Raw genomic sequence first — 72,089 nt, 5'->3', positions numbered from 1 at the left:
TAACCTGATCAAACACATGGACATGACAGTTGATATGGAGGTGTTTACGGCCGAACTTCAGAATGTAGTTGCCTACATATCCCAAAAATGGGAATTAGGCCTTACGTAGTTTGGTTTGGGTTCACTCGAGTATTAACTCTCTCCTTTTACGCTCTAACTTTTGCCAAGGCTGCCCTTTAGGGTTTTCAACCTTGTGAGCTCAGTTTTTATTTTTTCTAATTTTTGTGCTATAACTTTTGCCTAGGCCGCCCTTCCGGGTTTTCAGCCTAGCGAGCCTCTCAAGGATAGTATTTCTTCAACTTGTCTATGTTGATCGGTTGGGAAAATTCTAGGCCATCCAGGTCCATGAGAATAACAGCTCTACCAGGCCAAATAGTTTTGATGATGTAAGGACCAGTCCAATTGGGTCTGAACTTGCCCCTAGGGTTATGGATGGGAACTTGGTTGTCTTTCAGCACCAAATCCCCTTCCTTGAGATTCTGAGACTTAACCTTCTTGTTAAAAGCCTTGGCAATCCTGTGTTGATAACCCTAAACATGGTACAGTGCTTTCAGAATTCTCTCATCAAACAACATCAATTCTTCAAACCTGCTCTGCTACCTATCTGCCTCTGCTATCTGACACTCAGCCATAACCTGCAGCGACGAAACTTTTATTTGAATCGGCAAAAGAGCTTCTATCCCATAAACAAGAGAGTAAGAAGTTGCCCCAATAGATGTTCGAATTGAAGTCCTATAACCTCAAAGTGCAAATGGCAATTTGTCTGGCCAGTCTTGTAAGTCTCAACCATTTTTTGCAGGATATGCTTGATGTTCTTGTTAGCGGCTTCAACAGCTCTGTTGGTTTGTGGCCGGTATGTGGATGACTTATGAAAAGCCACGTTGTATTTCTCCAACAAGTCGATCACTTCTCTCTTGAAATAGGAGCCATTATCTGAAATGATCTCATTCGGGACTCTATAATGGCAAATGATGTTGTTTCGGACGAACTTAGCCACATGCGCTGCCTTCAACACTACATAAAACTGAGCTTCCACCCCCTTTGTGAAGTAATCAATTGCCACCATAATATATTCATGCCCATTTGACCCTTTTGGTGCGACTAAGCCGATGACGTCGATTCCCTAGACTGAGAAAGGCCATGGTGAAGTCATGTTGTACAGCTTCGACGGCGGCATGTTCATGCAATTGGAAAGAATTTGGCATTTGTGGCATTGCTGAACAAAACCGATACAATCCTCCTCCATAGTAGACCAATAGTAACCTTGCCTGAGAATCTTCCGGGCTAACATTACTCCGTTTATGTGCGCTCCGCACTCTCCTCCATGGATGACCTTCATTAGGCACTTTGATTCCTCTGCGTCGACACACAACTTGTGCACTCCCAGATGACCCCTCTTGTACAGTTTACCTCCGCAGATGATAAATTGAACGGCCATCCGCCGTATTGCCCTCTTATCTTTGGCGTTTTCCCCAGGTGGATAAACCATTTTCCAATAAATTGAACTCATTTTCCAAGAAGTTTCAGATATCATAGTACCAAGGGTTTTGATCTTGAACTTCATCTATTGCGGCAATAGTCTCGTAAGTCAGTGTATATCTCTGTTCACTAATGATTGGAAGTATCCGGACTGCAAACGGGATGTCTATCATGGAAGATAGAGTTGATAAGGCGTCAGCAAACCTGTTGTTCTCTCTTAGTAAATATGTGAAGGTTAGCATCTTAAACTTAGGAATCAGAACATCCAGGGTCTAGTAATAGATCTTCATCTTTTATTCTTTAACTTTCCAGTCTCCTTTTGCTTGAGACACAACTAGGTTTGAGTCCCCAATAACGTCTAACCTTTTTACCCCTAGTTCTAGGGCGGCTTCCAAACCAGCAATACATGCCTCGTATTCTACTTCGTTATTAGATACCTTGAACCGGAGTTTAAAGGCTAAAGGTATATGAGAATTGTCGGGTGCTATCAGCAATGCCCTTATTCCATAACCATGTTGATGAGATGCTCCGTCAAAGTACATTGTTCAAATCTCTTCCTCGACTTGCAGAATAGCTTCATTTGGAAACAGGTATTCTACCGCTTCATCCCCTTCCACTGGGTGATCTGCCAGGAACTCTACTATCGTTCTCTCCTTGACAGACTTGCGAGTAACATATTTTAGATCAAATTCGGAGAGAAAGAGCAACCAACGAGCTAGCCTACCCGTAAACGCCGATTTCTCAAAGAGATATTTGATGGGGTCTAATCTCAAAACCAGAATTATGGAGTGAGCTAACAGGTAGTGCCTCAATTTCTTGGTAGCCCATACCAAGGCTAGGCAAGCTTTCTCTAGGGAAGTGTAGCGGGTCTCATAATCCAGCATTTTCTTGCATAGGTAATAGATGGCTTTTTCCACCCTATCCTCAGATTCCTAAGCAAGCATGCATCCTATTGTTGTGTCCGTGATTGACAGATACAAAATCAAGGGCTTCCCCGACTTTGGCGGCGACAACACGGGCGGATTCTGAAGGTACTACTTGATCTGCTCGAAAGCAAATTGACATCGATCATCCTATAGGAATTTCTTCTCTTTCTTCAAGAGCCAAATAGTGGGTCACAAGTCATGGTTAATTTTGAAATAAACCGTCTTATGAATTGCACTTTGCCCAGAAAGCCTCGCACCTCCTTTTTAGTCCTTGGTGGTGGCATTTCTAGGATGGCCTTGATTTTGGAAGGATCTACCTCAATGCCCCTCTATGTGATCAAGAAACCCAATATTTTCCCTGTTGTTACATCAAAATTACATTTCTGCAGATTCAACCTCAATCGATATTCTCTGATCCATTGAAAGAATTTCTTCAAGGCGGTGTAGTGGCCTTCTCTTTCCTTAGATTTGAAAATCATGTCATTCACGTATACCTCGACCTCTTTATGGATCATATCATGCAGAATTGTGGTTGCAGCCCGTTGATAGGTAGCCCCAGCATTCTTTAGCCCAAACGGCATCACCCTGTAGCAGTAAGTTCCCCACGACATAATGAAAGCAGTTTTCTCTCTGTCCTCGGGTGCCATCAGAATCTGGTTATACCCGAAAAATCTATCCATGAAGGAGAGCAACGCGTGGCTTGCGGTGAAGTCCACCAATTCATCGATATGCGATAGGAAAAAGTCGTCCTTCGGACTGGCTTTATTCAGATTCCTAAAATCCACACACACCTGAATTCTGCTGTCTTTCTTTGGCACTGGAACAATGTTGGCCAATCAAGTCGGATACTCAGATACTAGCAAGACCCTTGCGTCTATCTGCTTGGTGACCTCCTCCTTAATTTTGAAAGCACAATCCAGGTGTATTCTCCATAGTTTCTGTTTGATGGGCCAGGCCTCAGGGTCAAGAGAGATCCGATGCTGTACAATCTCAGGATTGATTCCAGGCATGTCTTCGTAAGACCACGCAAAAATATCTTTGCAATCTTTTAATAAAACGACTAAGCGCTCGCGTTCCTCAGAAGACAACGTGGATCGGATTTGGACCAGACACGGATCCTTCTCAGTACCCACATTAATTGGAATGATTTCATCAGCAAGGGGTTTTGCAAACCTCTCCTCCTCTCGATTAATCAAAATTTTCAAAACCAGAAGAATTCCTTCATCATCGTTTTCATTAAAATTTTGAAAAGTACTCAGAATCTACAGTGGCATTCTCATTCAAAAAGTCCAGCTCATCCAAATCCTCGGTTACAACCGACTCAAAAGAAAAGAAAAAAGACGACCTAGATAAAACCCCGGCATCCGGATTATCAACCCCAGGAATACCGAACCCAGACTTAGAGGAACCAGAATCTGATTCTGACTCCACAGACTCTGTGGAATCAGATTCTAGTTCACTACCCGACTCGGAACTGCTAGACAGGTAGCCTTCCTCCAGTAGCCAAATGAGGGATGGTGCGTCAGATGCATCCAAGATGCTGCTAGAAGGGTTGGCACCCAGCTGGTCCCCGATCATGGAAACAGTTAAGTCATCCCTCAAGCTCTCTGAGTTGATTGGAGGATCTGAAAGGAGACATGCCAGTGCTGTCCCTATCTCAAACTCGTCGCTGTTGGAATCACTTTATGTGCTCTTTGCAACCTCAGTGGTTAGTTCAGTCTATTCCTCTGCATCACTCTCTTGCAACTGTAAGTCAAAGAAAATCTCAAAATTAGGAATACGCTGCTTCTCAGAATTGAACTAGGGTTCAGGGAAACCACAGAATGGGAAGTCTTCACCCTCCCGAGCAAAATAGCCATTTAGGGTTCCCCGGATAGGTTGGTGCACAAGTTCATAGCGTTTCCCGGCCTGCTTTGCTCTGGCTCTTCCTGTCATCTCTTTCCCTTTTTTCACCCAGTCCTCTTTGGTGGGCATATAGTCGAGACCAAAGGCATGCGGGTTATGTGGCACATGGGCCAACGCAGTAACGCCCTTCCGATCGCTTTTCCCTAATCCCATTCCTGGCATGTGTTGGAGTTTATTCATGAAGTAGATCGATTGAGCACTAACATATAAGCCCTCATCTGATGCCAGGATGGTTTGTACTGCCCGGGCCTAGGCCAAGGTAAATTCAGAGAGGAAAACGTCTTCTTCGCCATGCACAATTTCCAGCACAAGTGTAGTGACCTCTGGCGGAGGATGTATAGATGAATTCCCAAAGACTATGGCCACCCCTTTTCCGTGGGGGTACTTTAGTATTTGGTGAAAGGTGGAAGAGACAGCTTTCACTTGGTGCAGCCAGGGTCGCCCAAGTAATAAGTTAAAAGTGGCTGGAACGCCCAAAACATGGAACTCGATGTCCTACTGAGCTAGGCCGACTTGTACTCTAATCTGCATTGTCCCCATCACATCTCTGCTTGTATTGTCATATGTCCGGATCACCTGGGATATAGGCACAAAATCGATTGGTTTCAGACCAATAACATAAGCCGTACAACAAGGACAGACGTTGATTGCTAACCCGGTGTCGACCAATACCACTGATATCCACTTTTCTCGGCACTCTACGGATATGTATAGAGGCTTGTTGTGTGCAGACCCTTCTGGCAGTAATTCTTTATCTGAAAAGGTCAAAGTTGGCGTAACGCCTCCCGGGAAGACTAATCCCACCAGTTATTTCGGGGTTGCGTCGATGGACAACTTAACTTTATCTATCGCTGTCAGTACAGCTTGTTTGTGCACTCGCGAAGCCATAAACAGACCCCAGATAGATATGTTAGCTTGAATCTTCTTCAACTGTTTCAGAACAGCCTCTTCCTCTAACTTCTTTTCCCTCTGTTTCTCAACTTCTTTATCCTTCTCGGATGCCTCGGGTTGGTTCAAATGTGGTGGTTTGAAATATCAGCCACTTCTTGTCATATGGTCGATTTCTTCCACATACCAAGTGTTGTCAAGAAGGTCTTCGCCCCAATCCTCATTGGTATGGGCCAAGTGTAGGTGGTCGTCATCCCATCAGACCCCTTCAGCAGCTGATAGGCACTTGTCCGGCTCTGTTCGGATCATTCCTTTATCACAAAACATTCTGTGCAGGATGTTGAGCTTTTCCAACTTTCTGATTGTTTTCACTCATTTCTTGTCCAAACCGTTCCAGTGCGGCTTTTTGTTCTGTATGCACAGTACTAATAATGCCCAATTCTTAAGCCGATTGTTCTTCACCGGTGCTTTCCGGTAGTTTACCCTTTCCATCGGCCGTTCCGGCCATTGCAGTTTTCCCCGCTTTCTATTCCTCCAGCTTCAATCCAATTCCCTTATCTATATCAGGCTCATCACTTAGCCACCTAGAATTGTCTGTTGACCCGTTCAGATCAAACCAATCAATATGCACGTCACCTTGATCTTGCTCATCAAAGAACTACAAATTGTTTATGTCCTCCTCCAAGTCAGCTAGATCATCTAATCCCTGAATTAGTCCATCTTCTCGAACTACACTGACCTCCATCCCAGCTGGCAACACCACTTCCGGCTTAGCTTAATTGATTGGCATAATATAGCAGCTTGTGTTGTACATCCCCTCAGACAAGTCCTCAAAACCCTCGGGCAATGGACTGGCATTCTCCACCAAGGCTGACCTTCCTTTATCTTCTACTGTCACCACCACTAGTTCAGGTTGAAGTGAGGACGTGTTCATCATGCACAAGTTTATGCTCTTAGCGATGAACAACGCCGGCTTAGGTAAGTGGGAAGGGGTAATGTATATACTAGGGTCATAAGGGACGGCTAGTGTGTGGATGAGGTTTATTTGCCGTGGTGGAGGGACTTGGTTATGTGGTGGGAGAGGATTTGTAGTGACGTTTGGCTTTTGAGGAAGCGCTATCGCCTTATTGTTGATGAGATCTTGAATCTCATGACACAGTCTGTAGCACTGATCAATATCATGACCATGCTGTTGATGAAAAGCACAGTATTTGGCTGGGTTGTGTTTCGGAAGGAGATGATCGGGTAGTGGGCGTTGTTCTAACGGCTTAAGATGCCCTTTTTGATCAGGACCTTAGGGCTTTGGACAAAGTCATGTAGAGCGGGGTGAAGACCCTTTGGTTTCGAGCTTGATGGCTCGAGGTTTGTGAAGTTGTATTGGATGCATCGACGAATGGGTTGGCAATTTTGGGTGTGGTGGTGACCATGCTCACATCCGAATGTCGTGCGGAAGTGCTACCACTCGTGTTTACATTGGAGTTGCATGTAAAGGGCCTCTTGGGTTATTCCTTCTCATGGTCTATCAGACCCTGCCTCATTGCATCCTTAATTTACACCCTTGTTTCATGGAGCTCAACAAATGTAAACAAAGGCAAGACTATCATCTTCTGTAATAATCTCCCTTGCAAGTTACGGACCACCATTCTAATTTGGTCCTTTTCAGATGGCCAAATAGTCATCATAGAGGCCTTGGCCCTCCACCGAGTCACAAAATCCGAGAAGCCCTCATTCGAGTCTTGACGGGTCACTTCAAGATCACGAGTCGTGACCTTGATCTGGGTATTATACGAGTACTGCGCGATGAAGGCCTCGACCATTTCCTCTCAGTTTCTCTGCACAGAGTCTTCAAGCTTGGCATACCAAATGGCCGCTATACCCGACAGGGTCCGGTCGAAAAGTGACAGCTTCTGAAGTCTAGTGAGACATATTGATCGTAGGATGTCAGAGAATAACCGTAGATGGACCATAGGATCCCCGGAGTCGTCGAACTGGTCTATGTGCAGCATCTTGAATCTGTCCGGCAGAGTCACTGCTGAGTCAGTGTATCCATCCCCAATATCAGGGATTGAATTCATGCCCTACACCTGCTTGAAGAACTTTTTTAGCTTGTTGACCTTCAATGCAGTGGGGTCAACCTCGAATTCAAACGGCGCCTCCATTTGGTAAACTGGTGCTTTGGAGGTCTGATGTGGGATTGGATCTACCGGAATGCCCATATTCTCTTGGACATTGACTGTGACCCCGGGTGCTGGAATTCTCGCTGGGGGTGCATGGGATGCAGAGACTACTGCTGGTTGTGGTTGATGTTGCTAAAGCCTTTCTATCACTTCTGCTTGGCGGGCTACGAGCTCAACTTGGCGGGCTGTGGTCTCAGCTTAGCAGGCAACATCTTGCTGCATAGTCTCAATGGTCTGCTGGAGCTGACGAAGCATATCTTCCATGCTGACTAGAGGATTTTGAGCTACCGGACTGGCGGATGCTCTCTTTCTAGAGTAGAAGTAGAAGACTGGGCCTGACTGGGCGCAGGTGAAGCAAAAGTCGACTGCTGAATTGGTGAATTCTGCCTGATCCTCCTCTGTCTGGTAATCGGTGGGAGTGAAACAAACACTGGTTGTCCCCTAACAAGATCTCCCGATCTACAAATCCTTCTCACTCGGGTCCAGAGTGCTTAGGGGGTAACAAAATCGTCTGAAGCAATGGTGAAAAACTACCTTGCAAAAAGAAATAAAGCAAAAGAAAACAAAAATCAGAAACCGCATAGCCTCTCTACTCAAATTCTAATAAGTACACTGATGTAATCAAAGCCGTAGAATCATGTTCAATACTAAATTCTGCCTCCCAGAAACTGATACCCAGACTTGCAACTGATATATACATTCCTATAGAGTTTCACTCCAAAAGTACACGCCAGTTAAGTGAGATCCAAAACACCCCTATGATGGGGTAGGGTTACCCTGTCCTAGTTTTGTCAGGAGCTAGGGTTCACTATTCAAGCAAAGCATTTGACACAATCCAGAATTCAGGTTAGCATCCTGTCCTAGTTTGGAACAGTTTTTGTGGCTTTCGATATTCAACTAGGTCGATTGGTCAAAAGGGTGCCTTAATAAGACTACCTAATATACCTCTCGCACCTAACACTGAGAAGTGAAGGATGATCAAACGGTACAGCAGTAGTCCAGATCCAAGGGTTGTGTTCCCATCATGGCAGAGCCCGCAATCGGTCAGCCTTTTGACAAGCTTTTCCAAGCAAGCCTTAGGCAAACCGTTCAGGAATAGCAGATGGCAAACACTGTGACTTAAGCGCACCAATGCAAATGCAAATGCAAAGAAACACATAAGTGTAAATAAAATAACATATCATGAGTTCGAGTCAAGTTCTCTAAATTCCCAATAGAGTCGCCAGAAACTGTAGCTCGCCTTTTTCGCGCCCCCTTTCAAAAGGTTTGAAAGAAAGCCCTACAGTTCGGACTCCCGCGATTCTGAATCTAATCTCACAAAGTGCAATGTGAAATTGATAATCACCAAAGAGTCCAAATCCGGCAAATCGTTTTGGAAAATTGATTTTGAATCAAAAAGTACCAAAATTAGACTGCTTTGCCAGATACATAGTTGCCACCTCAATATTTTATTTTGGAGAAATTTAGGAAACCCTGACTCGTGCCGAAGGCCACATGTCCGTCATTACCAAAGTTGCCTTGGCTCGAGAACTTAGGTACGAGAGGGGAAGGTCATGAATTGAGCACCCCCGCTCGCCCGATCTAAGATCGGCCTCTACTAATCATGATATGATTTTTATCAACATTATGTGTTTTTGCTCTGGTTATTAAGTTAGCTTTACTATGTGATGCGCACAAGCAAATATAGACTGGTTTGCAAGACTTGGAACAATTCAACTCATATTTGTTTGCGAAAATGGTTTGAATTTGCCACCTCAAGTGGGCTTAAAGTTTGCGGATTTGCCACCAAACATAGTGGGCTTAAAACATAATTTGCTACTCAACAAAGTGGGCTTAAAACGCGTATTTGTTGAATTGTTCCAATTCAAACAACGAGCCTTCATCCACAGGCATTCATGCGGTTTAGCATTTAAGCATATAGCCTCATGGCATCATTCACACTTATGCAAGTATGCTAAAGCGTAAAAACTCACCGACTACTCTAAGCCAAAACATAAACTAGTTAGAAAGATGCATAATCCTAACTATACAAGATGCCTAATGCAGCACATGCAATATGCAATTAATAGGCTTGGCTACTAATACGACATATGAAGCAATAACATGCGGTTAAATACGTATTCAAAGAATTATTGAAATAACAATGCAGTTTGAATGATGCGCCGAGCCTTGGTGCATGCAATACAAATGAATGGATGCAAGCATGCGATATGCTAAGTTAAAATATGTCCCTAATCTAACCATAAAAGCAATTAAATAAAAGGGAGAAAGACGTGGGGTTGGAAGACATACACATACTCATGCACACTTATTACAACATTACGCCCTTGCGAAAAAAATGGTCCGAATGAATAAAAGCTAACTAGCTAGCCACGCTAATTAAGCTAACTAATTATTACAAAACTCCAATTAATTAACTATTCTAGTTAACCAATTACAAAACGAAATTGAACAACTAGTTAAACTAACTAATTATTTACAACACTTAATTAGTTACAACTAATTAATTGCAACACATATTTGATCTATCGCTAATTAACTAATTAGCTAATCCCAAGAAGCGAAGAAGGCCCATGCATGCTCAGTTTCCATTTGAAAAACCGCTGCCTTGCTGCTAGATGCCTTTGTTTGTGCATTGAACACCAATAACTTTGCCCACTTCCAGAACACCTCTGCTTCACCTTACCAACACACTGTGTAAATTTCACTAATGGCCGACAATGGGTCGATCGGCTACCACTGGTGGCCGGTCGACTACTGGTGGTGGCTGTCAGCCACTGATAGCCTGAACTTCCTTGCTGCATCAGAGAGCAAACAGAGCAAAATAGTGTATTTCTTAAGGGTTGTTTGCACACTTTACCTCTTCGTTTCATGGGGAAATCAAAGAAGGGACAAAACTTAGTTCACAAGCCATTAATCAAGCAAATCATTGCATGATGGCTTGTGAAACCAATTCTGCAAGTTTGATAAATGCAAAAACAAGATTCAAATGACCATCACCCTATCATGCAAGATCAAAGGCAATGGAGACCTAGGAAAACGACACATTTCATTACTTTTGAGTATGAAATGTTTCATTTTTCTTGTGTTCAAATTTACGTCTGATTTGAACACATGCAATGCAACACAAAGAATGCTTATCTTACCTCTTTTACTTGCCAATTTTGTTTATGCATTTTAGTTACCAAACTATTCTTTAATCAATTCTCCATTGGTGAGTGTCTATTCTTTTATCAATTGTCCATTGGTGAGTGTCCTCTAATAGAAAGAGGGCTTAAACCAAAGGTTGTTTTAGGCATGAAAGAGACCTCATGCCGTTGGTAATGAACCCCAAAAGGGATTAAACCATTAAGCACAAACACCTCAATTTCATACTTTAAACAAACAAATAATTTGAACCACTTTCAAAGTAAAAATATAATCAAGAAAGAAAGAAGGTTGCAGAGATGATTAAGTGTTGGAAATGAGTGATAAAAGCACTAAAATATGCAACCAACTCAAACCAATGGTGGTTAAAGCCTTAAAACACCAAGCTAGTGAAAGAACTTATACTACAACTATGCAATACAAGACTCAAAAGGCACCAAACAGCCAAAACAGAGGCAAAATAGCTCAAAACATGCTGGATTTAATCCACAAAAAGCTAAAACATTAAGCTAATACATGGGGCTAACTAAGCACACAAACAAGACACAAGGAGGGGAGGCTAACCCCTCCAATTTTGGACTTCAAAAATGAGTTTTTTGCCACTGAAAAACCTCTAAAATTCACTGGTTAAAAGGCTCAAAAAAGTTGGTTCGAAAGTGATGAATAAAGGGACAAAAGCTTTACAAACAAAGAAACAAGAAGGGTGAACCACCCCTTAACTAAAAAAGGGGCTCAAACCACCACTTTTATGCCACAAAAATAGAACTTTTTACAGTTTAAGACCAGCCCCAAAATAGTAAGAAAAGATGGCAAAACAAGTATATTGAAACAAAGTAAACAAGGCAAGTGTTATACCTTTGAAGCAAAGCTCAAGTTCAGGCACCAAACCAAGCTAAAACCACTTGCTAGAGCTCAAAGAGGGTCTCAAATAACCTCAGCCCAAAGAGAAGCAACTTTGATTAAGGTAGTGTATGTAAAAGTGTAGAAAAAAGAAGCAACTAAGCACAAAATTGCAAGAGAAATCGAGAGAGAGAGAGAGATTTTGGTTCCAAATTTTCTAACCCTCTAAAATAGGGGAGGAACCCCCATATATATAGAAAAATAAACCTTGAGATTAGAAACATCCTACCATACACGTGTAGGCAGATGCAGCTCATTGTGCTAACAGCTGCCACAACTGTCAACAAATATTTGGAAAAAGACACTAGTGGCCGACCGGCCACACCAATGACCGACAACCATGAGCCATGGCCAACAGCCTATGGTGGTGGCCAACAGATCACCAAAAGGTCTAGACACCAAGTTTTGGTCCAAAACAAGACATATAAAAGACAAGGTTTAAAGGCTCAAAGATATAGCGTTCCGCCGAGGACTTCGGGCACTCAAAACGAGCACATGCAATCACAATCATCATATGCACAAGTGATGACGTCCAAGTCTTAAGGACGGCCAAAAATAGGGTGTCTACACCATGCAAAACTTATCCGAAAATCATCATCTTAGCAATATTATTTCTGGTTGTAGGTATCTTATGAGTTAACTGGAAGTAGTGGCTGTTAAGTATATCTACCGATAAGCCTGAAAGCTAAACATTCATATGAGAAGAAACAGAAGAGAGAAAAGAGATTGTATTCAATTGATGTCTTTACAATACAAAGCTATGGGTATATATATAGGACTATGAGGAGTGCTGTACAAGGGAAAGAATAAGAAAAGGAAAGAATAAGGTAGGGAGAGAATAAGGCAAGATTTGAACATGTCTAATAGGGAGGAGCCTATAATCTATATGGAATACAAAGAATAATATATATATATATATCATAATATATATTTATCATATATTAACATCCCCCCTTCAAACTCAAGGTGGCAACGTAGAAATCAACTTGAGTTTGGAAACCAAATCTTGGAAATGTCTAGGTGGAAGTGTCTTAGTGAAGAAGTCAGCAATCTGATCAACAATAGAAATAGAAAAAAGATGAATAGTGCCTTGAGTAACATGTTGGCGAACAAAATGACAATCAATCTCAATGTGTTTGGTTCAATCATGGAAAACATCATTATGTACTGTTTGTACAGCACTACAATTGTCACAGTATAGAGGAGTGGCAATGGAAGAAGTAACACCCATACCTGAAAGTAACCAACGAAGCCAAAGGAGCTCTTGAGCGGTATCAGCAAGAGCACGATATTCGGATTCGGTGTTGGAGCAAGAGACCAAGGTTTGTTTCTTGCTACGCCAACATGTAAGAGAATTACCCAAGAAGAAACAGAATCCTGTGGTAGAGTGACGATCAGTCGGATCACCAACCCAATCAACATCGGAATAGGCACGTAACAAGAGTGCAGAACTAGAGGAGTAGTGAAGACCATGAAATAAAGTGCCTTTAACATAGCGAAGAATGCAAAGCATAGTAGCATAATGTGTAGGTTGACGAGCTGACAAAAATTGGCTAACAAGATGAACAACATGTGCAATGTCAGGTCGAGTAGCAGTGAGATAAATAAGACTGCCTACTAATTATCGATACAAGGTGGCATTGGGAAGAGGTGTGTCGTCCAGGGGTGTTAGGTGTTCATTAGGCTCAAGAGGAGTAGAGACGGTTTTGCTGTCAGTGAGGCCGGCCTTTGCTAGAAGATCAGAAGCATATTTGGCTTGAGAAAGATAATAGCCATCGGAGCTAGAGGAGATCTCAAAGCCCAAGAAATATGTGAGAGTACCCAAATCCTTTATCTCAAAGTGTTCACTAAGAGACTTTTTTAGTGCAGAAATGCTGTGAACATCATCACCAGTAAGAATCATATCGTCCACATAAAGAAGAAGAAGAACAATGCCATATTGAGATTTGCGGATAAAGAGAGCAGAATCATAAGAGCTGGAAGAGAAAGCAAGGGCCTGGATGGTGGAACTAAACTTTGAAAACCATGCGTAAGGAGCTTGTTTGAGTCCATATAGTGCCTTTCGAAGTTTACAGACTTGATTAGATGAGTGAGGATATCCAGAAGGTGCTTGCATATAGACTTCTTCTTGAAGATCACCATTCAAGAATGCATTTTTGACATCCATATGAAATAATGTCCATTTTTGAATGGCAGCAACAACAATTAAACTTTGAACAGAGGTGAGACAAGCCACAGGTGCAAAGGTTTTTTCATAGTCAATTCCATATTCTTGTGTAAAGCCCTTAGCAACCAGACGAGCTTTATAACGTTCAACAGTCCCATCAGAGTGTGTCTTAATCTTGTAGACTCATTTGCAACCAACCAAAGCCTTGTTAGGAGGAAGGTCAACCAACTCCCATGTGCCAATTTGGTCTAAGTCTTGTAACTCTTCTGCCATTACTCGCTGCCAAAGGGGGTTAGTACTAGCCTCACGATAAGAGTGAGGTTCATGTTGAGAGAAAATAGTAGAATAACAATGATAGTCACGAAACAAGATAGAAGGTTCTTTTATCCGGGTAGATTGATGAAGAGATGTATTAGGAAGAACAGAGGATTCAGTGGGAAGCTCCGAAGGATCAGTGGATGCAGGAACTTCAAGAGAAGCGGGAGGACTAAGAATAGGAGATGGATATGTAGGACCGTTAGGAGAGCCAGACTCTGTAGAGGGAAGTGGACCTGTAGTAAGCTTATTAGTAGCATCTGTATCAAACTCATTTTCAGAAAATAGAGGAATGGAGGGATCCATGAAAAAATGTGTAGTGGGAGAATTAGAGTTGTGAAATGGAGACATGGAAGAGAACATTTTATGTTCCCAAAAGACGACATGTCTAGAGACACGAAGGTGTTTAGAGATGGGATCCCAACGGTGATAACCTTTGTGTTCAATGCCATATCCCAAGAAGCAACAAAGACGAGCCCGAGGTTCTAATTTGTTACGTTCATATGGCTGTAATAAGACAAAACATGCACAACCAAAAACACGAAGATGATTATAAGCTTGGAACTTACCATAGAGATGCTCATATGGAGTTTGATTGTTGATGATGAAAGAGGGAACATGATTAATAGTGTAAGCAGCAGTGAGACAGCCTCGTCCCAAAAACGTTCAGGACAAGAGGCACATATTAAAATAGCACGAACAGTGTCAAAAAGGTGACGATGTTTGAGTTCAGCACGACCATTCTGTTGAGATGTGCCAGGACAAGAGGTGTGAGGAAGTGTACCATGGTGACGGAGAAATTTTAAAAAAATTAGTTTATAAATATTCTTTGGCATTGTCGGCACGAAAATTTTTGATGGTGCGAGAAAATTGTGTCTTGACCATATTAGCAAAATCATAATCACCTTCCTTGTTTCCACTTTTCAAAAAACACTTTTCAGAAAATTCTATTTTCTTGTTTTTCGTGTTTTTTTGTTTTTACTGAATTTTTTTAATATTTTAAGTAATTTTTTTACTTTTTAGACACACCTAACATAAATACACCTAAAAAGTAAAAAAATTGTAAAAAAAATCTTTTAAAAATTCACTAAATACCAAAAATACAAAAAAAATACAAGAATTCAATACATTTTTTGTATTTTTATGTATTTATTAATTTTTTAAAATATTTTTTTACAAATTTTTTACTTTTTAGATATATCTAAGTAAGGTGCATCTAAAAAAGTAAAAAAATATTTAAAATTTAAAAAATATTCGCTAAAAACAAAAAAACACGAAAATCAAAAAAGTCAATTTTTAAAAAACTTAATCCAAAAAACTCAAACTAAACACACTGAATAGTATTGTTGTAATTCAGAATGATTTTTCATTAGAAATAACCATGTAAATCGAGTAAAATCTTCCACAAAAATTACAAAATATCGAGATCCCCCCATGGTAGGATATAGTGAAGGCCCCCAAACATCAGAATGTATAAGATCAAAAGGTGCGTGAGACATAGAAACATTTTTATTAAATGCTAAAGATGGTTGTTTGGCAAGTTAACAAGATAAACAATCCACTGAATTATTTGTAACATGACCTAACTGACCATTTGACACTAAACCACGTAAACGACTAAATGACACATGGCCGAGACGGGAATGCCAAAGGTCGAGAGTACAACTAGTGGAGGCAGTGACTGTAGGAGGAGAGAGTTGAGATGGAATGTGAAGATGGATAAGCTCGTATAAACGCCCAATTTTACGATTGATCCCAAGAGTCTGTCCCGTCTGAGGGTCCTGCATAACACAACCAGAGAAAGAGAAAAGAACAGTAAGACCAAGATCACAAAGTTGCCCAATAGAGATTAAATTGAGAGTAAGGTGAGGAATTAAATAAGTGCTAGGAAGAGAAACAGTAGAAGTAGAGACATGGCCTATATGGCTAACATGCATGGGAGAGCCATCAAAGTGTAAATAAAAAGAATATGAGAAGTAGGCATGGTAGAAGAGAAAATAGTAAAATCATATGTCATATGATTGCAACAAACAAAATCAAAGAACCATGAGGAGGTACCTGAGGTGACTGAAAGAGCAGTAGAAGGTGTACCAGAAGTAGAGATGACTTGTTTGACTATGGATTCAATGTCATGAAGTGAGAAGGTTTAGTTAGGCTCAGGAGGAGCAATATCGGAGGAAGATATGGCAGCAGTAGCAGTAGCAGCAGTAAAATGAGAATGAGCAGCTGATCGATAGCAGTAATAGGGTCGAGATTGACCTCCTTTGGAACGATTTTCACGACATTGGCTATTGGGATTTTTGAAATAGTCACTCTGATAATAGCCAGGACCAGTCTTGTTGCACCACCCACCACTTATCTATGTGGGTGTATCATGCTCTATCATTCTATTATTTAGCACTTTCTACACTCCTCGTGTCTCTTACACAATTGGATAATAAAGCTTCAAGCACCTGGCATTAATTTTCTTGGGATGCACATATCCATTCAGATTTCTCAGATGGTATGCTCCTCTAAGCAAGACTCTATGAATTTGATATGGTCCTTTCCAATTAGGTGACCATTTGCCAAACTTATGGCTTTTAATTCCTATTAGAAGTATTTTCTTCCATACCAAATCACCTTCATCAAAGCTAATGTGCCTGACTTTCTTATTATAGTTTTTGGCTGCCTTGTTCATTTAGAAAAGAATACTATTTAATGACAAAATTCTAACTTCATCCACATTTTCTAATTCTAAGAACATGCTTTAATGGTACTGCTCAGAAGTTAACTAGTCCTGGCATTTTACCCTCAAGGATTTAATATTAATTTCCACAGGCAACACTACATCATGTCCATACACTAAGGCATAAGGAGTGATTCCTGTACTTGACCTTGGAGAAGTTCTATAGGCCCACAACACATCTAACAACAAGTTATGCCAATCTCTAGGATTGTCTTCCATAACTCTTTGTATTCTTTTTTTTAAGGATTTATTAGATGATTCAGCCTGACCATTTGCTTGTGCATAATAAGGGGTGGAATTAACAAGGCTAATTCCAAACTCTATTGCGAAATATTTTACCATCTTTCCATTAAATACAGTCCCATTATCTATAGTTATGATATATGGGATGCCAAACCTATGGATCAATTCCTTGATAAATCCAATAACTTCAGTCTCATCCACAGCCTTATAAGGCTTAGCTTCGACCCATTTAGTGAAGTAATCCGTGGCCACTAGAATGAAATAATGTTGCTTCGAAGAAGGTGGATATATTTTCCCTGTCATATCCATTGCCCATCCTCTAAATGGCCATGACTTCATTACTGTATGCAAATCAGCTATCGAAACATGCCTTATCATGCCATGCTTCTGGCATGCCTGACATCCTTTTGCATACTCTATGCAATCCTTTAGGATGGTTGGCCAATAGTATGAATGCTTTTGAAACAACCATCTCATCTTCACACCAGGCTAATGGGCACCACAAATACCTTCATACACCTCAGCCATAGCAGTTAATGCTTCTTGTGGCCCTAAACATTCCAATAATAACCCATCTGCTCCTCTTTTGTAAAGAGCATTGTTATACACTATATATTGCATAGACTGTAGTTTAATTTTCTTGTTAGCCTTCGAAGATAGGCCAGTTAAATATTGAATGATTGGATGTCTCCAATCATGCTCTTCTAAGTTATTCTGGTTAACTTCTACCATAATACCCCTTTTAGCCAAAGGTGGTGTTAACTTCTGATATGTTGCTTGACTTATGTCCACATGGGTATTCCCCTTTCTTCTGAAATTCGAAGCCTTTTGGGTCACATCATTGGCCTTATGGTTCATGAATCTTGGGATATAAGTCACATTGGCTATTTGAAACTGAGAAAGCAAATGCAGTGCAGTAACATAATATGGTAACATGCTTGCACCTTGACACTTGAAGATTCCTTTTACTTGGTTGATTACCAATTGGGAATCCCCAAATATATCAACTGCATGAGCTTATAATCCAATAAGTATCTCAAGTCCCATTATTAAAGCTTCATATTCAGCTTGATTATTGGAACAAGTAATTTTATCCACTCTGAAACCATGTGTGGTTTCTACCCCCTGTAATGATATAATTATAACAACAATTCCAACCAAACCACTGGCTTTTGATCCATCGAACCACATTTGCCATGGCTCAACATTGACCATACCAAGGTCCATTATCTCCTGGCTTTCTGTTTGACATGGATGATCTGCTAAGAAGTTAGCCAAAACTTGTCCTTTTACTGCCTTTTGGGGGACATAGTCTAGATGAAATTCTGATAAAGCTAATATCCATTTACCAATTCTTCCTCTCAACATAGGTCTAGATAACATGTACTTAACCAAGTCTGTGGTTGCAATTACCAAGACAATAGTAGGACAAAGATAATATCTTAATTTCATTGCTGCAAAGTACAATGCAAGGCACAACTTTTCTACAGCTAAGTATTTATATTCACAAGAATTTAAAAACCTACTAAGGTAATAAACTGCTTGCTTCTTACCTTCTTCATTGTCCTGGACTAGGAAAACTCTCAATGAATCTTCTGCTGCAACAATGTATAACTTCAAGGGCTTGTTGCTCCTTGGCGGCATCAATACTGGAGGCTTGGTCAAATAGGTTTTAATTCCTTTGAAAGCATCTTGATGCTCTGCTGTCTACACAAACTCCTCTTCATCTTTCAACTTTAACAAAGAAGAAAATACTTTAGTTTTCCATACAACGTTAGAAATAAATTTTTGAAGAAAATTAACCTGACCAAGAAACTTTTGTACTTCTCTCTTACTTGATGGAGGTTTGGCTTCAATGATGGCTTTAGCTTTATTCTTATCAATTTGTATTCCCGTCTTGTGTACTGCATACCCCAAAAAGTTTCTAGCTGATACACCAAAAGCACATTTGAGAGGGTTAAGGTTTAACTTGAACTTTCTCGTTCTTTTGAAAGCTGCTACCAAGTGAACCAAGTGTTCCTCCAATGACTGAGACTTTACAACAATATCATCAATGTAACACTCTAGGTATCCTCCAATAAGATCATGAAAGATAGTATTCATTGCCCTCTAATATGTTGCTCCAGCATTCTTTAAACCAAATGACATTTTAACCCATTCAAAGGTGCCAATATTTCTAGGATACCTAAATGCTGACTTATGGATATCTTCCTCTGCAATGCAGATCTGGTTGTAACCAGAATGTCCATCCATCATAGATAAAATCTTGTGTCCTGCTGAACTATCCACCAGTAAATCTACTATGGGTATGAGATACTCATCTTTTGGGGTGTCCCTCTGTAGACACCCCGTTTTTGATCGCCCGTAAGACTTGGGTGATTTATTCCAAACATTTGATGATGAAAGTTACACTGTGCAATCTTTTGAATTCTTAGCGAAGAAATTAGATTCAAGCTCTAATCCCAAACCTTATACCCCATTTTGGCAAAACTATTTTAGACCTTAAAACCTTTATTTCAAAATATTTTTCCAAATGCTTCTACGATGTTTCGAGGTTCGTATTTCGTGTAAAACATTGTACTTTCGGTAAACCAAGTAAGGAAAAAATGTAGATACATGGAAGGGATGTGAACTCTTTATAAAATATTTAAACTATCTTATTTATAGGTTTGGAGTTGAAAAAAATAGGAGTGGAGGGAAGAAAACTAGTTGGGGAAGAAGTTGGGCATTAATCCGTTAGGATAGAAATGTGCAGTCTTCACTAAAATAGGCATATCTCTTTGCACACTTAGAATTTAGATTTGAGGATACCACCATTGTAAATTAGACTTCTGGGGCTTCAATTTAGACTCAAGAATCACCTAAAATCGAGTCCAAATGAGGGAGATATGCCCGTTTGAAATTGGGCCTGAATACAGATTTTTGGACCTGGCCGAGTCCATTTAGAATCGGCTGTGCCTCATTAAGGCTTGGCCGGGCCTCAATGAAAACTTTTTCAGACTTGTTTTTTAGGCCCGACTGTGCATTTTTGGGCCCAGCCGTGGGTTTTGGGGCTCGGCCGGGTCTCAATAGCACCACATAGACAACTGGCGGGAATTGAACAAATATCTTTGTTTGAAGATATTTTTGACCATTTTGGCTCAAATTCTATAAATAGAGCCTCTTCTTTTAGAATTCAAGGTTAGCAAAATTTCCAAAAGCTTTGAAGAGCTAAATAGACCTTCTTCCATCTTCCTTCCTCCTTTGACCCTCAAACCTTCTTTAGTTATACATACACCATTAGAGCTTGTTCTTGAAGCTTTTGTTAAAATTTCAAACCATATTTCATAAAACTTGAAGGTGTTGGAATCAAACTTGTTTAACTACAAGCATCCTCTCTTTCAAGAGGTATAACTTTTGCATCTTTTTCCTTATTTCTCTTTTACTCTTTTCCTCTCTTTTACATGCTTTGTACACTATTTTGGGACTGTTTTGTGGGCTGAAATTTGTGATTTAAGAGCTACCAAAGGTAGAAAGGTTAACCACCCTTCCTTGAACCTTATTCCAAGCTTATATCCTTGTGTTTCCCACTTATTTCTCTGATTTTAGCCACTATTTTGGGGCTATTTTTGGACTATTTTTAGAGGCTAAAATATGGTTTAGAAGTCCCAAAAGTGGAGGGGTTAGCCACATCTCCTTAGCTTTGCTTACTAGCTTTGTATTTCTTTGTTTTTGTCTATCTTTTTGTGCTCTTTTAACATGGTTTTAGCTACTATTTTTTACACTTTAGGGGTTGTTTTAGGGCTGTTTTAATTTATTTAAATAGTTTATGCTTTGAATATTATGATTGTTGTGTTGTAAGTCCTCATGACTTTGGTTGTTTAGGCCTTAGACATTGAGTCATTTGAGTTGATGGCTCTTTCTTACCTAATTCCATGTAAAGAGTCTCATTTGTGTAGTAAATCAACCTTGCATACTCATTTCTACAGCCTTCCTTTTTTCTTGGTTTTTCTTTTCTTTTTGAGAGTTGTTTCAACCGAATGTTGTTTAAACATGAGAAAGATACATACAATGCTAAATGCCTTAATCTCTTCGGAGGTTCATTATCAGGGTATTACATCTCTCTAATGTCGAAAACAACTTCTCGTTTGATGCTTCTCTCCTTTTAGTGGACGTAACTCTCATTATTGGACAAATTGATTAAGTAATGGAAAGGTAAATAAAAAAGGACTAATAAAAGTGACTTAAAATCAATGAAACCGACATAAAGAACATGCTCTAAGTTGGTTGGATTTGGCTGGACGTTATGTCGAGTCCATCGCTTCGAGAATTGTCGCTTATCAATTCATGATATTTTGATGAGACTTGAGGTGTGTCTATCTCCCTCTTTGAGCCTCCATGATGAGAGGGAGAGGTGGTCGTCTTCATTGCATTAATAAATTGTTTTGTCCAAATTGTGTTCGAAATCATCAAGCCATCAACCGGTGCCAATTGATGGTTTCGGACTCGAATTCACTATTCTCTTAAGTTTCATGATAGAAGAGAACAGAAGGGACAAACATGGCTTGTAGTTGCTCTGTTTGTATTGTTTTCACCTCAGAGCACAAAAATAGATTTTTGTATAAAATTAAGGCACGACCGGGCTTCATTGGGGGCCGGTCGGCCATCAATGTTTGGTAAGGCAGTGTGTTTTGCAGTTTTGCAGAAGCAGAGGGCAATGACTGGGGTAGAACAGAGTAACCTGGGCAGACAGAGGAACTTTTGGGCATCGCACATGCAATCGTCGTGCCTCATGGTTATTTGAATTAGTATTGTAATTAATTATTGATTATCGTAATTAATACTGTTGTAACAATGATTCGTTAGATGGTTAGTTTATTTTTGTTGTAATAGCTTAGCTAGTTAGTTACTTATTCATTCATTCGGTTTTGTAATAGTTAGTTTAATTCAGACTCTAGGACATTGATTCGCACCCTCCCGCGCGAGGGCAAAAATATAATAATGTATATGTCTTCCAACCCCACGTCTTTCTCCCTTTTACTTATTTGCTTACGATGGTTAGTATAAAACATCTTTTTTCAACTTAGCATTCTTATGCTTTGCATCCATTGTCTTTCATGCATCCATGGTTCGGCTCATCATACTAACCCAATATCGATGTTCAAATTCATTGCTTGAATACTTGTTTTATTGCATGTCTTGAATGAAATCATATGCCATGTTCATAGAAAAACCTATTAAAATTACATAACGTGTGCGTTGTATTTAGTCATATCTCATTAGTTAGGAACATGCATTTTTCTAATTATTTTGCTTTGTTCGGCTTGCCTTGGAGTACTAGGTGAGATTTTATTTTCTTTAGCATATTGCATAAGTGTGCTTTTTGCCATGTCTAGTATGCTTGCCATGAGGCTAATTGCTTAAATGATATACCTCATTGAATGCCTGTGGATAAAGACCAAATGCGAAAATTGGGATAAATTGATTAATGTACATACAAACTCACATTTTCAAGTGACATGTATCAAAAACAATTTTCAAACCAAACATAAAATCAAATATTCTAACTTTTGCAAATTAGTCTATATTTATGTGCGTCACATAGTAATGCTAGACTAAATAACTGGAATAAGAGCATATAATGTAAATAAAAATCACATCATGATTAGTAGAGACTAATCTTTGATCGGGCGAGTGGGGTGCTCAATTCATGACCTTCCCCTCCCGTACCTAAGTTCTCGAGCCGAGACACTTCAGTGATGACGGATAAGTGGCCTTTGGCATAAGTCTCGGATTTCCTAAATTTTTCAAAAAATATTTAGGTGGCGACTTTGAAATCTGGCAAAGCAGTCCATTTTTGGTATTTGATTCAAACATCGATTTTCTAAAAGAATTGTCGGATTTAGACTCTTTGTGTTTTTACTATTTTATATTGCACTTTGTGAAATCAGATTCAGAACCACAGGAGTCCAAACTGTAGGGTTAGTCGTATTCGAAAGGAGCACGAAAAGCAAGCTACACCCTCATTTTACCATTCTTTTTTACCACAGGCACAATGTTGGACAGCCATTCAACATATCTGGCTGTTCTAATGAAACCTGTGTTAAGGACCCTAAGAATCTCCTCTTTCACCTTCTGAACCACTTTAGGACTCATCCGTCTTGGTTTTTACTTGTATGGTTTGAAGTTAGGCTTCATAGGGAGCCTATGTTCCACTAATGACTTATCCAATCCTGACAGGTCATTATCAGACCATGCAAAACAATCCTCATATTGCTTTAGGGCTACCAACAACTGGTTCTTGTCAATAGGACTTAACCAAGCACTGATATAAGTGGGTTGCTGTGCAAAACCTTTCCCTAAATTGACTTTTTTCAAGGGGTCTTGTACTTGAGCACTTGCTAATGCTTCTCCTTTGACTTCTTCTGCCTTTGAAGCAACTTCTTTGTTTTGTTTTGCTCCCACCTTCTCTAGTTCAATATCTTTACCTTCTTCCTCATAGACAAAATCTGTCCATAAAGCTTCTTCTTTTTGTATTTCCTAGACTTTTGTCTCGATGTCTAATGCACAGTACTTATCAAGGGCCAAAGGCCTAGCCTTTTGTTGCTCCTGATTACAGCCAACCACCATGGCTTCCCTCTCTTGTTCCTGAACCTTCTAGACTATTGACTTTATGTCCAATGCTGAAAACTTGACTAGGGCCAAGGGTCTGGCTTCTTGGGTCTTATCTTCTTGCCTACAACCAAACATCATTGTCATCCTTGGTGACGAACTCTTCATCAGCACACTTCTGCACTAAGTGCTTCAGCGCATGCTACTTCCTCATCAGCCGTCATTTCGGCTATTCCATCAGGTTTTCTCAATATACTGAGTGGTGTCACTTCTTTAGTGTATAACTTGGCCTCTGCAAAATCATCACAAGCGATAAAGGGTTGAGGGTATGCGTTGATCTCCTCTGTCTCTCCATTACATAGGGCTATCGTTATTTTTTTATGTAGAGAGAAAGGCACACATTTGTTGGTGTGGATCCAATCCCTACTAAGCAAAGCATTATACTTGGCATTATTGTCTATAACAAAGAGTGTTGTCATGCAATCTCTGGTTCTCACACTCAGGTTGATGGACAGAATACCCTGTGCCATCTACTTATCACCACCAAAACCAGTAATGGTTGTGCTGGTTGGGATTAATCTGGGGTTTCCTTTTCCCAATATCTTCAAAGAGGACTTTGAAAGCAGGTTCATTGTTGTCCCATTGTCCACTAACACCCTATTCATTTGTATCCCATCGAAATAAGCCTTGATATACAAGGCTTAACGTGCTGAGTCATAGATGTTGTAGGGTACTCGAAGGGATACGAGAGGTTAATACTCACCTCCTCACTTTCTTCTTCAGTTTCCATTGGTGTGGCCACTTTAGACTCATCTTGAATCATGCTGACTTGTGAATCTTCATTAGAAACTAGAATAGGGTCATCTTCTTGACCTTCTTGGTTTCCTTCTTTAGCCTAGAACTCCTGTGGCAGTATATATACCATGTTTACTAACATTGGAGGAAATGAATCAAACTGAACTGTTGGCTATACTTGTTTCCCTTCTAAACTAGCTTGTTCTGTTATTTCGGAAGCATCTTCCATGCTGCACTCTGGTACCTTTGTGCTTGCAGGTTCCTTTGAAATAGCCTGTTGGTGATCTACCTCTATTGGTTTGTCAACCAAAAAGGTTTGCTCAGCCATGAAAGCCTTAAATACTCCATCTTCAGCCAATGTTCTCTCTTATTCTAGTTCAGTCCCTTCATCCGTTTCATCGTCCCTTTCCATTAAAGCCTTCTCGTGGCCTACTAAATTAGATTTTTCTTTGGCCTTTAGTTCAGCATGAACTTTAGCCAATTGCTCCATGCTGGCATTTCTCTTGATCATGGAAACAAGATTTGAACTTATCCCTCAATCTGTTTGATCCTTTGCTTGTGCCATGGAAGTGCTTTCTCCACTTTCTTTCAAATCCTTCTGATACTGGGTGTATCTTCATTGGATCTTCCTTCTTTGAGACCTAGAAATTATAGGAACCACATCTGGCTCTCTTGTTTTTGGATTCTTTAATAACACCCAGTTGTTTGGAGCCACCAAGGGAGGTTTGATCATTCTTCCCTGGTCTTCAAAACCTTTCTTTGAGTTAACATTTCCTTAGGGGTATTTTGTATGACAAACCAATCTAGAACTCCTGGAACACATGAGCCCACTGGTCTGGCTGCTGGATCTGTTGCTCCACTCTTTGAAGCAGTCTTCAAAGCAGTCTTCGAGGACCAATTATCAGTCCTGGTCCCATGCCTTGTACTGAATCCATGCCTCCTTTTAAGCTGGTTGTCTACTCTGTAATAATTTGGTGATCTAGTTTCATACAGAGGCCTCTTTCCTTTTGACTATATCTTGGTGTCTGGTTGGGTTACCAAGGATGAATACTGTTTGGGGCCAGTTGGGTATGGCCTCTTGTTATGGGTGCTGGTTATTCGGTCCCTCTGTACCTCTTTGTAATGTTGTTTCCCATCAACTGGGAGCCCTTTTAACCACTTGTAACACATCCTGCACCTGGGGCACATCCTATGCACTATAGCAGCTTCGAGAGAGTCATCATCCAACATCTCTTCACTAGAGCTTTCTTTTAGGTCTGCAGAGCTTTGTCCATCAGTTGGTGAGCTTCTTGTGTTCCCTCTAAGAGCAGCCTGGCTAGCCATATGCATCTGCACAGTGACTTCCTCCAATTCCTTGAAGGATAGGTTTTGGAAATCTGGCATGCCAATATTGACAGCAGCCTCTCCAATTTCTGGAAACTTTAGCCTTCCCTTCCGAATCTGTTCTTAAATCCTGTCTTGAAAAACAATACAGTTTTTAATTGAATGAGACCAAGAATTGTGCTATTTACAGTATAGTTTTCCTATAAGTTCTTCCAGGGTAGGAATCTTGACTCCCTTTGGTAACTTTAGGAAATTTGCTGTAAGCAAATGATCAAAAATGCCATCTGCTTTGTTAAGTCAAAAGAATACTTCATATGCAAGTCTTTCTTTTTAAACTGCTGGTCTATTGTACTGTCTTTCTGAATTAACGTCTCACAAGTCATAGGTTCTTTTCTTACTATCTCAGCTGCATCAATTTCAGAATTAGGGTCCCTATAATAGGTCTTATATGATGCATTACTTCGATCTTGTTCTTCCTCGAGTAAAGTTTCATATCTAGACACCCTATAGGTTAACTCTACTAAGTCTCGAAACTCAGTTGAATCAAACTTTTTTCGAAGCCTAAATTCAAACCATTCTGAGCCAATCTTACAAATTCAGGCTCTGGTAGCATGACCCTGCATTTGTTTCGTGCTCTTTTAAATCTGGCAATAAACTGAGCAACCTTTTCATCAAGCCTTTGGCTCAATCTTGCCAAGTCTGCTATAAAAACTTCAGGTTCTGTTTAGAAAAATTGGGCATGAAAAACTTCCTCCATTTGCTGCCAAATTTGGATAGAGCCTGGTGTAAGGTTTATATACCATACGAAGGCTGCACTAGTTAAAGAACTTGGAAAAAGTCTTAGTTTGATGTAAGCAGTATTAACAAACTCACCACACTGGCTTATAAATCTAGCAATGTGTTCTACTGTTGACTGATTTCCATTATGATAAAAGAGGGCAAAGTTTGGTTTTCTAAACCCCCTAGGATACTCGTATACTCTATCCACCCACTCTGGGTAAGGTTTTATATATATTGGTGTCTGGATCCCCCGAGCCATAGGTCCACACATTTCTCTAACTATATCAGTAATTTGGTCCTTTGGAACCATATTTTGTGCTGGTTGAACCACTACTAAAATGACAAATACAGAGTTTGAAAGACCATCATGTGTTTGTGGGCCTCTTGGTCCATATATGGGTATATTAAGGGTTGGTTGCCCCTGCTATACTGGCTTCTATTGAAGGTATGGTTGGCCTCTTGGGGCTTGCCCTACGAAAGGTCCTGCGAAAGGTACCACAAGAGGAGAAGAAGGTATTGCTTCTTTTCCAATTGCAAGAAATCTTTCCAATCCTCCAGATGCAAACTCAAACACAGGGTTAGTGAAACCCTTTGTACCAGGCATGCTTTCAAACATAGGATTTGGAAATGCCCTCATGCCATTACCCTGGGTTAGTACAGATCCACCAAATTGTATGGTTTCGTTGGTAGAGAATGGTACATTCTAAGCGACCATTGGTCTCAAAGGAGTTTCATACCATGACTGAGGCACAGGCGCTAACCTCTCTTGGTTGTGACTACTAGTCTGACCATTGACTTGTCCATTATTTTACATAGGCTGTTTATCTCGAGCCAATCATTGTTGAGGACTATTTACATTTTTTTCAGTTTGTCTTACAACAGTTGGTTGATAAGAATTCATTCGATCCAAAATGGATGTTGCCCATTTTTTCATTATATACATTAGTTGTTGTCCCATAGCATCTACTAAACCTCCTCACGGATTCAGTGGTTAGATAGAAGGAACATTCGAAGGTCTAGTCTCATGGCCCTGTCTAGTATGTTGGACATGTGTTGTATATTCTGAAGTGTTGGTTTGTTCGACCATCTACAGAGGGTCTGATGGAATAAGTGCATCCATCACATTGTCTTCTGGGTTAGGTATTTCTATCTCTCCTTCCACACCCTCTTCCAGGCGTTCATTTTCTCCTCTTGCTTTACGTCTAGCCATTTTTAATAGTCCTTTGGGCGTGTCAAAAATATATGTTGGCTTTTTGGCTTTTGAGGGTTAATAGTGTAAATTTAAGCGTGCCAGCAAGGATCAATTAGTCCTTACAGAATTTATAATTACCAACCAATTATCAAGCTATTATGTTTAAGTTCTTTCAACCTTAATGGAGAGGACTTTTACTGGTGGCTTGTTTAGGAGAAGATTATGAATAGTAACAAGTAAATATAATTCAAAAATCAAATTTCATTAAGCAAATGAAAATTTATGATGAAGTTACAATGACCCAGCCTCGACGAGGTTCACAGCAACAAACTATTAAAAACTACTCCTAGGAATTGAAGTACTGGAAATGTAAAGAACTGGAAATGTAAAACTAGAAAGAAAATGAAGTAAATAAACTGGTTTCTCGATCTGAGTCTGGGAGCTTCATTCTGGGGCCTTCCTTACTATTTATACTTCCCTGTGGTAGCCGTCGAAGTGGGCTTCCAACCGTCGAAATGTCCTTCCATGATTGCTGAACATACTCTCTCACAGTCAGTCCCACTACGCTACTCTTACAGTTAAGTTTCCCTTTTGAATTTGAATTTGAATTGTAGGTAACCGTTGGGCTACGTTATCTCGCGCCTCTTGACTATTCCGATACCATGCAGATTTGATACGAACTGCCACGTGTCTGTCTTTGATTGGAGACTTGCAGTAATTCTCTCCATTGCCCTTTAGGTGCCGCATGTCACTCTGCGATTGGCTTTTACAAATTATACAACTAACACTTACTAATAAAATCATACCTTTGAGCCAACCCACTTTCAGCACTTTTCGTGTAATAAAATACTTAAATATGGTCATATAAAAGTATTATAATAAATCATAATCAAACACCACTTGAAACATAATTGAAGACTCGATGCACCACTTTAGACTTAACAAAAAATATAAGAGATTAGCAAAGACCTTTTCGATTAATAACCAAAAGAATACACCATAAGTTATAACCAAGTCATAATTTGTATATTATAGAATTTTTCGTTGTTTTTTGTTTTCTTCAGATTTTTTTTTTTTTTTTTTTGGATACAAGTGGAATTCATGATTTTTGGTAAATTTGATTAACACAAATGAGGATTTGATTTCAGGTTGGGAATATATATATATATATATATATAACTATTTAACTTTGAAAGAAATTATTTTTATGAGCCTTTTATATAGGATTACACATATAGTGACAAAAATTTTCATTTGCCATTAGCAAATTTGTTTTGTATTTGACTTTCAGTTGTTAAAATTTTATATACAAAGTATTAAGACTCAGAATCAATTTTTCATTTTAAAAATAAATTCTCGTGCATCGCACGAGTTTGCATCCCTGCACTTTGCACCAAATCCCACTTTGGCCTATACACATGAAATCATGACAGTCAACCTCCTGCACTTTTGGTCAAATCTCACTTTGGTCCATACACTTGAAATCGTGACAGTCAACCCCCTCGTGACGCCCCAATTTCTTTTTCTGGAACATCATTATGTACCCCAGCTAGTTGAGGTGGTAGAGCCAAACGGTACGCCATCTCTCCTACTTTGTCCAAAATTTTGAAAGGCCTAATGAAGCGAGGTGATAGCTTTCCCTTCTTTCCGAAACAAACAACTTCTCAACAAGGTTGTATTTTTAGAAACACATGATCTCCAAGTTGTAATGCTAAAGGTCTTCTCTTTTGATCTGCATAACTTTTCTACCTACTCTGAGCGGTCTTAAGTTTTTGTCTAATTAATTTCACCTTCTCAGTAGTTTCTTGAACTAAATCTGGACCTAAGAGAGGTGCTTCTCCGACTTCCGTCCAACATATTGGTGATCGACAAGGTCATCTGTACAAAGCTTTATACGGTGCCATACCAATACTTGCTTGAAAACTATTATTGTAAGAGAATTCAATTAGTGGTAAATGTCTCTCCCAACTACCCTTAAAGTCCATCACACAAGCTCGAAGCATGTCTTCTAGAGTCTGAATTGTTCTTTCTGATTGACCGTCAGTTTGAGGGTGAAAAGCTGTACTAAAACACAACTCTGTACCCATAACTTTATGCAGACTTTGCCAGAATTGTGACGTAAAATGAGAATCACGATCTGACACTATTGAGACTAGTACTTCGTGCAACCTAATGATTCCTCGAATAAATAATCGACTTAATGATTCGAGTGTGTTTGCTGGTCCTATTGGTAGGATATGTGCCGTCTTAGTTAACCGATCAACCACAACCCAAATGGCATGATGGCCTTGCGGCGACCGGGGTAATCCCGTTACAAAATCCATTGTTATGTATTTCCATTTCCATTCAGGTATTGGTAAAGGTTGGAGTTTCCTTGCCGGCTTCTGATGTTCTATCTTCACTTGTTGACACGTCAAACACTTAGATTCCAATTGAGTAACGTCCTTCTTCATTCCACTCCACCAATACTGTCACTTGAGATCTTAGTATATCTTGTTTCCTCCCGGATGAACCGCAAAAACTGAATGGTGAAATTCTTAAAGTACTTCTTCTCTCAATTGTTCAATGCTTGGCACAAAAATTCTACCTAAATACCTTAAACTACTATCTTGATGGAGCGTCCAATCCGGTGAAGATTTCCCGGACACTAATCGTGTCTTAATGAAGTCAGTCTCTTAATCAAATCTTTGGGCTTCCAACACTTTGGCAAGAAGTTGGGGTGTTGTAACTATTGCAAACAACCTAACATTCTCATTCTGAGTCTCTGGTTGTAACTTAAACTTATTCATGGTACTTACAATTTCCCATTCTTTAATTGATATGTTGGCTATGATCTCCCTTGTCTTTCGACTTAGTGCATCTGTTACAACATTAGCCTTCCCGGGATGATAAGACAGAGTGAATTGGTAATGTTCAAGGTACTCCATTCGCGGTCTCTACCTCATGTTCAAATCTCTTTGTGTGAACAAGTACTTCAAGCTTTTGTGGTCGGTAAATATCTCAAACTTTTCACCATAAAGGTAATGTCACCAAGTTTTAAGTGCGTAGGCCACAGCTGCCAACTCCAGATCATGAGTAGGATAATATCACGACCCAAACCCACCCCTATAGGTTTAGTGTCGTAACTGGCCAGTAATCTGCTATTACCAAAGGCCTAACTGTACAAATTGAATAAACGGGGCTAGTGGAAGCTAATATAAAAGAAAAATAAACCATCCAACGAGCTGTGAAAATTTACATAAGACAAAATGACTTACTTCATATATGCATATATACATCAAGTCATATCAAGTTTGTCAAAACACAACAAAAGGAAAGTACATGTAAGCAAAGTGAAACTGTGCATAACATAAAAGCGACTGCCCAAAAGGGTGATCACCGGCCACCCTAAAAGCCTCGACAGATGGGAACCTCACGGTGAGGCACAACAGGTAGCTTAACAAAATCGAGGCAAGGTCGTCACTACTATGTCCCCTCCTGAATTGGATCACCTACATAATATATAACAAAACGTGAGTTAAAGCTCAGTGAATAACAACTTTGTAAAGGGGTTCTGAATGATGATCATAATGTAAAGCAATTCACATACTGAACAAGTTCTTATCTCATACAGAAAGCATAATGTCATACGTGGAACATCCAAAAGTAACTAATACAAGTGGTCTAAAAGACCGAACAGACAGTCATGAAGACCGGTAATCAGGTATGATGGCCATCACTATAGTAAACAGAAGTTTCAGGAATTGGAACTGATAGAGATCTCTGTAACAATGATAGCAAACAGGTGCTAAGGATGCCACGAATACAATTCAAGAAAATAGGATCATCATTTATTAAACAGAAGAATCATTTCAGAACGAAGAATAGTGTAACACAGAAAATAAATACTTTTACTTAAACATATCTTTACAACAATGTTACTCACAGTTGGCTCAGCGATGCACGTGACCAGGACGTGGCGTTTGTCCTACACCGACAGATATAAGCATAGCACACTTAATTTGTTATACAACCAACTAATCATTTTCATTATTTAAGAATTTATTAGCCTAAATGTTTTTTACTCTCTTTAATGCCCGTGGAACTTGTGTAATGCAAATGTATGTTAACTATGTATGAAAATCACACTAACAGAGGCTCGAGAGTGGGGTAAATAAAGCAGAAAAATGAAACCGAGGCTGCCAAAACAGCCGCACATGCGGGACTTCTACCACACGTGCACTAGTAAGTGCTTTTATTTCAGAACCTCTTCTTCTTCTTCCTTGATTTCCGCACATGAGGGCCTCCCCGCCGCACGTGTGCCAAAACTTCCCGCACGTGTGATCCTCCCAGCCACATGTGCGGTTCTGGGTGTTCCAGAACCGAAAATTCTGTTCTGTTTTGGGCTTTAAATTCCCAAACAATCAAACCCAAATTGTACAAAACAAGGCTCAAAACTTACAAAAACAAGATGAAAGAGTAAATTCTAAGTTAAAATCAAATTTATAGCTTTTCATTTAATTCCAATTACCCAAACACAAAATCATAACTTGCTTATGGAGGAGAGCAAACATAAATTGTAGCTTAGGGTTCAAACTTCATGAAACTTCCAATACCAACATCAAATTCATGCAAGACATGCAAGATCAAGTGAGAATTATGAGAGATGTGGTGTTTGAGAATATTCTAGGCAAGGTGTATAACTTACACTACATACACTACCCAACTTCCCTAATTCCACTACAAAAATCTTTAATTACATGTGAGAATTACCTTAATCTTAGGGGTTTAGACAAGATTCTTTACCTTCAATGGTTGCTCTTGTGATTCTCTTCTTTCTCATTTCCTTCTTCCCTTCTCTTCTTTGTTCACTCTCTCAAATTCTAGAACACTCTCTAACTCTCCCAGGTTTAATCTCTCCCATCCCACTTGAATTCATATATATATATATATATATATAAATTACCTAATTTACTAACTTGGATTAATTAATTTAGAATTATGTTAAATAAATTATCTTTTACTATTACCTAAGTTAGCTGAACCCTATTTTATCCAATTAAGGTGAATTAGGCTCTACCCACCTAGTCCATCATTTAATTTGTAACCTTATAATTTAGCGAATCAGACAGGTCTAGTTCATATATTCTCATATCTGTCATGTAAAGTATAATTCAAATGGCACATAACTCACAATTAACTCATACATAGAAGCATATAAGGCAGGAAAATCACATATAAGCACATAAGTAAGATAAGCCACAAAAGTAACTATTAATTATGAAAGTGGGTATCACAGAAAGATAATTTTTTTTCATGATTCTTCAATTGCCTTGATCCATAAGCTGCTACCTTCCCGTTTTGCATTAACACGCCACCTAACCCATTCCTTAAAGGCATCACAATAAACTGTGTACTCAATGTCACGTTCGGGCATGATTAGTATAGGAGTGCTTGTCAGTCTCTTCTTGAGTTCTTGAAACAACTGCTCACAAGTTTCGTTCCATTCAAACTTTACTCATTTTTGCATTAGGCATGCAATCGGCTTGGCTAATTTGGAGAAATCTTGAATGAATCTCTCATAATATCCTGCTAATCACAAGAAACTACGAATCTCAAATGTATTCTTGGGTTGTTTCCATCCCATTATTGCTTTTACTTTAGCAAGATCTACTGATATTCCCGATTCAGACATAACATGACCTAAGAATTTTACTTCCTTTAACCAAAATTCACATTTGCTAGCTTTAACATACAATTGGTTTTCCCTTAGAATTTGCAAAACGGTTCTCAGATGTTGCTCGTGATCTTCCTCCGATCGTGAGTATATCAAAATATCGTCAATGAATACTACCACAAATTCGTTCAAATAAGGTGTAAAAATTTTGTCCATTAAACTCATGAATATCCCTGGTGCATTTGTCAAACCAAATGGCATTACCACGAACTCATAGTGGCCATAACGGGTTCGAAACACAGTTTTGGGTATATCTTCCTCTTTGACACGAAGTTGGTAATATCCCAACCTAAGGTCAATTTTGGAAAAACATTTTGAACCTCTTAATTGATCGAACAAGTCATCAATTCTTGGTACTGGATATCGATTTTTAATGATGACTCGATTTAGTTGTCGATAATTGATGCACAATCTTAGGGTTCCATCCTTCTTCTTTGTGAATAATGCTAGCGATCCCCATGGAGATGTACTTGGTCTGATGAACTTTTTATTCAACAATTATTGTAATTGCTCCTTCAGTTCTCAAAGTTCAGCTGGCACCATACGATGTGGTGCTACGGAAATTGGTGAAGTCCCAACTTAAAGCTCGATCGTGAAATCTACGTCCCGTTTTGGAGGTAATCCCGATAATTCGTTAGGGAAAACATCAGCGTACTTGCACACCACATGGGGCAATCCTGGATCCTTTCGATTTTCGTCTTCCAGAATTAAGCTTGCCAACCATCTAGTCAATTGATCGTGCCACTGCGACTTGCAACATGTTGGAGTTAGAGAATCTTGTCTATCTCCTTTAAATTGAACTTTAGTGCCATTCAGGGAGGATGTTGTCACCGTCTTACAGTAACAATCAATAATGGCTCGATGAATTGTCAACCAGTCCATTCCTAGGATGATGTCAAAATCAAACATCTCCATAACTTTTAGATCACATATCAAATATGAACCGAAGATTTCTAGTTCACAAGATTTACATACTAGAGTTACTCAGGTTTGACCTCCTAAAGGTGAAGCTACACTCATAGTTATCTCTAACGTTTCGGGCTCCAAACCCAAACTTAACACACATGTAGTGGATATAAAAGAATGCGAAGCTCCGAAATCAAACAATACTTTAACCCAAGAATTCATAAGGATTAACATACCTTGAAATACTGATGGGTTACCAACATCTTCTTCTTCTTGGAGAGCATACATTCTTCCTACTGCCTGTTGGTTAGTCCCTCCTGGTTTCTTTCCATTTCCAGCTCCTTGTGGTTGTGTTCTTGGCCGGCCTGCATTCCTAGAGGCTTGTGGCTGCCCCTTGTTGGTCTGAGTATTTTGAGTGGGTTGAGAACCTTGTCCTGGCTGGCATTTATTGTATTGTTGTGCCCCTCGTTAATTCATAAAATATTCCCACCTTGAAGACACTCACTTCGACGATGCCCCTGTCGACCACATCTGAAACACTTTCCTTTCCACTCATTTACAAAGTTTCCTCCTTGTTGGTTTCCTCGATTCTGCCTTTGTTGCTGCTGCAACCCTCTGGCATAAGGTACTGGTGCAAGATGGTTTTTGGTGTTACAGACTGGACCTCCTCCGTGTGATTGATTATTGTTCCTTGATCGCTGATTTTGAATGCGTTCGGAATCCGCTAATTCTTGTTCCACAATTAAAGCTCGATCCACCATTTAAGCATAAATGTAAAGTTGCACTACAATCAATTTTCCTTTAATGTCTATGTCCAAACCCCATTCAAATCATCTAACTTTATCCTCTTCATTTGCTACTATTGCTGAAGCATATCGTGAGAGAGCCTCAAAACGGTTTGCATATTGAGTGATTGCCATTTTTCCTTGTTTCAGTTGGAGGAACTCCTGAATCATTTCTTGTCTTAGCGAGATAAAAAAATACTTTTTCCATGAATAAGTCTTTGAATTGTCTCCAAGTTAATGTCTCTACTTGTCGAGTACTTCTGATAATTTCCCACCAATGATCTGCTTCCCCTTCCATTTGAAATGCTGCCATAGTCACTCTATCTTGCTCATTTCGGATGTCAGAAGTATCTAGCAACTTCTTAATTTGTCTTAACCAAGTTTAGCTTCATAAGGGTTTGATCCACCAAGGAAGTGGGGATGTAGCTTTTCAAATTTTGCTATCATTTTAGATTTGCTTTGATCTTAGTTTCAAGGTGGTATATTGCCTACCCTATCAGCAATTGCGCGTATAATTTGAGCAACATCGCCATCAGACGCTCCATCACCATTACCGTTGTTACTATTTCTTGTTCATCCAGCCATTCTGCACGATGGGATCTTTAGTAATTTGTAATTTATTCATTTATTTATTTTTATTATTATTATTATTATATATTATTATATTTATGTGCAAGGATAGTAATAAAAAAAGAAAAGAAAAAGAAACTTCATTAGTTAGATTAAGCAAGCTACAATCAGCAAAATACAAATAAAACAAAAATAAAATACTATGGGCAAAAGATAGCCCCTACAAATCCAGGTTAACTCCTACACCAACAATTCTAAACTAGGCAATTTTACATAGTAAGCATACAAAACAATTGGTTAGCCTAGTTTGTAATTTCCTTAAAACCTCTAAAACAGCCAAGGAAAGTCTCTCCTCACAAGGACCTTCGGTTCCTACGTGGCTTGTAAAAGTCCCATGAATCGCCACAGCACCCTCACGAAGACAACAGTTTCCTGCACACAATGTCCTAACAGCTACACCGGCTCCTCCCGATAGATCCTCCAGTCTTTGAAGTCCACTGACCCGTCTCTCTTCACAATTCTGTTTATGTCGGGTATGATATACTGAAGGCACCAAATGTCAAAGAGGTTGCCCATCCTATCGGTGAAGTCATTCAGGAAAGGGCCTAGCTGATATAAACAGGAAGTCTCTTGCCTTAAAATTTGAACGGGTCCTATGTAGGCACCTACCCAACTCTCAGATTTCCAAGCACAACCTCCTAGGGGATAAATTCTAACATATGCAAATGAGCCAATTTGCAGCCCATTTCGAACTTCCCAATTCTCAAACACGGCCCATATTTCTCCAGTGCTCTCATCAGTATTGCCCTTTACAGATTCCTCTTCGGTGTCAGACTCAATCACAATTATCTTCAGTGGGTTGTACATTGGTTCAATCTCTTCGAGTTCAAGTTCAGGTTCAGGTTCAGGTTCAGGCTCATAGTCTTCTATTAGTGCAATTTCTTCAAGGTCAAACTCAGGCTCATAGTCTTCTACAGGCGACTCCACTTCTTCACTTGGGTCAGGTTCTATGTCATAGTTTCCCACCGAACTTTCCTCATTAGAATTAATATCTGATGACCCTGGCATCCTATAATAAAAGGTTCTAACTTAGTTAAGTCACTGAAAATTACAAATTAACATAAGGTTTTCTTAAACGTAAAAAAATAATAATAATAAATTGCTACTCATGGCCCAAAGGTTCGATTCTAGACTCTGATACCAAACTGTGACGCGCCAATTTCTTTTTTTGGAACATCATAAAATTTAAATAACAAATAACTTGCTAAATAAAAATTTTAACAACTAATTAGAGAAATTTAAATTCTCACATAGTCAAAGCTTAACAACAAAACAAAATTACGAGTCCGCATACAATATTACAACAACTTTATAACATTCGTAATTACTAATAAAAAAAGATAATAAAATTTTATTTTACTAAATTCTTGATTTCAAGTTAGCCACTGTTTTATATTAGCAGCGACCTCAATTTCAGTTTCAGTTCCTTCCTCGTCATAATCTGGCATAAAACACCAAGATAACAAAATATATGCCATGAGTTTTGCAACACAATAAGAATACATAACCAAGATACCATTCTTTTTAAGAGAAAGTAATCAGGTAATAATTATGACAATTAAGAGAAAATGAGAGAATTAATAGTATGATAATATAACAACAATTTAAAATAATTTCAACAATTTTATTAGTTTAAATAACACTCAAAATCTCACCAAAGAGATTTTCTTACCAACCACTAAGCCATGGTCACAGTTAATTTGGAAATCCCCCCTTGGTCAATTATTCAAGAACTACCAAAGATGCCCACACCCAAAGTTATATACCCAAGTCGTGGCATCCGTGGTCTGCCCTAAGGGAACAGTCTACCAGGGGTATGTAATCTCCCTGCGTCCTACCCGCACATCCACCCTTATTCCAAAATCGAATATCAAAAAGGGTTCAAATAAGTCTCGTGCCATCTTAGGGTTTCGCAACACAATTATATAAAAATTATTAAAAACTAGGGCTCACCCTGAACTACTGGTATTAACCCTCGATCGTTAACTTTATATATACCGTTAATCATTTCAATTAGTTTTTATACTAATCACAAATAATTCAAATTTCAATTACCAATAATGTTATACCAACTTATTAAAATTTCCAACATAAAATATTGCACATGTCACACATTAATAAATCAATGTACAAAATTTAAATAAACAATTAATTTAAACCATGGTATGAAATAATAATGTAAATACAAAATAAATAAATCATAATCACACACATGCATGGATTTTTAATTTATAAGATTAGACTAGGAAAATATTAGATTTTAGTCCAAATAAAAAATTTAAGAAATAATTTTTTATTCCTCCTCAATCTGCCATAATTTTTTTCAGAATGTATATCTCATAATTAAAATTATAAATAAATTACTTATACAACTCTAAAATTCATATAAATATATAGAATACTCAATAAACATGTTATAGTCATTTTTCAGAAAGAATTTTCTAAAAATAAATTGTAAATAATTCTGAAAAATTTCAAGAAAGTTTATGACACAGATTTATTACATTTTCTTAAATCAATTCCATACTTTAATTTATAAATCAATTCCATAATCTGAAAATTTATTATGAAACTTGACTTCTCAAATTTCGATTTTTATTTAAAAATTACCAGATTTGGTTTAATATAGAATTTTTAAATGATTTTTCCAACATAGAATAAAATCTGTCTTACAGTTTCAGATTTTGTTAAAAATTTACATAAATTCGTACAAAACTCAATAATTGTTGCAAAACTTGTGGATGAACTAGATATCATTCTCAACAAGTTTGTAGAAGAAATGATCTCCAAATTTTGAGTATAAAATTATCTAAAAATTTGTACAACTGTTTGGCAGATTTAAGGGTCAAATAAAATCTTCAATTCCCTCTTTAATGGTATAAATTACACATGCAAGCCTATTTCCACAATAATACCATGATTTTAAGACTACCAATATCTTCAAATATTTGATACTACGAGTTTAGTCATTTTATCATATAAATACGATTCGAAAATTTCAAAAATTAAAAAAAAAATGAGAGGGCTAAGAGAGTTTTTTTACTTAATAATAGGATGATGAAATAGTAGAAAATTTTGGCTTCCTTAATCTCCTACTCTTCTTCTTCTCCTACTCAGCTTAGCTGCTTGACATATTTCTTTTTCTTCTTTTTCTCATCCGAATGCAAGCATGCATATATATATATATATACATACAATGCTTGCCAAGCCCCCCTCTCTCTCTTTCTCTCAAGCATGCATATATATACGATGCTTGATGAGCCCCTCTCTCTCTCTCTCACACACACACACATCATTTGCTCAAGTCTATTCATCTTTCTCAAATCCAAGAAGCATAATGAAGTCTTCTTCCTTATATTGACATGTAAATAAGCAAGTGGCATTCTCTGCCACAGAAAATTTGAAATTTGAAAATTTTTTTTTGGGGTTTATTAAAATTAACACACTAAGGTTTTTAACTAAGTTATTTAGTAAAGATAATTATCACGTTGAATCCCAATTGAAATAATTTATAAACAATAACTATTGAATACCCACAAAATTATTATTCTTAATAATATCTTTGTTAGTGATTTAATTAGATTAATTTAAAACTAACTTATACACTAATATATATTTTAGATAGAATCTGGGTAAAATTAATTAATTAATTTATTTATTCATTTATTTTCTTTTAAGAATAATTAAATGCGAGTTCTCACACCTTGCACTTTTGCTCAAATCCTACTTTGATTCATACACAAGTATCAATATCTCTTTTCTGTTACTTCATTTTTAAATCTTTAATAAAATCCAAACATGTGACAAAAATGTGACTACGAAATGAGGGTAAGAGAGGAAAATCATCAATGTTTCTCACCAATACACTTTGTTCTACGTGATAAGCATGTGAGAGTTATAATATATATATATATATATATATAATCGTATGCTGAAAATTAGGATGAAAAAGCAAGAAAATAAGAGCATTTGAAATAATAAAAAAAAATGAGACAAAGAAATTAAAGAGAAATCAAGATGAATAGACAAAAGATTGTGTTATTGTGAAAAACAGAGTTTCGTGATTCTAATTTATGCAAAACCCTATTTAATCTTCTTAATTATTCACAATCTTCGTTTTGTTTTAGTCTAATACAGTCACAATTTGATGTAAATTTTGGGACATAGTATATATTGGTGGAAAATATAGATGATTTTTCCCTCTTACTCTCATGTCGTAGTTACATCTTTGTCACATGATTAGATTCTATTAAAGATTTAAACAATTGAGCAACAAAAATAGGAAATTGAAACTTGTGTAGGGATCAAAGTGAAATTTGATAAAAAATACAGAGGGTTGACTGTCACAATTTCATGAGATCAAAGTGAGATTTGATTAAAAGTACAGAAGATTGACTACTATAATTTTATATGTAGAGGTGAAAGTAAAATTTAAACTAAAATCTAATGGTGCGAAGTATAATTTACCTTATTAATTAAATGTAAGATTACAAATATAAAATTTCAGTAGACAAGTTTAACAAGTAGATTAGTATCATTTGGAAAGAAGGTCCTTACAATTGTCATGTATCTTAAAAAACATTTCTTTTCTTTTTGTTTGGATTTTAGTTTGTTGGCAAGTGATAACTCTCAAAATTTACAAACTATCAATGGACAAACAACCAGTAAAACATGATTATGAAGCACCAATGAAAAAAAAATACTCAAATAACCTAAAAAATATGAAATTATCTTATAGGGCAGTTAGAATCCCAAATACAACCCACAAAGTCACCTCAATAATTTCCCCAAGCAAGTGAAGAGCTGGCGAATCACCGAAAAGGACAAGAACCCATAATTTTCGTCTGTTATTTTCTTTTCTTTTCTTTTCTTTTCTCTCTTTCTCTCTCATCGTTCAGAACAGAGGCGCATATGACATCAACTCTGTTCGACACATCACAAAAAGACTCGTAAAACACTCTCTCACTCTGCTTTCATTTCTCTAAGATTCTCTCAATTAAGGTACGTCAAAAAAAGCCCAACTCTTTTTGATCTGTTTCTCTCTCTATAAAAAAGTACAATTTAGGTTTTGTTTTGTTTTGTTTTGTTTTGTTTGATTTATAGTTCTTTTGAGTAATTGGGTTGTGTTTATTAGGGTTTTATATCGATCTGTATGTGTTTTTTGTGTGTGCAAATGAAGTGGGTATTGATTGAGAGTTGAAATTAATCAGATTCTTTAACTATGGGTGAGCATGATGATGAGACTGTCGTTGTTGATCGGGCTGTAGCTGCTGATGAAACCCTAATGGAGAATTTGGGTGTTGAGGATCGGATCGAGGGGTCTTTGGGTGGGGAAGATGATGGAGGGGAGATAATGGTGGAGGTGGTGGGCTCTGATGTGTTTGTTGATGGGGTTGGTGGTGAGGGGACTGGAGGGGATTGGAATGGGGAGGAGGAGGGTGCTGGTGAGTTGGTGAAAGATGGGTTGGAGAGGGAAATTGAATCTGCTGCCGGTGAGAGCAGTGTAATCAGTAGTTTAGCATCTGAGGAAGTTGGGGCTTTGGGTGGTCAAGTAGTGGAATCTAGAACTGACACTCGGATTGAAGGTGTCGAGGAAGTTGCAGGCTTATTGGATGAGCAAACCCATGTTGATGCGGAGAAAGTTGACCCCACAGTGAATGAGGGCTTGGGTGGCAGAGGGGGTGATGCCAGTGTTGTTTCAGATTCTCACAGAGCTGAAAATTTGCATGATGAAGCTCAGAATGCTGGAATTGAGACTGGGTTGGGAGGTTCCTTAACAATTTCAAGATCATCATGTGAACAAAGTGAAGTTGTTGCGGAGAGAGCCGTGGCTACGGCTACTGAGGAGAGTTTGGAGAGAGGGTCGGTTGATGAGGGTGTGGAGAGGGAACTGGAATCTGTTGACGGCGAGGGTGGTGAAATCGGTGGTTTAGCATTGCAGGAAGTTGGGGCTTTGGGTGGTGAAGTCTTGGAAGCTAGAATTGAAACTCGGATTGAAGGTTTCCAGGAAATTGCAAGCTCATCGGATCGACAAACCCAAGTTGCTGCTGAGGAAGTTCCCTTGGGGGTGAATGAGGAGGGTATTGAGAGAGGTGAGCAGTTGGATGGCAGAGGGGGTGATGCCAGTGGTGTTTTAGATTCTAACAGAGCCAGTATTATGCATGATGAAGCTCAGAATTCTGGAACTGAGACTAGGTTGGGAGGTTCTTTAGCAGTTTCATCTTGTGAACAAAGTGAAGTTCTTGCGGAGAAAGTTATGGCCACGGCTACCGAGGAGAGTTTGGATAGAGGATTGGTTGAGGAGGGACTGGAGAATGATATGAAGTCTGTTGAGGGAAGGGATGATGCACCGGATGTCTTGCCATCCCAAAGAGGTGGCATTTTGGTTGATGAATTATGGAATCCTGGAATTGGTGCTGCAGCTGTATGTTCTTCCACTGTTGCACAATCCTCGAATATGCTAACACCAATTGTTACAGAGGAAGTTCCAGGTGGTGGTGTTAAGGAGGGGAATTTAACTTGTTCGGGAAACAGTCAAAGTTCAGTGCCTGAAACAGTTTCTGTGGGAAGAGACAAAGATTCAAATGGCGAATCTTTGAATCGACAAGTTGAAGTTGATGTTGGTGGGGAAGTTGCGGTAATGAACAAGGAAGAGATTTTGCATCCAAAGGACAATTTATGTTGTTTGGTAGAGGATCAGGAGATGCAGGTTGAGACAGCTGGTGAGAATACTGAAAATCAAGGTGATTTGCATACTGATTTTGTATCCTCCTCTGATCCAACTATGGCTGTTACTGGTAGCGAAGTTACGGCAGTTGATGACAAGGTTGCTTTTACTCCTAATGTTGGAGCACCCAATAATGTGGGTGGGGTTGGAGTTGATGCTGTAGAAGTTGGTGTTGTATGTACAGATTCAGGATCTTACATCGAACAATCCCAAGTTGCAGCAGACTATTCGGTAGTCAATGACAGCAAGATTTCAACTTCCAGCAGTGTAACCCTGGCTGGTGGTGGAACAGAAACTTTGACGACTGAAAACAGGGTGCCCACTGATTCTGATGAGAACCTTGCTCTTGTAGAAAATGAAGAGTTGAAAGTCGGTAGTGTGGGTGGGGGCTCTGAAAGGGATGCTGCTGTATGTACTGAGCCACAGTCTTGTTATGAACAAACCAATGTTGTCAATGGCAATGAAGTTTCAGTGATGGACAGCAAGGTCTCAAATTCTGAAGTGGAAATTCCAACAACTGATGATATGGATAGGACTGTAGCTTGTTCAGAAGATGATCACAATATGAAGTGTGAGGTGACGTGTGAAATTGCTGGAAAAGATGGTCATGTGCTTGCAGATCCAGAATCCTCAAACGAACAAGCTTGTGTTACTGAAATAAGGGAAGTTGCAGCCACGGATGTTGAAGAGGTATTGAATATTGAAGGTGAAGTGGCAGGAGATGATGCTTTCGATGGCAGTTCAGGGAAAGATCAGTACTTGGAGATCAAGAAGGTTGAAAGTGATGTGGTACATAGAGACCTGGAATCATCTGGTGAGCAAACCCAAATTGCTGATAGGAGTGATGTTTTGGTGATAGGCAAGGAGGTCCCCAAGCTTGAAGGTGAAGCTATGATGATAGATGGTGAAGGAGTTTCAAACTTCAAAATTGAAGTTTTCGATGGTGATAAATGTTTACAGAAAGATGAAGAGTTGAACACCCTGACTGTAACTGGAAGCATTGAAAAAGATGGTATTGCACAGGGAAATGCTGAAACATCTGGTGAGCTGATTAGAATTGACAACCCAGTGGAATCTTCAGTTACCGACGGTCAGGGCATTGTTTATGTTCCACCTTGTTCTACTTTTAATGAGAATATATCTCTGTCAGAGACAGCTGAAGATTTGAAGGAAGAGACTTTGGGCAAGACCTCAGTAGAACAACCTTCTGAATGCGTTGATGCTCCTCCAATTGGGGATTGTAGTAGTTCTGTTCAAACATGTTCGGATAGTCTTGAAGACAATACATCCTTGCAAGATGAGAAACAAGAGACAGTAGCCCCACAAGCTGACATACTGACTCAAGATGTAGATGGGAATCAAAGCATGAATATGCTGATTGTTGATGAAAGCTTGACCGAAGGGGTTTGTTCTGCAGCACTTTTAAGCACAGTTGTTGAGGGTACTGCTGCATGTCAAGCTACAGTTACCTGCGCTTCTATTCATAATGGGAGTGACCCCGTCTCGTCTTCTGTTAATGACTCTATGGGCTTCTTGCCAGATGAACATCAAAATTTGGAAGTTCATATGGTAAGCAGTGACATTTCTCTACAAAATGGAAATCAAGCCATTGCTACTAGTGTTTCTGGTGCAGTAAATACTGATGAAGTGGTAAATCCTGAAGCAAAAGGTGAATTCTACAAGGCCAATGAACATGTTTCTGAAGGGCAAGTCTTGAACAAATCTATGGTGGGAAGTCTGGTTGTAGATTTGGATAACTATCTCAACAAAGATGGGGAATGGAAGCCACAAGATGATTCTGCCCAGGAAAATTCTTCACTGCCAGATGAGTCTCAATTCATGAGAGATGATGTTCAAGCAATGGGAGGCAATGTGGGACATGAATTCTCAGAGTGCTTAGATGGGAGTGCACCTGGTGTAGGGCAGGAAGTAGAAGTTCAAGAACAATATACTGATTCCGAGCAGGTAGATCCATATGAAGGTCAAGAAATAGAAACTGGAGAACAAGCTGCTGATCATGAAGAGGCAAAATGTGTTGAGGATAAAAGCTCAAAACAAACAACTCTGAAGCCTGGAAGCTTTGCAAAAGCGCACCAACAGCATTATCTGCTGCCGCCAGAAAGTGATGGTGAGTTTTCTGTGTCCGACTTAGTCTGGGGTAAAGTGAGGAGCCATCCCTGGTGGCCTGGACAAATATTTGATCCTGTAGATGCATCAGAAAAGGCAATGAAACATCATAAAAAGGACAGCTTTCTGGTAGCATATTTTGGAGATCGAACTTTTGCTTGGAATGAAGCATCTCTCTTAAAGCCATTTTGGACAAATTTCTCCCAAATAGAGAAGCAGAGCAATTCAGAAACATTCCAAAATGCTGTCAGCTGTGCCTTGGAAGAGGTTTCTAGACGGGTGGAGTTGGGGCTGGCTTGCTCTTGCATACCAAAAGATGCCTATGACAATATTGAATCTCAGATTGTTGAAAACACTGGGATCTGTGAGGAATCAAGTAGAAGATATGGTGTGGACAAATCTACAGGGGTGAGTTCCTTTAAACCTGGTAATCTTCTAGAGTATATAAGAGCATTAGCACAGTCCCCGTCTGCTGGGGCTGATCGACTGGAGCTTCTTGTTGCAAAGGCTCAGTTGTTGGCTTTCAGTCGGTTAAAGGGTTATTGTCGGCTGCCTGAATTCCAGTTTTGTGGAGAGTTGTTGGAGAATAATGCAGATAGTTCACAGTTGGGTGAAGTGATTGACCATGCACCCAATGGTGAGCAAATCTTTTCCAGCAAGGGGAGGTTAACAAATGAAAACAGGTCTTCCCATAAGCGTAAACACAATCTTAAGGATATGTACCCTAGGAAGAAAGAGAGAAGCATGTCAGAATTAATAGGTGATGAGGCATCTTCTCCAGATGGTGAAGATGGGTCAGATTGGAAAGATTCAAGTATGTCCGGTAAGAAACGGAAGGGTATTGATTTCATTTCTGATGCCTCAGAGATGCAAGATAAGAGAATTAGCTTTTATGCTGCGAAAGTGTCTACTACTGCAACTCCAATTCCTAAGCCATCATTTAAGGTTGGTGAATGCATTCGTAGAGTAGCAAGCCAACTGACTGGGTCCCCATTAATTCTGAAATCTAACAGTGGAAAGTTTCAAAAGGTTGATGGAAGCAGTGAGCCACCTGTCGGGTTCGATTTGCAGACTCCTGATAATTCCCAAGGAGGAAGGATGGTTCTCCCAATGGAATACTCATCTTTGGATGAGATGCTATCACAACTTCACTTGGCTGCTGAGGATCCTAGGAAGGGACGTGACTTCTTGACTACCATTATTACTTTCTTCTCTGGTTTTAGAAATTCAATTAGTTTGGGTCATTATTCTGGGAGGCAGAATTCAGCCACTGGGAAACAAGGAGGTGGTAGAAAGAGAAAAGCATCTCATGGCATTATTGGTTCTCCCGAAGATTTTGAATTTGACGACGTGAATGACTCCTACTGGACGGACAGGATTATCCAAAACAATTCTGAAGAGCAACCATCAGGGGACGGTCAGAACAGAGAAGGAGAATATCAGCTCATGGCCTTTGATCCAGATAAACCCGTTAAATCAAACCGTAGGTCTTACTCTAGAAAGCGATATTCTAATGGAAACCATGAAATGGCCATGGAGGAACCAATGGGGTATATTGAAGAGAGAAGGCAAGAAAATTTACCAACAGAACTTATACTGAACTTCTCTGAGGGAGATTATATTCCTTCTGAAGTGAATCTAAATAAAATATTTAGACGGTTTGGGCCTCTAAAGGAATCCGAAACTGAAGTTGATCTGGAGACTAGTCGTGCCAGAGTGGTTTTTAAGAAGTGTTCGGATGCAGAAGTTGCTTTCAGTAGTGCTGGAAAATTCAACATTTTTGGGCAAACGATAGTTAATTACGAGCTCAGCTATTCACCGTCAATCTCATTCAAAAGCTTGCCCCTTCTAACATCACAAGGCCAGGAGGATGCGACTTGATATCCCTGTTTCAGGAACTGTTCTGGTAAAATTATTTCATCCTTTTATACACGCAAATTATTTTGGCATTTATACTTTTTGGTCTTATATACATGATTATATAAGGTAAAAGAGCTGTATACATGTAAAATATGGAATCCATCAAAAAATAAATCAATATATTGAATGTAATTGAGTGTCCACCATCTTTTTAAAGCTTGCGTTTTTCATAAAATCATATGTTATATGAATTTCATATTGCACTTCCTATGCAAAAAGTGGAACAAATAATATGCAAATATATTTGTTTATCAATAGAAAGTAAGATCGAAAACATGAACTAACTGGGTTGTCCTAGTTGGCCAGGTCTATGACTTTCATAAAGGAGGTAATTAGTTCAAACCTCAAGCAGTAGACCAATAGTAAATGTTCCATTCCCTACTGCCCTTGAGGCTATAATTACTTGGTATATGTGGGACCTGGTGGGGTAGGAGACTACATGTACCTGGGGGATTAGTTGGGGTGAAGCCCCAGACACCATCATGAACCAAAAAAGAAAAAGAAAATAAAAAACCATGACAGAATTGTACAGTATTAGTTGGAGAGACTCTGGTTACACAACTCAGATAAATGGTTCTAAATGTATTAAAACATAGGACAAAAGAAATAGACATTCAAGAATTGGGTAGTGGAAGTTAAAAGGTGAAATTTAGGTGCTTTTCAAGAATAAATTATCGAATGAAGGAAATGAAATTTAAATGAAAAAAACCGAAGCAATGAAAATATGTCAAGAAGAGCAAGAAAGGTCCTTGGAGAATGTGTAGCAACTAGCAGGCCATCATCTACTGAAATCTCATGGTGGAATGAAGAGGTTTAGAGATCAGTTGGTTTAAAAATGACCCATCATGCTCGGAAAAATAAAGGACCCATCATAAGCTTCACATTAAGGGATGATGGAAAATTTAAAAATTTTCTTTCCAAGCTCTATGAAATAGATTAGTACTAACTGCCCAATGTGAAAAGCCAAAATATTCTGATAAAGGCGTTCCTCAGTAATATCAGCATGACTCTCAAAGTCAGGTGCGTTGGCAATACCAAACCAAATATGACAAGCAGTGGTGTCCTGAGCTAAGCCATGGCTAAACCTTGGAAATCTTAATTCCATAATGCTTTTCAAAACCTTTTAGCCATTAAGGTGTAATTATCTAAAATTGAAGCTAAAATAATGTAGGACACGATGCATGGGAGACATTTATAAAGTATATAATCTTTTTTGTTTATTATATGTCATATATATGAATATATCATTCTAAGACAATAAATAAATGCAATATAACACTAATATCTATAAATTGACATTATTTTTCTTTTATCATCGTATTTTAAATTATTTTGTTCAAACTTATAATTAGCTTTGTGTGTGTCTAATAAATGGACACGTGTGTTGAAGCAATGGACATGTGTGTTCTCCAAGTGTCCGAATTTAAGTTCTTTTTTAAAAAAATAGGACACATTTAGATGAGCGTCTGACGCGTGTCAGGAAATTGTCCGAACTTTTTTTAAAGTGTCCATGAATACAAAAGATTTAGAGAAAGATATATATAAAAATGATAGGATAAGGGAGAGGAAGGTAGGGATTTTAATTATATCAAGGCCACGTTTGTTTGTTGGATAAGATTACATGAGATTACAACACAGGTAGGACTAATAGTCCTGGGATACAGAATTCAGGGATTAGATTGTGGGGCTGCTGGGTTGGAGTTCATTATACAGCTGGGTTGTTTTTCTTTTTATTTTTTCCCTTTATTTTTTTTTTCCTTTTTGGCTCTGACTGGGGGGTGGAGGTTGGGAGGTCAGGTTTGAGAGGCTTACATGGTTGCTCTACCACATTGGTCCTCTGCATTTTGGTCCTTCCTTTACAAGATTAATGTTTATGGTTGCTCTGATGTTTATTTAAATTTAAAGGATTCAATCCTGGAGTCTGGAGTTGAATCTTCCAAGGTTAAAAATTGACCGACCTTGTACTTTTTCCAAATAAAATGGAGCATTGTGATATCCGTGACAAAGAAGATATGGAGAAAGACTTTGCTTGGACTCATCTTTGTCCACTACATCTTGTAGATGTGTCAGAAAAATAACAGGGAGCTAAACTACCTAAGTTTCTTGTGGTCTTGTTGCCATCTTTTTATAATGCGCCAAATTTGTTTATAAACTATTTCTTTTTGTTGTTGCTTGATTTTTATATCTGATATAATGTCTTTCTAATGATTGGTTTGTACTGTGGTTTACAGGGGTTGGATAGAATGCTGAATAATGAAAACAGTGCCAACATCCTTTGCCAAACGGGTTTCTGAAGAAGGTAACCGGACTCCAATATATCTGGTTATCTAAAATTTCTAAATTTCTCTGTTTGTTACTCCATAGGTTTTGTATTTTAACTAGATGCATGAAGTCATACTCTACTCACATTGTTCGCTTAGTGTGATGTTATTGTTGTTTACTGGCCAACCCTCGAAATTTATATCACGATGACTGTTGAGGTTCTTATTGATTACAGAACCATGATTCCTATTTTTTGTTGCTTATAGATCATAGTTATATGCGTCAAATGAATGGTATTTCTCTGTGTGTTGGTACCATGAAAGAGGATTATGCTTCTGTCCTTCAGGCGAGGATTCGTAGCGTTTGCCATTCAGATTCGTAAAGTTATGTCGAGTATGGATGTTAATGATATGAGTTTTGCCTTGTGATATGCCCATTCTTTCTGGTTGGAAGTATTAGCTTGTAAGCTGTACCTGTATGGAACATTTGTTCGTGCCATTATTTGTAGAGGTTTCCATTTATGATCAATTCTTCAAATTTCTTGCTATTGCTTGGAAAAGAAAACATTTGTGACTGGATGTGGAACTACACTCAACTGAAATACTGGAGAATAATGGATTGCAATACTTTTTTTTTTTTTTTTTTAAAAGACTGCTTTTAATTCCATGTTTGTGGGCTGGGGCTGGATAATAGTCCTCATTTCTAGGTTTTTGATTGAGAAAATAAAATTCAAGTTTATGCATGAATGATGTTTAGGCCAAGTTTGGCATGTCTTGAAAAAGACAAAAAGTCAAAAAGTCACTATTCTCTTTAAGTCACATCATCTTATTTAAGTCACATCACCTCTCTAACATATCATTTCAAACCCAACCCAAACTCAACACATATTTCACAAAAAGTCAAAAAGTGCATGTATTTAGATCATTTCAAAAAAATCCCTTAATTGTGCGTGATTAATCAGTGTGTTTGGTTTGAGTTTTTTGGTTTTCATATTTTTTTGTTTTTAGTGAATATTTTTAAAATTTTAAACATTTTTTTTTATTTTTTTAGATGCACTTTATTTTGATGTATCTAAAAAGTAAAAAAATTTATAAAAAAATATTTTTAAAAATTAATAAATGCATAAAAATATAAAAAATGTACTGAATTTTTATTTATTTTTATATTCTTGGTATTTAGTAAATTTTTATAAGGTTTTTTCAATTTTTTTTTTTACTTTTTAAGTATATTTATGTTCGGTATGTCTAAAAATTTTAAAAATTGCTCAAACTCTTAAAAAAATTCAATAAAAATAAAAAAACACGAAAAAATAAAAAAATAAAATTTTTTGAAAATATTTTTAAAAAATGAACCAAGCAGTGTTTTTAGTTTATTATTGAACGAACTTACAATCAACATGATGTTTTGAAAAGCAGGATAATTTCTCTTTCATGTAAGAAATTTTAAATTTTACATTTAATAAATTTTTTTCTACACTACTTTTGCTATAAGGAACGAGATATTTTTTCTACACAGGTATAACACTATACCTTACGGTGAGCTTGGATTATCAATTTGAATATAAATTTAGAAAAGGAAAGAGAAGGAAATGGGGAAAAAAATAATTTATATATTTTTTAATGTATAAATTTTAACCATTCATATTTTTTTTATTATAAAATTTTAATTTTTTCAGTCCATCTAATTGAGTAGAATTATAAAATAAAAATTAAAAAAAAAAGAGTCAAAATTTACCTGACAAGTATTTGACATCTCAAAAAATTATTGAAAAAAGTCAATTCTAAAAAACATGCTAAATTCTACTTAACAACTCAAAGTATTTGACATTTCTGGGTGTTCCAATCGAAATGTTGGACCCCATCACGAAAAAAAAAAAAAAAAGAAGCATTTGGGATTGCTCTACTGTCAAATTTATTTATTTTTGCTTTGTTTATTATGTTGGACTCCAAGGTTTTGTCTAAAATTTTGGAGGGAAAAAAAAAATTAAAGTGAAAAATATAACAAAATAATAAATTTGAGCAGTTGGTGATCTATTTTTAAAAATTATAATGTTATTAGGTTTACCGATTTTTATTATATATTTTCAATTTTATTCATCAACACAATGTTAATATTAATGACTTTGACCACTAATATTTATATTTTTAATATAATATCTATCTATGGTTTTGAAAATCGGATTGGACCGGCTAATTGACCAGTTGACCGGCTTAGTTTCCTGTCCAAGTTACCCCACGCAGCTGTTTGTATTGAAAGTTCAATTTGGACCGCTTAAGCAGCCTGTCTATTGAACCATTGGGTTGAAAGCAATATTCCAAAACACTTTTGATTAGGGGTGTTCGCGGTTCGGTTTGGGATGGTTTGCGGTTCGGTTTGGACCCGCCTACATCTATGCGGCTTGGGGAAAAGTAACCGCCCGCAATGCTGTTCACGGTTTGTGTGGATAGGGTTCGCAGATGTGCGGGCGATTGCGGGCTGTTTGCGGATTAGATTTTTTTACAAAAATTTATTAGATACAATTCAATGGAGATTTCAATTTCTATACACATTCAACAAATTCAATTCCAATTTCTATACAAATTCAATAGATTCAATTCCAATTTCTATACAGATTCCAATTTCCATACAGATTCAACAGATTCCAATTCTAATTTCTATAAAGATTCCAATTTCTTTAGCAGATTTAATTCCAATTTCTATACAGATTCCAATTTCTATATAGATTCAACAGATTCCAATGCCAATTTCTATACAGATTCCAATTTCTATACGGATTCAACATAATCACAGATTCAATTCCAAAAGCACAAATTCAATTTCCACTCCTCACAGATTCAATTCCCAGAGAAAAAAAAAAAAAAAAGACAAATCTGTTTGCACATAAACATAGATTCAATCTCCACTTTTTCACAGATTTATAGCTACAAAAAAAAAAAAAAAGATTTAATTCCAAACAAACACATACATTCAATTTCCACTTCTCACAGACAGATTTGTTGCTACAAAATAAATAAATAAATAACAGATCTGATGAGATAAAAGAGTGAAGAAGACAGATCAGAGAGAGAGGTCTGATTGATATGTTGCAAAATAAATCTAAGATCGGGGGGAGAGAGAGAGACTTATTTGTGAAGTCGATTAGTACGATGAGAGAGTCGGTCGCTCGGTCGATCTTGTAAAGAGAGAGAGCCGATTGGTGCAGATGCAAAACCCAAGAGTGAGAGACTGATGAGATGGGAGAGTGAGGGAGATAGATCAGAGAGAGAGAGAACCGATATGTTGGAAAAAAAAAATCAAAGATCGGGGAGAGAGAGACTGAGACTGAAACTGAGAGAGTACTTGCGAGGTCGATCGTTGCGATGAGGTAGATCGATCGATTGATCGGTCGATCTTGCGAGGAGAGAGGGTCGATCGGTTCAAACCTGCAACCCGTAAATTAGATAAAATTCAAACCGTACCTTACCCTAATGTGTTTGCGAAACCGTCCATACATGCACAATTCGAATCGAGTGAAACAATTTGAGCGGTCAGAGATCCTATGCCCAACCCTACTTTTGATGGTAGAAGGATTCGAGCCTCCAACCTTCGGCAATGTACTGTAATGTGTACGACACCACTAAACAATAATAAATTAATTTTTATAATTATGAAGAAATTGTAATGTGTATAATACGAGTCAACAGGACACCGCTCCACGTGTCCTACATTCCCACCACGTGGCGACCTCTCAACTCTTCAGCTCCTTAATACTAGTTGGCACTTCTCCTCCATCCCCATCTTCTCTCTCTCTCTCTCTCTCTCTCCCCCTCCCTCTCCTCAACAGTTCTACATCATCTCTCTCTGTTCCTAAACTTCAAAACCCACAAATCAACCATGGGCTCAGAGACATTTCTTGAAGTCATACTAGCAATTCTGCTACCTCCTGTTGGTGTCTTCCTTCGCTATGGCTGTGGAGTAATCAATCAATCCTCTCTTATTTTTACTTAATTATCTCTTTCAATTTTTCTATTTACACAAACTTATTATAAAATTGGATACAATTAATCCACACCCATTTCATGTAAGAGAGTTTTGTCCAATTCTGTGATCGGTTTCGTGTTTTTAGACTTTTTCTTGTCTTTATAGATTGTGATGGGTTTTGGTTATTGTTGGGTTTTGATTTTTGTTGGTTGAATTTGAATTTTTGCAGGTTGAGTTTTGGATCGATTTGTTGCTGACATTGTTGGGGTACATTCCGGGAATTATATATGCAATTTATGTGTTAGTCGGATAGTAGATTTCATTTGAGTATGTAATTTAATGCATGCAGATGAAGTTTTTTAATACTATGAAAACTAGTCTCTGTTTTATATCTGATCTTCTTTTCTTTCTTTTTTTTTTTTTTTTCCTTGATATAGAATCTGAGTGTTATTTATTTGTTTCTATTTCTTTATTAGCTTAATTCTTTCTTTAGTTATATCATAGTCTTGGCTATCCATTTCATGAATGAAATATATATATATATATATATATCCATGATTAATGATTTTAAAAGTTTTACAAAAATTATAACGACTAGTAATGTTTTGTTTACCAACTCAATATTTTTAGCGTAAAAGTCAAAAAATCACAAAAAAAATTAGAAAATTAATAATTTATATCAAAAAGTCAAAGATTTTCTTTTCTCTATACTTTTGCAAATTTTTTTATAAAAAATTAAAATCATTTCAAATATAATTTTTTTTTTAATTCATATTTTAACTAAAAAAATAAATAAGTTATTAAAAAAATTTATTTCCAAACGAGGTCTTGGTGTTAAAGATATTTATTTCTTTAAATTCTTCTCTCATCTTAATTTCGAGGTTTGAAAATTTTGAGATCATGGTTTTGGTATAGATGATTAATGATTTTCAGTCTTTACTACTAATTTTCCTTATCAGCAAAAGAGATGGGCCTTATTTTAAGGGAAATTTATTAATTATTATGAAAAAATTTATGATTTTAATCATTAAAGTATGTAAAGTTTATTATGAATTTGTAATTGTTTTTTTAAAGTACCACTCATTTGTTATTTTTTCTTATTTTAACCCATTAAATCTCTTGGGGGAACCTTACTCCACTATAAATCTCTTTGGGGAACCTAACTGATTCCAATCATATTGTATTCCAAAAAAAAAAAAAAAAGAGACAATTATAATTCAATGTAATTTTTAAAAATAATTTTAAATTACTGGTAAATTAAATTTATGAATATTAATAATTAAATTTTTTAATTAATTTATGAAAACACCATTGAATTGTAATTATAAAAAAAAAAAAGAGGCAAATGTTGCCTCTTCTATTCACAATGAAACAAATTCTAGAAAAATACAGAACATTTCATAATGGGTTTTCTATTTGTAAGCTTCTCCAACTTTAGATTTGCACGTAAACCCCCAATACAGGTGTCAATTGACCCTGCTGAAATTTTGCTTTCTACCATGAATTTTTTATCGGCAATGATTGGTGGCCACAAATTCTGTGACTCAAATGGTTTGAAAATGTCAAAACGACGTCGTTTTGAGTACAAAACAATTCCGAAAATGTCAAAACGATATCGTTTTGATATTTTCGGGCCATTTAAGCCACAGAATTTGTGGCCACCAAACATTTTCTATTTTTTATACATCTAATATCTTTCATAATTTAGGCATTGTTTGTCAAGTATATATTTTAATTAAAAAATCAAAAAATTATTATAAATTATCACATCACTCTCTCTATTTATTTATTTTTATATTTTTTTATAAAACAATAAAAAATAATAAAAAATATTATTAAAATAATCTATTTCCAAACAATGTCTTAATATCAAATTTTTTCATTTGAAATTCATCGGTTTTTGTTGAGTGGCTTAGTTGAAAAGGTCACACTCTATAGAGAGAGAACGGTTGATGGTGTGATGATATTCTTATCGATATATTCTTTAGATTTAGGGGAAATTGTAAAAAAATGATATTAATATAAAATAAATATGCATTAGATTGTATAATTAAGACTTGTACATTAATCTCTGTGCAATTATTTTGTCTTTTTATTTTTTTTTTGGTTGCAATTCTTACATGGATTATCCTATTAAAACATATATTATTACATTTGACTTATTAAAATAAACTATAAAAAAATACATTATAAATAGAATTATTATGGTGAAAGAGAAAGAAGAAAAAAAAACTGTTAGAAATTGGGCGTCTATGTGGCATGACCCTTTAAACCTTTTGAACCTTATCCATGTAAGTTTGAATTATGAATTTAAAACTTATATGGATAATCACTCATGATATCTAAATCTATCACATTAACTGATATGGATAGATTAATATATATGGTTATATATCTCATATATATTTATATAATATATTGATATCAGATATAAGTTATGTGATTTTTACCCATAATCTTTTTCACAGACTCTCTCTAATTCTCTCCCATATGAGAACGATCCAATCCAGCCTCTCCCATATGAGAACGATCCGATCCAGCCTCTGTACTGTGACTTGTGCCGGTGATACTCAACTGCTGAGTTCGTTGTTCGCATTTTTTAGAAGCACGTGATTTACTCACGAGATTCTTCGTTCTATCACCTAAAGGTATGATCTGAAATACTTTTCCCACTACATTATATATTATTTTACAAAAACTTAGGAATAATTATTCTATTTTAATTTACTTTCATTCTAATGAATTAAATACTGTCTGTCAATCTAAAATTTGAATATGCACCCTATATAAAATAAGAGAGAACGATATTGTGAATTGACACTCCTGAAAGTCTACCATCAAAGTATATGTTAGTATTTTATTTATGTAATGTAAATTAATCAATTGTTCAAAAAAAAAAAATGTAAATTAAGCAAACACAAATAAAAAATACAACGACTCTTGCTTTATTATTAGGCTATTCTATAGCGAGAAAATTACCAACTATATTCTTGCTACTATGGAAGGAAGAGTAGGTGACCAAGAATAAGCCTCGTTTGGGAACAGGTTAATTTAGTAACTTTTTGACTATTTGGCTAAAAATGTAGGTAAAAAAAACTTGTATGTTTGGGATGACTTTTTGACTAATTACGAAAAGATGTGTAAAAAGTAGAGAGAAAAGAGAATTTTTGACTTTTTGGTATGAGTTATTGGTTTTTTGGCTAATTTAGTAACTTTTTGACTAATTGACTAAAAAAGTAAGTCTCCAAACGGTAGTATGCTCTTCATGTTGAATGAAGAATTTTTAAAGGATAAGTACGCTCTTCATGTTGAATTTTGAAAATAAAATGAAATGGGGATGAATTACTTAATACATATTCTGTAAATGGAAGAAAAAAAAAAAAAAAAAAACTATAGCATTAAGTAATAGTAAATTTACCTCCCTAAGAGCATCTCCAACGGTGTAGCAAATGTTTCACCAAATCTGAGTCGAAAATGGGTCATTTCCTTAATTTGATACTTCGCGCTCCAACGGTTCAACATCAAATCCATTTCATCAAATTTGCGCTGGGCAACCGGTTGGTTGACCGGCCGGTCGACCGGCCGGTCAACCGGTAACAGCAAAAAATTTTTTTTTTTTTTTTTTTTTTACCTGTTTGAACCTTTTTTTTTGAATTTTTTGAACTTTTGGTGGTCGACCGGGTGGTCGACCACCTAGGCAAATTTTTTTTTTTTTTTTTTTTTTGAATGGTTTGAACCTTTTTGTGAACTGTCTGAACTTTCTCCGGGGCGACCGGTTGGTCAACCGGATGGTCGACCCGTCCCTCTCATCCCAACGGTTAGGAACAGTGCTTTGGTGAAATGCTTCGCCTGCACTCAGTTTGGTACCATTTTTGCTGAATTCTGGATTTGATATCGATTTGGTGAAACCGTTGGAGCGTGAAAAAGTGGGTTTTTCATCAAAATTTAAATCTGATGCTGGGTTTGGTTCACCGTTGGAGATGGTCTAACAAGTCCCACTGGCATAGGTCAAGGGAGCATGTCACGTCCTGGTAAGATTTCTGTAAACAGAGTCTATCTTAGAGGAGGTCTACCAGAATGGAGGCTAATAATTAACTTTTTAAAAGACTCATAAAGATATGAGAATATTGTATGACATAGGTGAGCCTACAAGGACTGTTGACCCATCATTTAAGGTCCAATACATAATTTAAATATTAAATTTCAACATTGCTGGGCCCCAACGCTGCACTTCGGACCAACGGCATTAGAACACCTGTCAAGAGAAGAACTATTCACGTCAGCAGACAAAGATCCTGCAAAGTTATTACACCACACTTCAGCCATTAATGAGTTTCACTTCAGGATTTAATGCGATAACCCCTTCACGACGGGGCAGAGCGGCTTCACCATGAACAAAGCAAGTTAAAGTATAGACTTTCGGCCAACGTGACAGGTTGAAGCAGACAAGGAAATGATAAGCAAATGATAAAAGCAGGTTCTTAAGACAAAAAGAAGGTTAGATTATCGATCTCCATCCTCTTCCTACATCATCATCACCTTCACTTCTCTAACTTGTTCGTCGAAGGGTTCGCTGGGGGACTCCACGTTCCCCACTGAACTCTTTTTGCAGGTATTCTCTGTGGGTTTAACCCTCGGACAACGGCTTGGGAAGGGTGGATCATTCCGACCTATTCCGTTTGGAACTCGCTTTATCATCAGTTGGTGCCGTCTATGGGAAGTGTTTTTGCTCTGTGCAGCAACTGTGCTCATTGTCGCCAAAGACCCACTCTCGATAATCCCTACCCGCCACCCGCAAAGGTGGATGGTAACAACTAGATCCATGGCTTCTCAACACAATGTTACCGACCCCCGAGCCGACCCTCCTAACCCAAACAACCCACCGCAGTATTTCACAGAAACTCACCAACAGCATTAACCGCCTAGCTGAGCAAAACCAAGCCTTGATTAATGCTTTACTTCAAAGAGACCTTCCGATACCTCCTCCACCACCTCAAAACATCTCACTCAACCAAGAACGAGCCTCAAGCCATTCTATCCAACAGTCCCACCCATCCAACCTGGAAGGCTTGCGACCCCCTCCTCCAGATATGAACCCCCCACCCCGGCTCCCACACCCATCGGTCCAGGCACCCACCCTCGAGGAAGAGGCCAGTAGTGTCCAACCTCCGCTGCATTCCGGTGGCGAAGACATTCCTCTTTGGGATGCAGAACTCCGAGCCATGAAACTCCAACTTCAAGGAGTCATGCCGAACATACAAAATAAACCCTTCAACACATACAAAATAAACCCTTCAACACAGCCAACTCACCGTTTGTTGCCTCCATCAGGGTCAAACCCCTACCTCCCAAGTTCAAAATGCTCTCGATCGACTCTTTCGACGGCACAACGAACCCAGTCGACCATTTGGAGACTTACAGGATCCTCATGGTCCTTCATACATTCCCTGACGAGATCATGTGTCGGGCTTTCCCAGTAACACTTAAGGTGTCGGCTCGACTCTGGTTTAGTTAGCTACCAGCAGACTATGTCTTTACTTTCCAGCACCTAAGTGACTCCTTTCTCAGCCATTTCATTGGTGCCCAGCGCTAGCGGCGTCCGGCAACCCAACTCCTTAACATCCGTCAGTCGGAGGGAGAGTCACTATGCAGCTTCGTTACCTGCTCCAACACCGAAGCCTTGCAAGTAGCGAAAAATGACGACAAGGTCATTCTCACGGCTTTCATGGCCGGTCTACGATCATCTGATGTCCTTTTTTCTCTCTCCAAAAGCCCCCCAACCTCCATGGCGACCCTACTCTCTAAAGCCCAAAAATACATGAACGCTGAAGATTCCCTAGCCGCCCAGCAAGATCCTAAAACCAAAAACCCGACCCCCAGAGAGAAGAAAAAAGACTTTGAAACCAGAAACACCCAGTACACTTACCAAACACCTCAGTATACCGACTGACCTGCCCAAACCGACCGGTCGGTGCCTACCCGACCGCCCAGCCGATTCGAACGATACACACCCCTCAATTCCCCCATGGAACAAGTCCCGAACCAGATCCAGCGAGATTATCCCTTGAAATAGCCCCAACCGTCGCGGTCTCCTTCCAACGGGTGAGACCAGTCCAGATACTGCCGATTTCATCAGGACCACGACCATAATACCGAGGAGTGTGTTAACCTTAAAGACCAAGTCGAGGGCTTAATACGTCAGGGGCGTCTCAGTCGGTTCACGGCAGCCCACCCTCAGCAAAGGCAAATGACTGAACCTACCAGAAACAACCATCGGCGCACCCCTCCTCGATAACCCACGCAACCTAACCAAGGTCATGATCGGCCCTCACAGCAACCCCGGGCACAAGGCAACCCTGCCCCCTTGATTGGAGAGATCAGAGTTATTGCTGGCGGGCTTGCTTGTGGAGGATCTTCCCGTTCGGCTCAATGGGCAGAACTCAGAAAACTAAGGCAGGGCTCAGATAAAGAAGTTGCAACATTGGACTGCCCTTTCAAACACCCCAAGCAGTGAATGGAGCCCATCACCTTTACGGAGGCCGATTGCACAGGCATCCGTTACCCCCATGACGACCCCCTCATCATCTCTGCTTTCCTCTCCAATTACAAAGTCAGACGGGTGCCTGTCGATAACGGTAGCTCTTCAGATATCATCTTCCTCAACGCCTATCACCAGCTCAAGGTCGGGGAAGAAAGTTTGTCCCCTCTCCAAACCCTATTGGTTGGCTTCACTGGAGACCGGGTGACCTCCATAGTCTCCATCGATCTCCCCATCACCATTAGAGAATACCCACGGCAGACCACTAAGTTGCTCACTTTCCTCGTTGTTGGCTGTCCCTCTGCTTATAACATCATCCTTGGTCGCACCGCCCTTAACGCTTTTCAAGCTGTCATATTCACGTACCATCTGGCCATGAAATTTCCCACCGACCTTAGAGTCGGCACCCTGAGAGGAGAGCAAATTGTGGCTAGAGAATGCTACGTCGCTTCACTCAAAGAGGTTAAGCTGAAGGAGACCATGATCATCGAAGGACTCGACGTCAAAGACGAAGACGAATTAGTCAGAGGGGAACCAGGGGAAGAACTTGTTAAAGTCCCCATCGATCCCACCAACCAAACAAAAACAGCCAAGATCAGCAGCCAACTATCCTCTCAAGCCAAGGCCAAACTTACAGCCCTCCTGACTGAGCACAATGATGTGTTTGCCTGGACCCATTCCGACATGCCGGGTATTGATCTCTTCTTCATCACTCATCGTTTGAGCATCAGACCCCATTTTCCACCCTTCTGCCAGAAGCAACGCATTTTCCACCCAAAACGCAACACTCGTATTGTTTCTGAGGTAGATAAGCTACTGGAGGCACAGTTTGTCAAGAACGTGGACCACCTTAGATGGCTGTCAAATGTGGTCTTGGTCCGTAAAAACAATGGTAAATGGCGACTCTGCGCCGACTACTCCGATCTCAATCGAGCTTGCCCCAAAGATAGTTATCCCATTCCTCGTATAGATCTGCTTGTCGACGCCACGACCGGTCATCAAATGCTCAGTTTCATGGACGCCTTCTCTGGCTACAATCAAATTCTGATGCACCCGTCTGACCAGGAACACACCTCTTTCATCACTGACACGGGAACCTACCATTATCGAGTCATGCCATTTGGACTGAAAAATGTCGGGGCAACTTACCAATGGTTAATCAATGTCGTCTTTCATCATCAGATAGGTCGGAACATGGAAGTATACGTCGACGACATGTTTGTCAAGAGCAAACTCTTCTCTGATCATCTGGTCGACCTTTGACACCCTACGAAAGTATCAAATGAAGCTCAATCCGGGGAAATGCGCCTTCGGCATAGGATCTGGGAAGTTCTTGGGTTTCATGGTCAGTCATCAAGGTATCGAGGCCAACCCCGAAAAGATCAAGGCCCTGATAGAAATGCAGTTGCCCAGAACGGTTAAGGAGGTTCAAAGACTTACTGGCAGAGTCGCCGCCCTCAACTGCTTCATTTCCCGCACAACAGACAAGTGCCTATCCTTTTTTAAAGTTCTTCGGCAGGCTTTCGAGTGGACGACAGAATCCGAAGAGGCTTTCCAACAATTGAAGCAGTGCATGGCCAACCCCCTTTACTCTCTCAGGCACTCACGGGTGAGCCTCTTTTTCTCTACTTAGCCGTGTCGAGCACCGCAGTCAGTGCGGCCTGATGAGGATGGCTCAGTACAGCGCCCGGTTTATTACATTAGCCGGGCTTTTAGGGGAGCAGAACAGAACTACCCATTGCTGAAAAAAATGGTCTTGGCCTTGGTCACCGCCTCTAGATGACTCCGACCTTACTTTCAAGCCCACTCCATAGTGGTCCTCACTGACTAACCTTTGAAGAAGATAATGCAATAACCAAAGTTGTCCGGCAGACTTATGCAATGGTCAGTCGAGCTCAGCCAATTTGACATCTCCTACCGACCTCAAACAGCGATCAAAGGGCAGGCTGTCGCCGATTTTATCCTAAAATTCACTAATCCCACTCCAGCCACGCTCCCTTCCCCCCCCCTCCTGCGCCCAAGCAGTTCAACACTGAGGCAGAAGATCCCTACTCTTGGACCCTCAATGTTGATGGATCATCCCGCAAAGAAGGCATGGGGCTAGTCTTATCCTCACTGCCCCCAAAGGTGGCTATTTCAAGTGTGTTCTCCACTTTCTGTTTGACGCAAGCAACAATGAGGCTGAGTATGAGGCCCTGATAGCAAGTCTTCATTTAGCCAGAGACATTGGTGTGAGCCATATCCGAGTCTTCAGTGATTCCTAATTGATCGTCGGACAAATCACGGGGGAATTCAACGCCAAGGACGACATAATGTGGGCCTATCGGGATATTGCACTCCCCCTTGTTCGCCTCTTCAACACTTTTCACATCAAGCACATCCCTCGGACGGAAAACTCCAAGGCAGATGAAATAGCTCAGTTAGCTTCTACCGACTAGTCAGACCTCAGCCATGGCGTTTGCCTTGAATACCTGGCTCACCCTGCCATTTCCCCAAACCAGCAACAAGTCCACTTCCTCCAAAATGAACCAATTCCATGGGCGGCCAACATCCTCCTATTTTTGACAAATGGGGAATTGCCAGATGACAAACAGCAGGCCGCCAAAGTCAGGGCCCGGCTGTCCAACTACATTCTTATCAGCGGCCTCTTGTACAAACGTGGCTTTTCGCGCCCATACCTGAGATGCCTCAATCCTGCCCAAGCGACCTACGTGATGAGGGAAGTCCACGAGGGTGTATGTGGTAATCATTCCGGTGCCAAGTCATTAGCCCATAAAATACTTCGCACCGGTTACTTCTGGCCTACTCTCAACCAAGATGCCACTGAATTCGTGCGTAAGTGTGATAAGTGCCAACGCTTTGCCAACATCCCTCATGCTTCTCCTACAAAATTGATCACACTTTACAGTCCCTACCCATTTTCCAAATGGGGGATCGACTTAGTTGGCCCATTGCCGACCGGTTGAGGCCAAACCAAGTTTGCAATCGTCGCCATTGATTACTTCACTAAATGGGTGGAGGCGGAACCCCTCGCCACAATTACCGAGCGGAACACGACCAAATTCATCTGGTAGTCGATTGTATGTCGATTTGGCATCCCTCAAGCCATCCTCTCCGACAACGACAAGCAATTCGACAATGCCAAGTTCAAGAAATTTTGTGCAGAACTTCAAATCCGGCCGTGTTTCTTTTCTCCAGGTCATCCCCAAGCCAATGACCAAGTTGAGGTTACCAACCATTCTTTTCTGAATATCATCAAACCTAAGTTGGAAGCAGCTAAGGGACTTTGGGCTGAGGAATTACCAAACGTACTTTGGGCCTACCGCACTACAGCTAGAACCCCCACTGGAGAGACCCCCTTTTGCTTAACATACAGCGCTGAGGCGGTCATCCCAATGGAAATCGACCTGCCTACCCCAAGGGTTTTGCACCTGAGTCCAGAACTAACCAAAGACTTGCGTCGAGTTGACTTAGACTTGATTGAAGAGCTCCGAGAGACAACTGCTGTCAGACAAGCCTCATATCAACAAAAAATGAGAACACACTATAATCGCAAGGTTCAACCGAAGGAGTTCGCAGTCAGGGACCTAGTCTTGTGCGAGGCAACTCTCGCCACCAAAAATCCAGCCGAGGGCAAGCTCGCCGCCAAATGGGAAGGACATTACGTCGTTAAGGCCAGACCTCGCCCAGGCACTTACCGACTCCAAGATATAGAAGGCCGAGACCTCCCTCACCCGTAGAACGCCAAACACTTGAAGCGTTATTTTCAGTAACTACCATGTCCTATTTTTGTACTGATCAATTGTAGTATGACGATCTGCACATTTGGTTACTTTTGTCATTTCCATACATGATGTAAATATCTGATCAATAGGCTACGCCTTAAATGACAATGACTTTGCATCTCCATTATCTGCGTTGTGTTTCAATAATGACTTGTTAAGACTGAGTTAATTAAAGTCTCAGCCAGACTAAGCACCAACGGCTCAGCCAGACTGAGTTCATTAAATGCCTCAGCCAGACTGAGCACGTAGGGTTCAGTCAGACTGAGTTAATTAAAGCCTCAGCCAGACTGAGCACCAACGACTCAGCCAGACTGAGTTCATTAAAAGCCTCAGCCAGACTGAGCATGCAGGGCTCAGCCAGACTGAGCACGCAGGGCTCAACCAAACTGAGTTAATTAAAGCCTCAATCAGACTGAGCACCAATGGCTTAGCCAGACTGCGTTCATTAAAAGCCTTAGCCAGACTGAGCACGCAGGGCTCAGCCAGACTGCGTTCATTAAAAGCCTCGGCCAGACTAAGCACGTAGGGCTCAGCCAGACTGAGTTAATTGAAGCCTCAGCCAGACTGAGCACGCAGGGCTCAGCCAGACTGAGTTCATTAAAAACCTCAGCCAAACTGAGCACCAAGCACTCGGCCAAACTGAGTTAGTTAAAGTCCCAATCAAACTACGCACGAATCAAGAGTTCGGCCTTCATGGTACATTTCATGAGTTAGTTGTAGTTTCAACTGCACATTGTTAATACTTTTAACATTTTAATTCATTTAAAATCCAGGTCTACAGTCCTCCAAGCCAATATTTCATTTTTAATAGTTTTAACATTTTCATGTCTGCCCATCCTTAACATTCTTACTTCATACTTTTACCATAAGTTCACTCGGTTAGCCATTTTTAAACTTTTTACGTCACAACTTATCACCCATTCTCATTATTCTCAAAAGAAATAAGGACAACAATCATACACAAGTACAACTCATTATTTTAGTTACAAGCTCACACATACTTCACTACATAAATTACAAAAACAAAAACAAACAAAACAAAAAATACACACAACGTTTTTACATCAGTCAATCTTCCTCACTAGAGGCCAGGTCTTCCTCCTCAACCCCCTCGTCCAGGGGGGTCTGGGCAACGTCGTCTTCATCTATTTTTACATTGCTGAAGTCCAAGTCTGGAAATAGCTCTTCCGCTTTGCGTTTAAAGGTCTTCCAGCCGCTGTCCCAGAACTCAGCAATCTCATGCTTGAAGAAGTCCGACCGCTGGAAGCTCTGGATCACCTCCCCTTCACTCCTTCCTCCAGTTGCCGCCCCCAACAGCCCAGCCCCCCTTCACCCTTCTTTTCCAAGCTGCTAGTGACAGCAGCATCAATGGCCATCTGGAAGTCGGTAGACCCCTTAAACTGCTCTACAGCCGCCATGCACAAGTCGGGGTACGCCGCCCTCTCAGACGCCAACTTGGCCCTCTCCTCTGCCAAGGCCTTCTCCAACTCGGCCCTCTTTGACGCCGACTTGGCCCTCTCCTCCGCCAGGGCCCTCTCCAATTCTGCAATCTGACCGTCGGCCTCTTCCTTCTCCTTGACTGCCTGGTCGCGCAGCACTTCGCAGTTGGTCATGGCCTCCTCCCACCTCTCGTTAGCAGTGGTGCAGGCCTTCTGGGCCAGCTCTAGTTGTCTCTTCTTGCTTGCCAGCTGGAACTCCAGCAATACCACCTTACGGCGTTCCGCTTCCAACTCTAACTTGGTTGCGAGGAGCTCAGCACCAGCACGATCTGCTGCATGGCCCTGCACCACTGCCAACATTTCCATTTTCTTCGCTCTTTGCGCACATTCCAGTGCCTTCGCGCTTGCCCTCTAAGCGGCTTTCTTCCAGCCCGCTGTCTCCTCCAATAATTTTTCGAATTTCCAATTCACTCCTTCTAGTTGAACCCTCAACGGCTCTATTTCCATCTTTGCACGGGCTACTTTATTGAACAGAGTCGCCGCCAAGGTCGCTGCCTCTATCTGGGCCTAGCACAACCCTCTCAGGAGGTTGGCCTCCCCCAACTAGCCCATTGACCGCACGACAGCGTCCTCTAACACTCTAATTAGGCGGTCGGCCGCCGCCCTGGCTTTTCCCCTTTCCTCCATGGAGCGCCCCGCCAACGCTCGCGCATGGTACAATACGGTCGACAGCGCGACACCTATCCCTGGCGTACTGGCCCCGGTCTTCTCTCCCATGGGGCTAGAGGTTCCTTCTAGTTCAGGCATTACTACCACCACTTGGGCACTCGGGCTCACGTGTTCTTTCAACACTTGGGCGCTTGGCCCCTTGTCTTCTTTCGCCACCTGGGCAGTCTCCAAGTTTTCTTCAACCACTTGGGAGTGGGACTGATCTCCCTTTCTAGAGCTACCCCCACCCCTCCCTCATCCACTTTCTCTAGCATAAGGGCATCATCACCCCTAACCTTCATCTTCTTCATGACAGGGGCGCTTTTTCTCCCATCGACAGTCGCCCTCCTCTTTTTTGGCTTCTTCAGCATTGCCTTCACTTCCTGCCTGCCCCTCTCCTTCAACGCGTCTACTGGTGGTGGCAATGGGGCAAAACTAGCTAAGTCTTTGTCGCCCAATGGTTTGGGACGCGGTCGGACCAGCTCCCTCATCACCAGTTTAGGGGCAAGCCCCAACTGTATCTCCTTATACTTTTCGGCTCTGGCAAAAGTCTCCCACTCCTTCGCCGCCTCCGCCTTTCGCCTCACCTCCACCTCCACCTCCTCCACGAAAGGGTCTCCTTCAATCGGTTGCGGTCCTAGCCCCAAGGCATATAAGGACGAAGGGCGAACTAGATCGTCTCATCTGACACCCTCTTTCTCCCTCCACTCCTTCACCTGTTTGACCCTCTCTTCTGCCTCCACCCCCAACTTTGGCTCCACCAACTTTGTGGGGACCTTCCATATCATCCGCACCCCTTCCGGCCTATTCGCTGATACGAAAAACCACCTCTGCCTCCACCCCTTTACAGACAATGGCAGCCCCGCCACTAAACCCCTACCCGTTACCACCTGCAAAGTCACCCAAGTCTCTTGCTGACCGAATGTTTTGTAGCATGAAAAGAACTCTTCGACTGTCATCGCCGATCCGTCGATCACCCGTGGCCACGAGATCGCACAGGCCATTACAATTTTCCATGCATTGGGCATCAGTTACCCCGGCGCCGCCTCCAGTCGATTAAGTATCTCTGCTACTAACTCGGGGATAAGCAACCTCGGCCCCGCCCGCAACGCTTCTTCGTACAGTGCGAACTTTACCGCCCGCATATCTGACGCCCTCTCCTTAGAAGTGGGCACCCTCAACTCTATCTCTGCCGAAATTTGGTACTTCCTTCGTACCTCTTCCAATTCCTCCGCTGTGAATATGGATCTGTCTAGTTTGGTGTGCCAGTGGTCCGACTCTACTTGGCTTATAGGCCTAGCGGCCACGATCATTGTCGTCGTCGTCGGAGGGCCCCGCACGACCTGACCAACCCCCTCCCTCCCTCCGCTCCACCTGATATTGTTCCGCCAAGTCCACTGCATCGTCATTACCCAACGAATCAAGCCTTGCGGCAGACATGCCCTTTTCGGCCATCTCTCCTACGTGCTTACGTATTGCTTCGGACGCTGGCACAAGGAAGTTCGCAAAGAGCTGCAAAAGTATATCACTCGACACAAATGAGTTTACTTTTGGGACGTTTTGGTTTTTTGCGAAAAAATAGGTAAAGCGGATAACCCCAAACGCCCAAGGCTTGCCTGTATTCCAAGGGTCAAGATTAAATTTTGCCAGTTTGAAAATTTTCAAAAAAATTTCAAAATCGCCTTTTCAACGCCTTATATTAACCTATCCCTTTGTTTCTTGCCCAACGCCTAACCTCCCCCCTCACGGGATTCTGCCACGTGTACGACCACGATCCACTGCCCCCTTCTTCTACCATGTCTTTTCCATTTCATATCACCACGTGCCCCACCACTCCTCGAGCCCCGCACACCACCACTTCTCCTTCCCACTCGGTCACCCTTTGCGGTCAGCCCTCTTCTCAGTCGACCTTCTCACTCGGTCACCCTTCGCGGTCGGCGCTCCTCCCAACCGGCCTTCCTGCTTGGTCACCCTTCGCGGTTGGCCATCCTCGCAGCCGGCCTTCCTGCTCAGTCACCCTTCGCGGTCGGCCGTCCTCCCAGTCGACCTTCCTGCTCGGTCACTCTTCGCGGTCGGCCGTCCTCGTAGTCGGCCTTCCCACTCGATCACCGTTCGCGATCGGCCGTCCTCGCAGCTGACCTTCCCACTCGGTCACCCTTCGCGGTCGGCCCTCCTCGTAGTCGGCCTTTTCCCTCGGTCACAACCCCTGTCTTCTTCTTTATTCCTTTCGTTGGGCTGAAGCTGCACTCGGGAATGGGGGACTACTAACATAGGTGGGCCTACAAGGACTGTTGACCCACCACTTAGGGCTCAATACATAATTCAAACAATAAAGCCCAACATTGCTGGGGCCCAACACTGCACCTAGGACCAACGGCATCAGAACACCTGTCAAGAAAAGAACCATCCACGTCAGCAGACAAAGATCCTGCAAAGTTATTACACCACACATCAGCCATTAATGAGTTTCACTTCAGTATTTAATGGATAACCCCTTTACGACGGGACAGAACGGCTTCACCATGAACAAGACAAGCTAAAGCATAGACTTTCGGCCAACGTGACAAGTCGGAGCAGACAAAGAATTGATGAGCAAATGATATAATCAGGTTCTTAAGACAAAAAAAAGGTTAGGTTATCGATCTCCATCCTCTTTCTACATCACCATCACCTTCACTTCTCTAACTTGCTCGTCGAAGGGTTCGTTGGGGGACTCGTCGTTCCCCGCTGAACTCTTTTTGCAGGTATTCTCTGTGGGTTCAACCCTCGGACAACGGCTTGGGAAGCGTGGATCATTCCGACCCGTTCCATCTGGAACTCGCTGTATCATCACTGTACATAATTCTAAAGGTGTATAGAATATTTTACAATAGTTTCTAAAGAGTTCTATGAAGATTCCACACATCTCATTTAATAATGTATTCTAGATTGTTTTTAAAAGACCAAGGGTGCTTATTAAAGGAGTGAGGGCTCATTTGCAAATTGTATACCTTTTACAAATTGTATACAATACTTTTACGTCAACGATTTTCAAATTGACGCACAATTAAAAAATCTAGATTATTATGAATGATATATATATGTGTGTGTGTGTGTATGTCACAATATATATATATATATATATATGATTTAATAATTCTATTAAATCATTATACATATAATCACATTAACAATAACTATTTGATTTGATTGAATTTTGAATTTGGTAGCCAAGATCTTACGATTCTTTAAAAATGCATAATTATACATTTTCAAAGACAGTATATATTCAAACAGAACTTCCAAATTCAAGCTCGATATACACAATACATATCCAAAGCAATAGATAAGTTTCATTTTTTTGTCAATCTTACATGAATTCACATTCAGTTCAGAATTATTTTGTAATTATAAACGAATAAAAGTCAATATCAAATTGTTGACTTTTTTGACTTTCGAAAGTTAATTGTATAATTTTAAGCATGCCAACAAGGATCAATAAGTCCTCATAGAATTTATAATTGCCAACCAATTATCAGACGATTATGTTGAAGTTCTTTCAGCCTCAATGGAGAGAACTTTTACTGATGGCTTGTTTTAGGAGAATATTTATAAGAAATAACAAGTACAAAACAATTCAGAAACTGAATTTCATTAAATAAATAGGAACTTACAATGAAATGACCCAGCCTTGAGAAGGTTTACAGCAATGACTACTTAAAACTACTCCTTGGAAATGAAGTGCAGTACAAGAATTGAAGTGCTGAAAATGTAAAAAACTGGAAATGTAAAAACTGGAAGGAAATACGAAACAAATAAACTGATTTCTAGATCTGAGTTGGGTCCTCAATTTGGGCCCTTCTCTGCTATTTATACTCTTTAAGGGTAACCATCGAAGTGGGCTTCCAACCGTCGAAATGTTCTCCCATGATTGCTAATCATGCTCTCGCACAGTCAGTCCCACTACGTCATTCTTACAGTCAGGCTTCCCTCCTGATTTTGAATTCAAATTTATGAGTAACCATTAGGCCATGTCATCTTGTGTCTTTTAGCTATTTCAGCGTTATGCAGATCCATTATAACTAATATGATCTACCACGTGTCTGTCTTTGACTGGAGACTTGTATTAATTCCCCAAATTGCCCTTCATGTACCATGTGTCAAGTTGCGATTAGCTTTTACAAAATATGTAGCCAACATTACCCCCCACACTAATATACCTAATACTTGGTGATATTAGTGGACTCAATGCACTTTGTCCACGTATTAGGACATACATGGACTTTGCATCTTCTTAGAAATGCAACCGTTTTCCATCAATGAAGCACTTGATCTGCATTAATTTATTTCCTGTGCTTGAACATTTTCCACTATCTAAGTATTCGAAATGGTTGATACAGTTCCCATGGCCAAACAAACCATTTTTTTCATCGATCGTACATACGAAGAGGTATTAGACAATGATGTTCGTCCTTGAAAGATCCTTCATGCATTTATTGGCCACGCTTATCTGCCTCTATTTATTCAAGTCATAGATGCTTTCGCAAAATATCAACCTTTGGACCAAGAATCTGCCAACTACAAACCTTTGGACCAAGAGCTTGCAAAAATGAATCTTGGAAGCTCATTCTCTACCTCCAAACTTTTTGCATGGGATAAAGCTACCTCCTCTTCCTCTAACAACACTTTTAACAGCACTGGCTGGGGAACTTGGCATATACCCACTCAACCTCAAATAAGGGAGCAAATTTACCATCGATTCCTTGAATTTGATGACCCCATTGCAATCCATCCCTCCATGCGCAGCTCCGTAGTATATCCACATGTCTCCCTCGACAGCCTTCGCAACCTAGAGGACAACCTACTTTCGACATGGTATACTTCCACTTTATCGTCCAAAATAGTGCAAAGGACTCTCCACCCTGTTGAAGCCTTGGGAATCAGTCCTGCACTCTTAGCCAAAAAAGAAAAACTTTCCTCTTTTGATTGGCTAGAATGTGTGAACAGGCCTGAATTTCCACTTTCATTTGTAGGGGACCCAACTGTTCCTTCCCTGCCCTCCAATCCTAGCTAGATTGAAGAACTCAAAATCACCTTTTTCGAGAGCCAGTATTTTGCTCCCTACCAAGCTCCAGTTCCTCCTACTCCTTACCAACAATACAGAGCCCAGACTCTACTTGTTGCTTTCTCTCATTTATCCTTTAAGGTTCTTTGAGATGATGTACCTCACAAGAATTTACTATGGTCCTATGATATCCTCTCTCGAAGCCACATCCTTAACCCTGTGGCCTAGGTAGAGCTTTATGCTTTCTTGGATCAACTTCCCCTTCTACTCAATGGGCACACAAATGTTTTCATTACCAGTGGGTTGCTGGAGGAAACCTCTGCCACTCGTATTCAAATTCAATATGAGGCAGAGAATCTTCTTGAAGAATATGAAAACTTCAAGAACCTAGACTTATAGTTTGGAGAAGATGCCACTATGGATAAAACACGTGGGGAATGAGAAATAGATGAAACATAAAAAGTTCTCAAACAAATAGAATTTGAAATGAAGGCCTTACAACTTTTCCTCCAATTAAGGGCCCACTAGTTAGATAGACCAAATTTGGATATGATAGAAAATAGGTTAGAAAAAGAGTATGTATTTATTAAATTTTGCTGGACAAAGTTCCATGATCTTATGACTTTGTCCATTCCTTACTTTTATGAAATTGAGAATGTAACCAAATAGGTGTTCCCAATGTAAATATTGCATATCAATAAAACTGAGCTCTTCACACATCATCTGTCATGATCTGGTTTCATATTCCAATTGTATGATCGATTGCATAGTGAATATGGCTTTATGCCTTACTCTATCTGTGTAATCTGTGAATAACAGCTTCGAAGGAACCAACTTACTTTGATACTTGGCTTTATGTGCTTCGAATCATGGATTTTCTCATAGGAGCGTCCATATTTGACTTAAGGTTTTCATGTTCCAATCATCTGGTTAGCCTAACCTGTACAAATCACAGCTTCGAATTGACCAATCTTGCTTTGAAATGCTTACTTATTTCAGAATTCACAACTCTAAACAAGATAAGCATTCCAAAGACTCTTTCGAAGGACATTACTTTGCAAAGACAATCTAGGAGTATGCTTATAAAGCCTTTGAAAAAAACAAACCTTTAACTATAATTTTGTTTAAGGCATAAAATGGTTTCAAAGCCAACTATAGGTTTTCGAAGCTGAACTGAGTCTTTGAAATAAATTTCCCTCCCAAACTTACTCTTTGAAAAAGAGTGTGGCTTGGGACCCCTTATGTTAAAGTCTTAATTCCGCGTGAGTCAAAAATCCATCAAATAATTTATTTTGGGTTCGCTTGACCCGTTAGGCTGATTGGGTACTTTGGACAAAAAGGTTTAAAACCCCTTCTTCTCACATTTTTAACCTACTCACTTGTCCAAAAACAAACCCTTTCGCTCCTGTTGCTCTTGACTGCAATTTTCTACTCTTTTTATACTCAAACTCTTTACGTCCCTTTCTTCCTTTTACCAATGGCTTCTTCCTCTTTGAAAGTACCAGTTGTTGAGCGTGTGAGCCCGTCTGTAGCTTTGAGGAGGATCATTAATGAAAAATGTGAGAAGTACAGAGCTGGTGAACGAAGCATCGTTGATGGACGCATTCTCATTCCCCGTCACCATGCTCAAGGGGAGTTTGTGCTTGGACCTATTTTCAAGGAAGCCCCTGTTCAGCTTTCTGCCCTATACCCGCATCTAGAAGACCACTTCCTCCTTTACGAGGGTGGCCTTCACTGGGGAATTTGGAGAATAAACCGTCTCCATTGCTACTGGCCTATATTAAGACCAGAATGAGAGGAATTGTATGATCGAGTTATCCCTACTAGGATGCTGAACCTTCAAGAACTCTGTTTTCTCGGCGCTCTTTGACTAGCCAGGTTTCCTATTTTTGAAGACCCTTTCCTTATACCTACTGCACTCTGTTATTGGAATCCATCTTCCAATTTTTTTCAATTTCAATGTGGCATGATGGCCCCTATTGTTCT

At 39.6% G+C, this 72,089-nt stretch overlaps 1 protein-coding gene across 4 annotated transcripts; it reads left to right on the top strand.

The window, feature by feature from the left end:
* Positions 1 to 40,248: 40,248 nt before the first annotated feature.
* On the top strand, positions 40,249 to 48,916 carry LOC114299592 (uncharacterized). Of its 4 annotated transcripts, none has more exons than XM_028244369.2 (3): positions 40,249 to 40,594; positions 40,804 to 46,353; positions 48,599 to 48,916. In XM_028244369.2, exon 2 carries the CDS (start codon positions 40,815 to 40,817, stop codon positions 46,326 to 46,328), a length of 5,514 nt encoding a protein of 1,837 aa, XP_028100170.2. In that variant the 5' UTR covers positions 40,249 to 40,594; positions 40,804 to 40,814; the 3' UTR covers positions 46,329 to 46,353; positions 48,599 to 48,916. The 4 variants fall into 4 exon arrangements, with proteins under 4 accessions (XP_028100170.2, XP_028100168.2, XP_028100169.2 ...); XM_028244367.2 differs by having other exon boundaries at positions 40,363 to 40,594; positions 40,728 to 46,353; XM_028244368.2 differs by having other exon boundaries at positions 40,384 to 40,594; positions 40,697 to 46,353.
* Positions 48,917 to 72,089: the final 23,173 nt, after the last annotated feature.

The sequence above is a fragment of the Camellia sinensis genome, chromosome 1 (assembly GCF_055761805.1).
Source record: "Camellia sinensis isolate YWXY chromosome 1, ASM5576180v1, whole genome shotgun sequence".
Lineage (NCBI taxonomy): Eukaryota > Viridiplantae > Streptophyta > Magnoliopsida > Ericales > Theaceae > Camellia > Camellia sinensis.
Note: the sequence above shows the minus strand (reverse complement) of the source record. Positions and strands in the feature narration are given on the sequence as shown.

Coding starts and splice junctions, on each gene's coding strand:
- LOC114299592 (XM_028244369.2), top strand. CDS start 40,815: ATGGGTGAGCATGATGATGAGACTGTCGTTGTTGATCGGGCTGTAGCT.